Consider the following 72,089-nt stretch of genomic DNA (forward strand, 5'->3'; position numbering starts at 1 on the left):
GGAAGCCATGACGTTCCTGGAACGTCATGTTGAGGGAACTACCTGTTTTACATGACGTTCCAGGAACGTCATTTTGCGGCAAGGGGTTAATCGAGGTTGTTAGCTCAGAAATAGTGGGAAGTGTGTCAGAGATCCAGTGGTTTAGTAAGCCTTTTAAGGCCTATGCTGTACACATTGTTAATATGCTGTATACACTGTCCATGCTGTAAATGGTGAATATGCTGTGTATAATGACTGTGCTGTATACTCTGCACATGCTGTATGTAATGAGAATACTATGTACACTGTCAATGCTGTATATAATGAATATGCTTTGTATACTGTCCAGGCTGTGTACAATGACTGTGTTGTGTATAATGACTGTGTTGTGTATAATGACTGTGCTGTGTATAATGACTGTGCTGTGTATAATGACTGTGCTGTGTATAATGACTGTGTTGTGTATAATGACTGTGCTGTGTATAATGACTGTGTTGTGTATAATGACTGTGCTGTGTACAATGACTGTACTGTGTACAATGACTGTGCTGTGTACAATGACTGTGTTGTGTATAATGACTGTGTTGTGTATAATGACTGCTGTGTACAATGACTGTGCTGTGTATAATGACTGTGTTGTGTATAATGACTGTGTTGTGTATAATGACTGTACTGTGTATAATGACTGTGTTGTGTATAATGACTGTGTTGTGTATAATGACTGTGCTGTGTACAATGACTGTACTGTGTATAATGACTGTGTTGTGTATAATGACTGTGCTGTGTATAATGACTGTGTTGTGTATAATGACTGTGCTGTGTATAATGACTGTACTGTGTATAATGACTGTGTTGTGTATAATGACTGTGTTGTGTATAATGACTGTGTTGTGTATAATGACTGTGTTGTGTATAATGACTGTACTGTGTACAATGACTGTGCTGTGTATAATGACTGTGCTGTGTATAATGACTGTGTTGTGTATAATGACTGTGCTGTGTATAATGACTGTACTGTGTATAATGACTGTGTTGTGTATAATGACTGTGTTGTGTATAATGACTGTGCTGTGTACAATGACTGTACTGTGTATAATGACTGTGTTGTGTATAATGACTGTGCTGTGTATAATGACTGTGTTGTGTATAATGACTGTGTTGTGTATAATGACTGTGCTGTGTATAATGACTGTGCTGTGTATAATGACTGCTGTGTATAATGACTGTGCTGTGTATAATGACTGTGCTGTGTATAATGACTGTGTTGTGTATAATGACTGTGCTGTGTACAATGACTGTACTGTGTATAATGACTGTGTTGTGTATAATGACTGTACTGTGTACAATGACTGTACTGTGTATAATGACTGTGTTGTGTATAATGACTGTGCTGTGTATAATGACTGTGCTGTGTATAATGACTGTGCTGTGTATAATGACTGTGTTGTGTATAATGACTGTGTTGTGTATAATGACTGTGCTGTGTACAATGACTGTGCTGTGTATAATGACTGTGTTGTGTATAATGACTGTGCTGTGTATAATGACTGCTGTGTATAATGACTGTGCTGTGTATAATGACTGTGCTGTGTATAATGACTGTGCTGTGTATAATGACTGTGTTGTGTATAATGACTGTGTTGTGTATAATGACTGTGTTGTGTATAATGACTGTGCTGTGTACAATGACTGTACTGTGTATAATGACTGTGTTGTGTATAATGACTGTGCTGTGTACAATGACTGTGCTGTGTATAATGACTGTGTTGTGTATAATGACTGTGCTGTGTACAATGACTGTGTTGTGTATAATGACTGCTGTGTACAATGACTGTGCTGTGTATAATGACTGTGTTGTGTACAATGACTGTACTGTGTATAATGACTGTGCTGTGTACAATGACTGTACTGTGTATAATGACTGTGCTGTGTATAATGACTGTGTTGTGTATAATGACTGTGTTGTGTATAATGACTGTGCTGTGTACAATGACTGTACTGTGTACAATGACTGTGCTGTGTACAATGACTGTGCTGTGTATAATGACTGTGCTGTATTTAGCATGACAGCCATCCTGGAGCTGCTCTCTATATAATGCATATGCAGCTCACGCAGTAATAGATAACTACAGGATGTGAATATGGTGTTATATATATATATATATATATATATATATATATATATATATATATATATATATACAGTGGTACCTCGGTTTTCGAACATAATTGGTTCTGGAAGGCTGTTCCATAACCGAGCAGTTCGAAAACCGAGCTGTAAGTTCCCATAGGGAACAATGTAAATGTGATTAATTGGTTTTTACACTCCGTGGGTCAGGTGCAGAGCACCCGGCCCACAGAGTGCAAAAACACTCCACATCCCCCGCAACAGTGAGAGGCAGGAGCGGGCGGCTATTTAAACTTGCCGCCGTGCTCCTGCTCCAATCAGCTGCGGGGGACACCCTGTAAAGAAGTGGGGAATCCCATCATAATGATGGGATTCCCCACTTCTTTACACGGTGTCCCCGGCAGCTGAGAGGAGCAGGAGCACGGCGGCAAGTTTAAATAGCCGCCCGCTCCTGCCTCTCACTGCGGGGACAGGCTGTAAAGAAGCCGTCTCCCAGCACTGTCCTCCTGTCTCTCCCTACCAGCCCCTCCGCTCCCCTCCCCCGCCGGCCCGGAGCGCTGTACACCCCTATAGACTGCGGCGCGCCCGCAGCCCCGCTCGCCAGCTTCTTGCTTCGCTGCTCCCCGCCGCCTCTGCGGACTCTCTCTTACCCTGCAGAGGCGGCGGGGAGCAGCGGGAGCAAGAAGCTGGTGAGCGGGGCTGCGGGCGCGCCGCAGTCTATAGGGGTGTACAGCGCTCCGGGGGGGCGGAGGGGCTGGTGGGGAGAGACAGGAGGACAGCGCTGGGAGACGGCTTCTTTACAGCCTGTCCCCGCAGTGAGAGGCAGGAGCGGGCGGCTATTTAAACTTGCCGCCGTGCTCCTGCTCCTCTCAGCTGCCGGGGACACCCTGTAAAGAAGTGGGGAATCCCATCATTATGATGGGATTCCCCACTTCTTTACAGGGTGTCCCCCGCAGCTGATTGGAGCAGGAGCACGGCGGCAAGTTTAAATAGCCGCCCGCTCCTGCCTCTCAGTGTTCCGAACACCTCTAACTGTCAGCTGAACATCAGTTCAGCTGACAGTTATCCCCCTGGTTTTGTTCGGATACCGAGCAATGTTCGGATACCGAGCAAAACTTCAGGGGGAAATTTAGTTCGAAAACCAAGGTTTTACTGTATATCCATGTGTTTACTGGAGGAAATGGTATCTATATGTAAAGATGAGTTGGCCTCTTACATTCCTTTTTGCTATAGTATAGGGGTATAACTAACTTTATAGGGCCCCATAAATAGCAGGGGTCCCTACCACCTGATTCACAGTAAATTGAATTACAATTCTCTGGCACAACCATTGTAGTTACATCCACACTATATTATTATCATATAATGCAGCATTGCCCATCGCTGACCTTAGCATACTCTGTGGTGGGATATTTCCCCAGGGGTAACCTGTAATGTTCCATTCTGATACACACAGAAAGCTGCTCAAGTCTTCCCTTTAGTGTTGCCTTAACATTAGGCTGGCTCATTATTGAGCCCATATACCTTACATACAATGAACAGGTTGGTTTTTGGCAGCCCAGGTTGGGGAATAGGCTGGAGCAGCTCTGGTATGTGGGGTATGCCCAAAACTATTTGTAATTTTTTACTATTTATTAATTTAAAAGAATAATACAGACATTTATTAATTTGTCCTTATCTCTCCTGTAAGGTTGTTGCTCCTTGAAGTTACCTAAAAATACATAAATAAATTGGCTGCTAAGGTTCATCATTGGAGGTGTTGTTTGCTGGTATGGAAGATCTTGGTATGGCCTCTGGTGTTGAGGGGTAACCATCTTAGTATGGCCTCTTGTGTGGAGGGGTAACCATCTTGGTATGGCCTCTGGTGTGGAGAGGTAACCATCTTGGTATGGCCTCTGGTGTTGAGGGGTAACCATCTTAGTATGGCCTCTTGTGTGGAGGGGTAACCATCTTAGAATGGCCTCTTGTGTGGAGGGGTAACCATCTTGGTATGCCCTCTGGTGTTGAGGGGTAATCATCTTGGTATGGCCTCTGGTGTGGAGGGGTAACCATCTTGGTATGGCATCTGGTATGTAGGGGTAACCATCTTAGTATGGCCTCTTGTGTGGAGGGGTAACCATCTTGGTATGGCCTCTTGTGTGGAGGGGTAACCATCTTGGTATACCCTCTGGTGTTGAGGGGTAACCATCTTGGTATGGCCTCTGGTGTGGAGAGGTAACCATCTTGGTATGGCCTCTGGTGTGGAGGGGTAACCATCTTGATATGACCTCTGGTGTGGAGGGGTAACCATCTCGGTATGACCTCTGGTATGGAGGGGTAACCATCTTAGTATGACCTCTGGTGTGGAGGGGTAACCATCTTGGTATGGCCTCTTGTGTGGAGGGGTAACCATCTTGGTATGCCCTCTGGTGTTGAGGGGTAACCATCTCGGTATGGCCTCTTGTATGTAGGGGTAACCATCTTAGTATGGCCTCTGGTGTTGAGGGGTAACCATCTCGGTATGGCCTCTGGTATGTAGGGGTAACCATCTTAGTATGGCCTCTTGTGTGGAGGGGTAACCATCTTGGTATGGCCTCTTGTGTGGAGGGGTAACCATCTTAGTATGGCCTCTGGTGTGTAGGGGTAACCATCTTGGTATGGCCTTTGGTGTGAAGGGGTAACCATCTTGGTATGGCCTCTGGTGTTGAGAGGTAACCATCTTGGTATGGCCTCTGCTATGTAGGGGTAACCATCTTAGTATGGCCTCTGGTGTGTAGGGGTAACCATCTTGGTATGGCCTTAGGTGTGGAGTGGTAACCATCTTAGTATGACCTCTGGTGTGGAGGGGTAACCATCTTGGTATGGCCTCTTGTGTGGAGGGGTAACCATCTTGGTATGCCCTCTGGTGTTGAGGGGTAACCATCTCGGTATGGCCTCTTGTATGTAGGGGTAACCATCTTAGTATGGCCTCTGGTGTTGAGGGGTAACCATCTCGGTATGGCCTCTGGTATGTAGGGGTAACCATCTTAGTATGGCCTCTTGTGTGGAGGGGTAACCATCTTGGTATGGCCTCTGGTATGTAGGGGTAACCATCTTAGTATGGCCTCTGGTGTGTAGGGGTAACCATCTTGGTATGGCCTTTGGTGTGGAGGGGTAACCATCTTAGTATGGCCTCTGGTGTGTAGGGGTAACCATCTTGGTATGGCCTTTGGTGTGAAGGGGTAACCATCTTGGTATGGCCTCTGGTGTTGAGAGGTAACCATCTTGGTATGGCCTCTGGTATGTAGGGGTAACCATCTTAGTATGGCCTCTGGTGTGGAGGGGTAACCATCTTGGTATGGCCTTAGGTGTGGAGGGGTAACCATCTTGGTATGGCCTCTGGTGTGTAGGGGTAACCATCTTGGTATGGCCTCTGGTGTGGAGAGGTAACATATCTTGGTATGGCCTCTGGTGTGGAGGGGTAACCATCTTGATATGACCTCTGGTGTGGAGGGGTAACCATCTTGGTATGGCCTCTGGTATGGAGGGGTAACCATCTTAGTATGGCCTCTGGTGTGTAGGAGTAACCATCTTGGTATGGCCTTTGGTGTGTAGGGGTAACCATCTTGGTATGGCCTCTGGTGTGGAGAGGTAACCATCTTGGTATGGCCTCTGGTGTGGAGAGGTAACCATCTTGGTATGGCCTCTGGTGTGGAGGGGTAACCATCTTGGTATGGCCTCTGGTGTGGAGGGGTAACCATCTTGGTATGGCCTCTTGTGTGGAGGGGTAACCATCTTGGTATGCCCTCTGGTGTTGAGGGGTAACCATCTCGGTATGGCCTCTTGTATGTAGGGGTAACCATCTTAGTATGGCCTCTGGTGTTGAGGGGTAACCATCTCGGTATGGCCTCTGGTATGTAGGGGTAACCATCTTAGTATGGCCTCTTGTGTGGAGGGGTAACCATCTTAGTATGGCCTCTGGTATGTAGGGGTAACCATCTTAGTATGGCCTCTGGTGTGTAGGGGTAACCATCTTGGTATGGCCTTTGGTGTGGAGGGGTAACCATCTTAGTATGGCCTCTGGTGTGTAGGAGTAACCATCTTGGTATGGCCTTTGGTGTGAAGGGGTAACCATCTTGGTATGGCCTCTGGTGTGGAGAGGTAACCATCTTGGTATGGCCTCTGGTGTGGAGGGGTAACCATCTTGGTATGGCCTCTGGTGTGGAGGGGTAACCATCTTGGTATGGCCTTTGGTGTGGAGGGGTAACCATCTTAGTATGGCCTCTGGTGTGTAGGGGTAACCATCTTGGTATGGCCTTTGGTGTGAAGGGGTAACCATCTTGGTATGGCCTCTGGTGTTGAGAGGTAACCATCTTGGTATGGCCTCTGCTATGTAGGGGTAACCATCTTAGTATGGCCTCTGGTGTGTAGGGGTAACCATCTTGGTATGGCCTTAGGTGTGGAGGGGTAACCATCTTAGTATGACCTCTGGTGTGGAGGGGTAACCATCTTGGTATGGCCTCTTGTGTGGAGGGGTAACCATCTTGGTATGCCCTCTGGTGTTGAGGGGTAACCATCTCGGTATGGCCTCTTGTATGTAGGGGTAACCATCTTAGTATGGCCTCTGGTGTTGAGGGGTAACCATCACGGTATGGCCTCTGGTATGTAGGGGTAACCATCTTAGTATGGCCTCTTGTGTGGAGGGGTAACCATCTTGGTATGGCCTCTGGTATGTAGGGGTAACCATCTTAGTATGGCCTCTGGTGTGTAGGGGTAACCATCTTGGTATGGCCTTTGGTGAGGAGGGGTAACCATCTTAGTATGGCCTCTGGTGTGTAGGGGTAACCATCTTGGTATGGCCTTTGGTGTGAAGGGGTAACCATCTTGGTATGGCCTCTGGTGTTGAGAGGTAACCATCTTGGTATGGCCTCTGGTATGTAGGGGTAACCATCTTAGTATGGCCTCTGGTGTGGAGGGGTAACCATCTTGGTATGGCCTTAGGTGTGGAGGGGTAACCATCTTGGTATGGCCTCTGGTGTGTAGGGGTAACCATCTTGGTATGGCCTCTGGTGTGGAGAGGTAACATATCTTGGTATGGCCTCTGGTGTGGAGGGGTAACCATCTTGATATGACCTCTGGTGTGGAGGGGTAACCATCTTGGTATGGCCTCTGGTATGGAGGGGTAACCATCTTAGTATGGCCTCTGGTGTGTAGGAGTAACCATCTTGGTATGGCCTTTGGTGTGAAGGGGTAACCATCTTGGTATGGCCTCTGGTGTGGAGAGGTAACCATCTTGGTATGGCCTCTGGTGTGGAGAGGTAACCATCTTGGTATGGCCTCTGGTGTGGAGGGGTAACCATCTTGGTATGGCCTCTGGTGTGGAGGGGTAACCATCTTGGTATGGCCTCTTGTGTGGAGGGGTAACCATCTTGGTATGCCCTCTGGTGTTGAGGGGTAACCATCTCGGTATGGCCTCTTGTATGTAGGGGTAACCATCTTAGTATGGCCTCTGGTGTTGAGGGGTAACCATCTCAGTATGGCCTCTGGTATGTAGGGGTAACCATCTTAGTATGGCCTCTTGTGTGGAGGGGTAACCATCTTAGTATGGCCTCTGGTATGTAGGGGTAACCATCTTAGTATGGCCTCTGGTGTGTAGGGGTAACCATCTTGGTATGGCCTTTGGTGTGGAGGGGTAACCATCTTAGTATGGCCTCTGGTGTGTAGGAGTAACCATCTTGGTATGGCCTTTGGTGTGAAGGGGTAACCATCTTGGTATGGCCTCTGGTGTGGAGAGGTAACCATCTTGGTATGGCCTCTGGTGTGGAGAGGTAACCATCTTGGTATGGCCTCTGGTGTGGAGGGGTAACCATCTTGGTATGGCCTCTGGTGTGGAGGGGTAACCATCTTGGTATGGCCTCTGGTGTGGAGGGGTAACCATCTTGGTATGCCCTCTGGTGTTGAGGGGTAACCATCTCGGTATGGCCTCTTGTATGTAGGGGTAACCATCTTAGTATGGCCTCTGGTGTTGAGGGGTAACCATCTCGGTATGGCCTCTGGTATGTAGGGGTAACCATCTTAGTATGGCCTCTTGTGTGGAGGGGTAACCATCTTGGTATGGCCTCTGGTATGTAGGGGTAACCATCTTAGTATGGCCTCTGGTGTGTAGGGGTAACCATCTTGGTATGGCCTTTGGTGTGGAGGGGTAACCATCTTAGTATGGCCTCTGGTGTGTAGGGGTAACCATCTTGGTATGGCCTCTGGTGTGGAGAGGTAACCATCTTGGTATGGCCTCTGGTGTGGAGGGGTAACCATCTTGGTATGGCCTCTGGTGTGGAGGGGTAACCATCTTGGTATGGCCTCTTGTGTGGAGGGGTAACCATCTTGGTATGCCCTCTGGTGTTGAGGGGTAACCATCTCGGTATGGCCTCTTGTATGTAGGGGTAACCATCTTAGTATGGCCTCTGGTGTTGAGGGGTAACCATCTCGGTATGGCCTTTGGTGTGGAGGGGTAACCATCTTAGTATGGCCTCTTGTGTGGAGGGGTAACCATCTTGGTATGGCCTCTGGTATGTAGGGGTAACCATCTTAGTATGGCCTCTGGTGTGTAGGGGTAACCATCTTGGTATGGCCTTTGGTGTGGAGGGGTAACCATCTTAGTATGGCCTCTGGTGTGTAGGGGTAACCATCTTGGTATGGCCTTTGGTGTGAAGGGGTAACCATCTTGGTATGGCCTCTGGTGTTGAGAGGTAACCATCTTGGTATTGCCTCTGGTATGTAGGGGTAACCATCTTAGTATGGCCTCTGGTGTGGAGGGGTAACCATCTTGGTATGGCCTTAGGTGTGGAGGGGTAACCATCTTGGTATGGCCTCTGGTGTGTAGGGGTAACCATCTTGGTATGGCCTCTGGTGTGGAGAGGTAACATATCTTGGTATGGCCTCTGGTGTGGAGGGGTAACCATCTTGATATGACCTCTGGTGTGGAGGGGTAACCATCTTGGTATGGCCTCTGGTATGGAGGGGTAACCATCTTAGTATGACCTCTGGTGTGGAGGGGTAACCATCTTGGTATGGCCTCTTGTGTGGAGGGGTAACCATCTTGGTATGCCCTCTGGTGTTGAGGGGTAACCATCTCGGTATGGCCTCTTGTATGTAGGGGTAACCATCTTAGTATGGCCTCTGGTGTTGAGGGGTAACCATCTCGGTATGGCCTCTGGTATGTAGGGGTAACCATCTTAGTATGGCCTCTTGTGTGGAGGGGTAACCATCTTGGTATGGCCTCTGGTATGTAGGGGTAACTATCTTAGTATGGCCTCTGGTGTGTAGGGGTAACCATCTTGGTATGGCCTTTGGTGTGGAGGGGTAACCATCTTAGTATGGCCTCTGGTGTGTAGGAGTAACCATCTTGGTATGGCCTTTGGTGTGAAGGGGTAACCATCTTGGTATGGCCTCTGGTGTGGAGAGGTAACCATCTTGGTATGGCCTCTGGTATGTAGGAGTAACCATCTTAGTATGGCCTCTGGTGTGTAGGTGTAACCATCTTGGTATGGCCTTTGGTGTGGAGGGGTAACCATCTTGGTATGGCCTCTGGTGTGTAGGGGTAACCATCTTGGTATGGCCTCTGGTGTGGAGAGGTAACCATCTTGGTATGGCCTCTGGTGTGGAGGGGTAACCATCTTGGTATGGCCTCTGGTGTGGAGGGGTAACCATCTTGGTATGGCCTCTTGTGTGGAGGGGTAACCATCTTGGTATGCCCTCTGGTGTTGAGGGGTAACCATCTCGGTATGGCCTCTTGTATGTAGGGGTAACCATCTTAGTATGGCCTCTGGTGCTGATGGGTAACCATCTCGTTATGGCCTCTGGTATGTAGGGGTAACCATCTTAGTATGGCCTCTGGTGTGTAGGGGTAACCATCTTGGTATGGCCTCTGGTATGTAGGGGTAACCATCTTAGTATGGCCTCTGGTGTTGAGGGGTAACCATCTCGGTATGGCCTTTGGTGTGGAGGGGTAACCATCTTGGTATGGCCTCTGGTGTTGAGAGGTAACCATCTTGGTATGGCCTCTGGTATGTAGGGGTAACCATCTTAGTATGGCCTCTGGTGTGTAGGGGTAACCATCTTGGTATGGCCTTTGGTGTGGAGGGGTAACCATCTTGGTATGGCCTCTGGTGTGTAGGGGTAACCATCTTGCTATGGCCTCTGGTGTGGAGAGGTAACCATCTTGGTATGGCCTCTTGTGTGGAGGGGTAACCATCTTAGTATAACCTCTAGTGTGGAGGGGTAACCATCTTGGTATGCCCTCTGGTGTTGAGGGGTAACCATCTTGGTATGGCCTCTTGTGTGGAGGGGTAACCATCTTGGTATGCCCTCTGGTGTTGAGGGGTAACCATCTCGGTATGGCCTCTGGTATGTAGGGGTAACCATCTCAGTATGGCCTCTGGTGTTGAGGGGTAACCATCTCGGTATGGCCTCTGGTATGTAGGGGTAACCATCTTAGTATGGCCTCTGGTGTGTAGGGGTAACCATCTTGGTATGGCCTCTGGTGTGTATGGGTAACCATCTTGGTATGGCCTCTGGTGTGGAGAGGTAACCATCTTGGTATGGCCTCTGGTGTGGAGGGGTACCCATCTTCATATGACCTCTGGTGTGGAGGGGTAACCATCTTGGTATGGCCTCTGGTGTGGAGGGGTAACCATCTTAGTATGACCTCTGGTGTGGAGGGGTAACCATCTTAGTATGGCCTCTTGTGTGGAGGGGTAACCATCTTGGTATGGCCTCTGGTGTGGAGAGGTAACCATCTTGGTATGGCCTCTGGTATGTAGGGGTAACCATCTTAGTATGGCCTCTTGTGTGGAGGGGTAACCATCTTGGTATGGCCTCTTGTGTGGAGGGTTACCCATCTTGGTATGCCCTCTGGTGTGTAGGGGTAACCATTTTAGTATTGCCTCTGGTGTGGAGGGGTAACCATCTTGATATGGCCTTTGGTGTGGAGGGGTAACCATCTTGGTATGGCCTCTGGTGTGTAGGGGTAACCATCTTGGTATGGCCTCTAGTGTGGAGAGGTAACCATCTTGGTATGGCCTCTGGTGTGGAGGGGTACCGATCTTGATATGACCTCTGGTGTGGAGGGGTAACCATCTTGGTATGGCCTCTGGTGTGGAGGGGTAACCATCTTAGTATGACCTCTGGTGTGGAGGGGTAACCATCTTAGTATGGCCTCTTGTGTGGAGGGGTAACCATCTTGGTATGGCCTCTGGTGTGGAGAGGTAACCATCTTGGTATGGCCTCTGGTATGTAGGGGTAACCATCTTAGTATGGCCTCTTGTGTGGAGGGGTAACCATCTTGGTATGGCCTCTTGTGTGGAGGGTTAACCATCTTGGTATGCCCTCTGGTGTGTAGGGGTAACCATCTTAGTATGGCCTCTGGTGTGTACGGGTAACCATCTTGGTATGGCCTTTGGTGTGGAGGGGTAACCATCTTGGTATGGCCTCTGGTGTGTAGGGGTAACCATCTTGGTATGGCCTCTGGTGTGGAGAGGTAACCATCTTGGTATGGCCTCTGATGTGGAGGGGTAACCATCTTGATATGACCTCTGGTGTGGAGGGGTAACCATCTTGGTATGGCCTCTGGTGTGGAGGGGTAACCATCTTAGTATGACCTCTGGTGTGGAGGGGTAACCATCTTGGTATGGCCTCTTGTGTGGAGGGGTAACAGTCTTGGTATGGCCTCTGGTGTGGAGAGGTAACCATCTTGGTATGGCCTCTGGTATGTAGGGGTAACCATCTTAGTATGGCCTCTTGTGTGGAGGGGTAACCATCTTGGTATGGCCTCTTGTGTGGAGGGTTAACCATCTTGGTATGGCCTCTGGTGTGTAGGGGTAACCATCTTGGTATGGCCTCTGGTGTGGAGAGGTAACCATCTTGGTATGGCCTCTGATGTGGAGGGGTAACCATCTTGATATGACCTCTGGTGTGGAGGGGTAACCATCTTGGTATGGCCTCTGGTGTGGAGGGGTAACCATCTTAGTATGACCTCTGGTGTGGAGGGGTAACCGTCTTGGTATGGCCTCTTGTGTGGAGGGGTAACCGTCTTGGTATGGCCTCTGGTGTGGAGAGGTAACCATCTTGGTATGGCCTCTGGTATGTAGGGGTAACCATCTTAGTATGGTCTCTTGTGTGGAGGGGTAACCATCTTGGTATGGCCTCTTGTGTGGGGGGTTAACCATCTTGGTATGCCCTCTGGTGTGTAGGGGTAACCATCTTGGTATGGCCTCTGGTGTGGAGGGGTAACCATCTTGGTATGGCCTCTGGTGTGGAGGGGTAACCATCTTAGTATGGCCTCTTGTGTGGAGGGGTAACCATCTTGGTATGGCCTCTGGTGTGGAGAGGTAACCATCTTGGTATGGCCTCTGGTATGTAGGGGTAACCATCTTAGTATGGCCTCTTGTGTGGAGGGGTAACCATCTTGGTATGGCCTCTTGTGTGGAGGGTTAACCATCTTGGTATGCCCTCTGGTGTGTAGGGGTAACAATCTTAGTATGGTCTCTGGTGTGTAGGGGTAACCATCTTGGTATGGCCTTTGGTGTGGAGGGGTAACCATCTTGGTATGGCCTCTGGTGTGTAGGGGTAACCATCTTGGTATGGCCTCTGGTGTGGAGAGGTAACCATCTTGGTATGGCCTCTGGTAGGGAGGGGTAACCATCTTGGTATGGCCTCTGGTGTGGAGGGGTAACCATCTTAGTATGACCTCTGGTGTGGAGGGGTAACCATCTTGGTATGGCCTCTTGTGTGGAGGGGTAACCATCTTGGTATGGCCTCTGGTGTGGAGAGGTAACCATCTTGGTATGGCCTCTGTATGTAGGGGTAACCATCTTAGTATGGCCTCTTGTGTGGAGGGGTAACCATCTTGTTATGGCCTCTTGTGTGGAGGGTTAACCATCTTGGTATGCCCTCTGGTGTGTTGGGGTAACCATCTTAGTATGGCCTCTGGTGTGTAGGGGTAACCATCTTGGTATGGCCTTTAATGTGGAGGGGTAACCATCTTGGTATGGCCTCTGGTGTGTAGGGGTAACCATCTTGGTATGGCCTCTGGTGTGGTGAAGTAACCATCTTGGTATGGCCTCTGGTGTGAAGGGGTAACCATCTTGATATGACCTCTGGTGTGGAGGGGTAACCATCTTAATATGACCTCTGGTTTGGAGGGGTAACCATCTTGGTATGGCCTCTTGTGTGGAGGGGTAACCATCTTGGTATGCCCTCTGGTGTTGAGGGGTAACCATCTCAGTATGGCCTCTGGTATGTAGGGGTAACCATCTTGAAATGACCTCTGGTGTGGAGGGGTAACCATCTTGGTATGACCTCTGGTGTGAAGGGGTAACCATCTTAGTATGACCTCTGGTGTGGAGGGGTAACCATCTTGGTATGGCCTCTGGTATGTAGGGGTAACCATCTTGAAATGGCCTCTGGTGTGGACGGGTAACCATCTTGGTATGGCCTCTGGTGTGGAGGGGTAACCATCTTGGTATGGCCTCTGGTGTGGAGAGGTAACCATCTTGGTATGGCCTCTGGTGTGTAGGGTAACCATCTCGGTATGGCCTCTGGTATATAGGGGTAACCATCTTGGTATGGCCTCTGGTGTGGAGGGGTAACCATCTTGGTATGGCCTCTGGTGTGTAGGGGTAACCATCTTGGTATGGCCTCTGGTGTGTAGGGGTAACCATCTTGGTATGGCCTCTGGTGTGTAGGGGTAACCATCTTGATATGACCTCTGGTGTGGAGGGGTAACCATCTTGGTATGGCCTCTGGTGTGGAGAGGTAACCATCTTGGTATGGCCTCTGGTGTGGAGGGGTACCCATCTTAGTATGGCCCCCTGGTGTGGAAACGTAATCATGCCAGTATGACTACCACTCTAATTGAAGCAAAGCATCTACTTTTATCGGACCCTATTATTGTACACCCCTTGGGATCAGGGAGATAATCCTGCACAAAACAAAATATTGGGGGAGATTTATCAAAGAGTGGAAAATTTAGACTGGTGGAAACTGCCCACAGCAACCAATCACAGCTCAGCTTCCAGCTCTGGTGAAAGGAAAGAGGAGCTGTGATTGGTTGCTGTGGGCAGTTTTCACCACTCTAAATTTTACACCCTTTGATAAATCTACCCCATTGAGTCCTCTGAACGTGGTGACTGCGGCTGGAGAATAAAGAAAAGGGCAGGAGTGTCTTGTGATGAAGACATTTGTTTTATTAACTGGCCTACATTTTCTCAGGGTTGCTTCAGGATAATACTAACCACCTGACACGTGGTGCCCAGGACTGTGCATTGCAATTACTTCACCATCTCAATGTTCGAGTAATAGGAACCTTAATTACAGTGGAGAAGCGGGTAGTATTGAGGTAGTGCTGGCCCATGTCTACCAATAAGAAGGATTTTCATATTGAGGCTATGTTCACACTACATAAAAGTATGGCCGTTGTTGCCGATGGCAACAACGGCCGTACCTTTACCGCGGTGGAACAATGCCTGTTGTTCTATGGGATCCCGGCCGGAGCGTACACACATCGTACACGCTTCGGCCGGGATCCCATACGCCGCTGCAAACAACTGACATGTCAGTTTTCTGCGGACGAAATTCAGTGTGGCTCCGGCCGCTCGCTTCACTGTGTGCTATGGGAAGCTCTGATGCGGGCGCGATCAGAGCTCTGCGGCCGAAAGGATCATCCGGCCGGTACTTAAGTACCGGCCGAGATGATCCGGCCAGACACAGTCTGTGACCCGGCCGGGGTCACGGAACGGCCGGTCTCTTACGTAGTGTGAACATAGCCTAAAGGCGGAGAAACAGCATGTGACACGGGTCCATTAGAAGGACAACCCTGGAAATTACCCAGCTAGTATGGTTGAGTTCCTGTGATTGGCCGGGTGGCCTGTCAGCTGACAGGCCACTCTGAAGCCGGAGCGAGCGGGACCCGGGGAGAAGACCGCAGAAGCAGCCCTGGAACGTGGATAGGTAATGTATGATCGTTGTCATCGGCTGATCGTTGTATTTATTACATGGAGCGATAATCGTTCCCTGTAATAGTACCCTAAGGGTAAAAAGCTGTGATCTTTTTCTTCCTTGTCTGTACGCCTGTATGTCCTTTTGTCCTCATTACTATGGTCTGTTTACAGCTACAGCTTCCTCATGTTGGTTACTGTATCATCAGCCATATCATATATAATTGTATTGTCTAGAAGCTAGACTTTGGAGTCAGTTGCTTTAGTGGCGGTCGAGTCGATTTAAGGTGTTAAAGGTGTGGTGGTTCAGGAGTCAGGTGGAAGTTGCAGGCAAGATATGGTGGACTCATTTTAACTCATGGAGGATGTTAAACCTCATGGTGGTGAACAGGCTGAGTCTTGGAAGTGATGAGCCTTAAAGGGGTTATCCAGAGTTAGGGCCTTATTCCACAGTAACGATAATCGGCCGGATCGGCCCCGTTTGGCCCGATTCGGCCGATTATCGTTCGGTGGAATAGAGAGAACGATCATCCGATGATCGTGTCATCGGCTGATCGTTCATTTAGGGCCAGACCTAAAATCATCGTTCCCCCACCGCACATCGCTACGGTTGAATAGCGGTGCGCGGTGGGCAACCGATGATTTGACAAGCAGCAGCATCATACATTACCTGTCCAGGCTTCTTCTCTGCGCTGTCTTCATCCCAGCTGCGGAGCGCTCAGCCAATCACAGGCCGGGACCGCCACGGCCTGTGATTGGCTGAGTGTGGCCTGTCAGCTGACCGGCCATTCTGAAGATAGAGCGCGTGGGACCCGGGGATGAAGACAGCGCGGAGAAGAAGCCTGGACAGGTAATGGAGCCCTCGCTCAACGATCATCGGGCCGTGAAATAGGCCCAGGAAACGAGCGGCGATCTAGCAGATCGAAGCTCGTTTACATCGTTGATCGGGCCCTCCTCGGCCTGTGGAATAGGACCCTTAGAAAAACATGGTCACTTTCTTCCAGAGACAGTATCACTCTTTTCTCCAGTTCGGGGGGAGGTTTTGCAACTTTATTGATGTAAATGGATCTTAACTGCAAACTACACCTGAACTGGAGACAAGAGCGGTGCCGTCTTTGGAAGAAAGGAAACAAGTTCTTCTAATGCTGAATACCCCCCTTTAAGGATGTCCTAATAGTAAAATCATCGATGGGCAGACACGGTGGTTAAGCACAGGAGTGAGGATCTTCAATAGGGTCATTAGTGCCCTTAGAGTAGACTGGCTCTGCTAGAATGGCAGCCAGAAAGGGCCGTCCCTTTTATTGCTGCCTGGTCGGGTGTATGGCAGATGGCTGGGCATCTCACAGTATCCATGAATCCCAGTGACCGAGCATTTCACCTGACTTCTGGGATTGTTTTAGTCTTGTGATTTAAAAAAAGGTGTGGCCATCTCAACACCAAAAAGTGTGTTTTGTGTCTTGATTTCATAGTCTGTGTTTATTGTTGTTGGAGTGGTTTCAAGGAGAAGTGAGGGTCCATCCCATATCCAAAAGGTATGTCATCCTGCTGATTTTCTATGGATCCTGACCCAAGTCTGTTCTCCGGATTGCGTTTCCTGCATGTACCATGTAACTCTCCTGTTGCCTACTCCAATTTTGTGACCTGCCTCTGAAGTTGCCTGCCCTGACTTTTTACCTGTCTGACGAAGATACTGGTCTCATCCCTGGTACTGCAGTGACTCTTCTGTTGATGACCCAGCTTGCTGACCACATATTCTCAGCCTGTTCCTCAGTGTCTTGCACCGATTCTGGTTCTTGGGGACAAGCTGCTGCTCACACTGGGATCACACTTGTGGAGCGACCGTGACTTGACTTGGATACAGTAACTATAGTTGTTCTATAACTGCCTTCAGGAGACTGGACCTGGATACAGTAAGTATAGCTGATATATAGCAGCCTTCAGGAGACTGGACCTGGATACAGTAACTATAGTTGTTCGATAGCTGCCTTCAGGAGACTGGGCCTGGATACAGTAAGTATAGCTGTTATATTGCAGCCTTCAGGAGACTGGACCTGGATACAGTGAGTATAGCTGTTACATAGCTGCCTTCAGGAGACTGGACCTGGATACAGTAAGTATAGCTGTTATATAGCAGCCTTCAGCAGACTGGACCTGGATACAGTAAGTATAGCTGTTATATAGCAGCCTTCAGGAGACTGGACCTGGATACAGTGAGTATAGCTGTTACATAGCTGCCTTCAGGAGACATGACATGGATACAGTAAGTATAGCTGTTATATAGCTGCCTTCAGGAGACTGGACCTGGATACAGTAAGTATAGCTGTTATATAGCTGCCTTCAGGAGACTGGACCTGGATACAGTAAGTATAGCTGTTATATAGCTGCCTTCAGGAGACTGGACCTGGATACAGTAAGTATAGCTGTTATATAGCTGCCTTCAGGAGACTGGACCTGGATACAGTAAGTATAGCTGTTATATAGCAGCCTTCAAGAGACTGGACCTGGATACAGTAAGTATAGCTGTTATATAGCAGGCTTCAGGGGACTGGACCTGGATACAGTAAGTATAGCTGCTATATAGCAGCCTTCAGGAGACCGGACCTGGATACAGTAAGTATAGCTGTTGTATATCAGCCTTGAGAAGACTGGACCTGGATACAGTAAGTATAGCTGTTATATAGCAGCCTTCAGGAGACTGGGCCTGGATACAGTAAGTATAGCTGGTATATAGCAGCCTTCAGGAGACTGGATCTGGATACAGTAAGTATAGCTGTTATATAGCTGCCTTCAGGAGACTGGACCTGGATACAGTAAGTTTTGCTGTGTTATAAAGCATGAGAACTAAAAAAAAAAAATATCATGATTTTGAAAATTATAACAGAGACAGTGACTTTAATAATTTTTAATCCAAATTAATCATTATGATTTGGAAACAGTTTATCTTGGGACATGTGATCTACTTATCATAATCTTCCTGCTTAACTATCAGGTTGTAATGTGAGACCCCTTTCCACATTCCACGAATTTCAACCTCAGACCCAAACAGGGTGCGGGCGATCGCCTTGTACGGGACGTCTATTTCAGCTTTCATCACGGAGGACACAACCCGAATGGCGTTACCAGGCTCCAGCTCTATGATTGTGTTAGATTCAAAAGAAGTCTGTAGAAGATAAAGACAAAAAGAACCTTAGGGTTCGCATAATCGTTAACGATTAACGATCTCAAACGACCGCTATTGCGAAAGACCTGAAAATGTTCACTCATTTCCATGGAACGATAATCTTTACTTTACTTTTACTTTTTCTTCGCTATTTCTTTGCTATTGCGTTCGTATCTACTGCGAACGACCGAACGTTGTCTTATTCAATGCGAACGATTTGCGAACGAGCAACAATAAAAATAGGTCCAGGTCTTATAAAGCGATCAACGATTTCTCGTTCGGTCGTTAATCGTTAACTGCATTTCAACCGAACGATTATCGTTTATATTCGAACGATTTAACGATAATCGTCCGGTGGAATAGGGCCCTTAGTGACCATGTGTTATTAGTATATCAGTAGAGCGAACAAAAGTCAGAACAGTCCAATATCTGGTATTTTTTATTGTTCTTTGTAAGAAATTCAAGGATTCAATGTGGTGAAAATGATTCTGATGACAATTGTGAATGATAAGAAGAACAGTTCTATAGCCAAATCAGATTGAAACCTTAGCTAAAAATAAATATTATGAGAATACCAATATTGGAAATACAAAGAACATAAAGATGGAAACCAATACCACCTTCCATAAAGAATGGTTCTGGAACCATTATCTGGGATCTGGAACCTTATCACTTCTTCTTATGGTCCGTTTACACGGAGCGATAATTCGCCCAATCGATCGTTTAACGATTTTGAAGCAACAATTTGGTTTTTTTAACGATCAGCGTTTAGAGGAAGAGATAAATCGTTAGAAAAAAATTGTTATTGTGATCGTTTTAAGATCGCTTAAGCCCATCGCACACATAGGGGGAATCTGTAAAAGACTCTTTAGATTCGATCTGCGAATTTTCAGCGAACGACCAACAACAATTTGAGAACATGTTGAAAGATCACGATGAACGATTTTTCGCTCATTGCTTGATTGCTTGCTGTGTTTACACCGATTATCGCTCAAATGCGTGCCTCAGTAGTTATCGAGTAAATTCGAACAATAATCGTTCCATGTAAACCCACCATTACTCTTTTGATTTATGACACGTGAAGTAACCCGAGGTCTTTGCTGCATAATTTTGGCTACAATTTTAGTTATATCTAGAGATGACAGAATTTACAGAGCGAATCTCCTAATCCAAATCTCAAGCAGCTATTTTTGTTTTGTATAGCAGCAGCAAGCGGGTGAGTTCAGGGAGGGCCGGGGGAAGCTGCGGGGGGCTGCCCGTGTGATCGCTAGATCGTCTGGGCAGCCCATAGGATATACCCGCGGTCTGCAGCGGCAGCAGATCACTGCCATATAGGGCCTTAAGGAGATCACTACAAATATCTCTTTACTGTCCGTTTATATATTTGTACATTGTGATCAGATCGCCCCTAAGACGTCTTTTTTCTAGCGTAAATTGCCCCAAGCTTGATAATCTGTCTTGGTCTTGTAGCCCACCCATTCCCTTAAACCAGGCATGTCCAAAGTCCGGCCGGAGGGCCATTTGCGGCCCGCGTTCCGAACTTTTACGGCCCCCCAGGTATCCAGCTTGCTATTATCTGCCTGTGTTATAAAGCATATAGCATGTAGCATGTAAAATGGTCGGCCCTCGCACATGTTCACTTCATGAAATTTGGCACTCTTCGAAAAAGGTTTGGACATGCCTGCCTTAAACCCTTCAGGACCAGTCCAGATAGCACTGTAGCCTTGCAGTTCTGGGGTCCTAGTTTCAAATTCCACAAAGGGCAACATCTGCATAGACTTTCTATGTTCTCTCAGTGTTTGTGTGAGGGAACTCCGGCTTCCTCCCACACCCAAAACTTACACATTAGTGCCCTAATGGGGACAGGAACACTATGTAAAGTGCTGTAGAATCAGTGAGTGCTATACAAATAAAAGCATTATAATACTGTCGGTTTGTTCTCTTAGTTATATGATCTTACAATACCAACTCCAGCTGGATGAGACGCCATTTACATTCATGTTTACCCCATTATAAATTACCCAAAGACCAGCCATGTATTTTATAGTGTAACCTCAATGACTTACCTCGGTTTCATTCATCTCTGTAAAGTTCCAGTTGTGGGTGGTGCTCATGCTCATTGTGACAGTCACTTGTCCTTCAGCAACAACAGGAATTCCCGTCTTAACGGTAGTCTCAATTCCGACGTCAAACGTAAATCCATGATCACGGGAAAAACTGCTGGATTCCCTTACAGTTTTATTGATCCTGATACAACAAAAACAGCGTTATAAGGTCCCAATCCCTAATCCGTTGTTTTTGTCTGTGGCTGACTATAGGAGCTCTCAGTTATGGCCATAAGCCCTGGTTACAATACATCTGCACGTATAAGACTGTGGAGATATTCTACCCATATTGGATGATTAACCCCTTAACGACATCGGGCGTAAACTTACGCCCTCGCGCCCTGGTACTTGGCGCATCAGGGCGTAAATTTACGCCCGATGTTTCCCCGATCGCTGCGTGTTCACACACAGCGGTCGGGGAAGATGGCCTGCTATAAATCATAGCAGGCCATCATAGCTTCTCGGCACGGGGGGTGGTTAACACCCCCCGTGCTTACGATCGCCGCTATAGGCTGATCAATTCAGATCAGCCAATAGCGGCGATCGGAACCTTTCCGGGTCATCGGTGACCCGATGACCCGGAAAAAAAATGGCGGTCGGTGCTGTCCGAGGACGGCACCGACTGCCATTACTGTAAAAAGTAATGGTGATCGCCGTGCCACCGGCCCGATCGCCGTGAACGGCCGGCCGGCCGTTCACGGCGATCGGGCCGGTGGCACGGCGATCAGAGTCCAGCAAAATAATAAATACCTGCCCTGGACCCCTCAGCTAGGTAGCGGAGGGGTCCAGAGCCGGTATTTGTACATTACTCACCTGTCCCGGGCTCCTGATCGGCGTCTTCCGGGTTCGCGGCGTCCTCCGTCATTCCGTTCGGTCTTCGGGTCTTTCCGGCGGTCCCCGTTGTCTTCTTTCGGCTATTTTCGGCTCCAGCCTCGTCATTTTCCAGATTTTGCGCTCTGCTGCCCCCTAGCGGCTGATATGTGTAATACACTTATCAGCAGCTACAGGGATATTCAGAATATAGAAAAAGGTTTGTTTTTTTTTCCCAAATTTTTTTTTCTTCTATTTTCCGCACCCTATCGCCGCTGAGTGTTGATCAGCATCGCACGAAAGTGCGCTGCTAATCAGCAACTCCTCCTTTTTGGCGTAGGGTGTTTTTTTTCTATATTCTACTGCCACAGTCTGCTTATAAGTGCCGGACATAAGTGCGGCATTTATCAGCAACTCCTTTGTTGGCGTAGGTTTTTTTTTTATACTTACTGTAAAAAAACACGTAAAAAACACTACATTACACCACACTACATTGAATAAAGTTTGACACTACACCACTACATACCCTATATACTAGTCCCCGTATAAAGATGGCCCCCAGGGTGTTTTCAGCGTCAGAGGGATACGTTATTGCCTCTGACACCGAAACAGCCAGTGAGGATGAATGGGGGGATCCTTCTTTCCTCCATTCATCCTCATCATCCTCATCATCCTGTGACGTGTCTGGGGGTAGCGTAGCGTACGCTGCCCCCCAGACACGTCTTTTCCGCCCGCCAGTACCGTCCCAATAAGAGATGACGGTATGGTGTGAAATTCTACAAACTCTGTGAGAATACCTCTGGGTACACTTACAGATTTGGGGTACGTGCACACTGCGGAATGGCGAAGGATAACCCTTTGTGCATTCCGCAGCTGGCACCCGCCGGCAGATTGATGGAGGCGCGCGTCTCCATCCGTGTCATAGACTCCATTCTATGCACGGGCGGAATCCGTCGTCCATCCAAAGAATGAACACATTGGACGGAGAGCGGAATCCGCCCGTGCATAGAATGGAGTCTATGACACGTGTGGAGATGTGCGCCTGCATCAGTCCGCCGGTGGGTGCCAGCTGTGGAATGCACGAAGGGTTATCTGTCGCGATTCCGCAGTGTGCATGTACCCTTAGAGTGTATGTAGGAAGGGACACCCGAATGCAGCCCCCAGATGCCCCCTCCCCCCCCATCCTCGGAGTTAGTGGGAAGATCGTCCGGGAACTGATCTTCCCACTGCTGGATAAAGGTCACCACCTGTACGGGGATAACTCTTATACCAGCACCCCCTCTTCTGGTCCCTCGCTGCCCGAGCTACTGTAGCTTGCGGCACGATCCGAACATATCAGAAGTAGTAATAGCGCCCTAATATTTAGTAGCCATATAGCGGACCCAGCGCTTCTGGATATGAAGGACCCCGTATCGCACCAGGACAACATTTTCCAGGTGACGTCCCCCACACTGGAGAACAGGAGACCCCAGAAGAAGTGCAGAGTGTGGCGTAACAGGGGGATCAGGAAGGACACCATTTCCAGTGTGACACCTGTCCTGATCCCCCCGGCCTCTGCATACTGGATCGATCCAAGGCGCACCACACGTCATTGGGGTTCTACATTATCTAAATTCTGTCCCTTATTCCTATTTCAGGGGTCACGTTGATCCAGGGATTATTCTGATCGCCATTATGGAGTCGGGAAGGAATTTTTCCCCTGTGATGAGGCTACTGTCGTCTGCCTTATGAGGGTTTTTTTTTGCCTTCCTCTGGATCAACACAGGTTGAATTTGATGGACACCTGTCATTTCCAACCTTATAAACTAATAATTGGCCTAATACCCCCAAATAAATTAGAATTGTCCCTTTTCCCCAGCTAAGTAGGTATGGTCGCCATTCCCATTAGAGGATGCCATGATGCAATTACAAAGCCTCTGTGCGGCCAGGACAGTAGAAACCCCCCACAAGTGACCCCATTCTGGAAACTACACCCCATAAGGAATCTAACAAGTGGGGCAGCGGGGATATGGCCCCCTGGTGACGGCCACATTTGGGACGTGAAAATGAAAAAAATTGTATTTTTTATTTTCTTGGCACATGTTCTACGTAAGTGCCCGTCACCAGTGGGGTCCATATGCTCACTGCACCCCTTGTTAGATTCCTTATGGGGTGTAGTTTCCAGAATGGGGTCACTTGTCGGGGGTTTCTACTGTCCTGGCAGCACAGGAGCTTTGTAATTGCGACATGGCCTCCATCCTCCATTCCAGCCTCTAAATGGCGCTCTGTCCCTTTGGTGACTTGCCCTGTGCCCATATGGCACATTATGCCCACATGTGGGGTATTTTCGTACTCAGGGGAAACTACCCTACACGTTTTGTGTTCATTTTCTTTTTTAACCCCTTGTGGAAATGGAAAAAATCAAGGCTAGACCAACATTTAGTGTAATTTTTGTAAAATTTTTACTCTAAATCATTAATCTTGTCATGTTTTTTCATTTTCACAAGGGGCTAAAAGATAAAAAAAACATTTAATGTGTAGAGCAATTTCCCCTGAGTACGGAAATACCCCACATGTGGACATAAAGCGCCATGCGGGTGCAGGGTAAGCCTCCAAAGGGAAGGTGCGCCATTTGGTTTTTGAAGGCTGGATTTGGATGGAATGGATTTCGAGGGGCCATGTTGCATTCAAAAGGCCCCTGTGTTGCCAAGACAGTTGAAACCCCCCACAAGTGACCCCATTATGGAAACTGCACCCCTCAAGGAATGTAATAAGGGGTGTAGTGAGCATATGGACCCCACTGGTGACGGACACAAATGTGGAACAATGTGGCGTGAAAATGAAATATTACATTTTTTACACTATAATGTTGGTTTAGCCTTGAATATATCATTTTCACAAGGGGTTAAAAGAGGGGAAAAAAACAAAATGTGTAGCGCAATTTCCCCCGAGTCCGTAAATACCCCACATGTGGACATAAAGCACCATGCGGGTGCAGGGCAAGCCTCCGAAGGGAAGGAGCGCCATTTCGTTTTTGAAGGCTGGATTTGGATGGAATGGATTTTGAGGGGCCATGTTGCATTCAAAAGGCCTCTGTGTTGCCAAGACAGTTGAAACCCCCCACAAGTGACCCCATTATGGAAACTACACCCCTCAAGGAATGTAACAAGGGGTGTAGTGAGCATATGGACCCCACTGGTGACGGGCACAAATGTGGAACAATGTGGCGTGAAAATGAAATATTACATTTTTTACACTATAATGTTGGTTTAGCCTTGAATTTATCATTTTCACAAGGGGTTAAAAGAGAAAAAAACACACAATATGTGTAGAGCAATTTTCCCCGAGTCCGTAAATACCCCACATGTGGACATAAAGCGCCATGTGGGCGCAGGGCAAGCCTCCGAAGGGAAGGAGCGCCATTTGGATTTTGGAGGTTGGATTTGGCTAGAATGGATGATGAACGCCATGTCGCATTTACAGAGCCCTCGTGCTGCCAAAACACTGGAAACCCCCCACAAGTGACCCCATTCTGGAAACTGCAGCCCTCAGGGAATCTAACAAGGGGTGCAGTGAGGATATGAACCCCTTGATGACGGGCACATTTGTGCCGTAAAAGTGAAAAAATGAAATTTTTCCCTTTCACGTCACATTATTCCACATTTGTGCCCGTCACCAGTGGGGTCCATATGCTCACTGCACCCCTTGTTAGATTCCTTGAGGGGTGTAGTTTCCAGAATGGAATCACTTGTGGGGGGTTTCCAGTGTTTTGGCAGCACGAGGGCTCTGTAAATGCGACATGGCCCTTGAAATCCTTTTCAGTGAAATCCAGCTTCCAAAAGCCAATTGGCGCTCCTTCCCTTTGGAGGCTCGTCCTGCGCCCCCTTGGCACTCTATCGCCACATGTGGGGTATTTCTGTACTCGGGAGAAACTGCGCTACACATTTTTTGTATTTTTTTGCCTCTTATCCCTTTAAGAAAATGAAAAATTGAAGGCTAGAACAACGTTTTAGTGTAAAAAATAAATTTTTCTTTTTTCACGCCATATTGTTCGGAAAATCTGTGAAGCACCTGTGGGGTCCAGATGCTCACCGCACCCCTTGTTACATTCCTTGAGGGGTGTAGTTTTCTAAATGGTGTCCCTTTAGGGGTGTTTTTTAGGTTTTGACACCCCAGAGCCTCTGCCAACCTGAAGTGGTACAGTCAAAAATGACCAAATATAACGGAGGCGTTGAAATTCACTAGGCGCTCCCTTATATCTGAGGCTTGTGGTTGCGTCAAGTAGCGCAATAGGGCCACATATGGGGTATTTCTATAAACTGCAGAAACGGGGCAATAATTATTGGGGTGCATTTCTCTGGTAATAGGTTTATAATTATGAAAAATATTGGATTACAATAAAATCTCTGCAGAGAAAATTAAAATTTTCAAATTCCTTACACACTTAGCTTTTATTTCTGTGACTCCCCTAAAGGGTTAAAACACTTTCTGGATGTGCTTTTGCAGAGTTTGGGGGGTGCAGTTTCTGAAATTGGGTGCTTTGTGGGGCTTTCTAACATACAGGCCCCTCAAATACACTTTAAACCTGAACAGGTCCCTAAAAATATCTGATTTTGAAATTTTACTGAAAATTTGGAAATTTGCTGCTAATGTTTTAAGCTTCCTATCGTCTAAAAAAAATGAAAGATAGTTTAATAAATGCCGCCAACATAAAGTAGACATGTTGCTAATGCTATTTAATATATAATTTATGTGGTATAACCACTTTCTGTATACGCAAAAAAGTTTCAAAGTTGGAAAAATGCATTTTTTCACATTTTTTCACATTATTTGGGTTTTTTTCATAAAGATTTGTTATGAGTATCGACTCCAATTTACCAGAAATGTAAAGTACAATATGTCACGAGAAAACAATCTCAGAATCAGCCGGATAGGTAAAAGCATCCCGAAGTTATTAATGACTAAAGTGACACTGGTCATATTCATAAAATTTGTCTCTGTCATTAAGGCCATTTCAGGCTCTGTCCTTAAGGGGTTAATATGTTATGATACTAATGTGTAAATTATATACTAAAATAGACGCAAAAATTCACATTATTAAGATTTATATTTGTATGTCTTATAATTCTTGTTCTCTACCTATCTAGTATCTAGTAGAAGCAGAAATGTCGCCCTCCATATCTGGGCAATGGGGATGAATCCAGAAGCTTTCTTTGTTAATCATGTTATTCTTCGCACCTGTTTATAAGCGGTACGGCAGATCTGAGATTCTGTTTTTATAACAATCTCTTATGATGATGTTTTAATCAGGGCTGAATTACAGGGAGTGCAAACTGGGCACGGAGAGCATCGCCGCCTCCCGTCCCGACCCACTATGCATATTCTTATATGAATAGTGGGCTCTATACAAGGCGGCTGCATCTCCGACGGTACTGCTTCCCGGGCATGCGTGAATCCCCTGAGCCGCCACCGATCCTCATGGAGGTTTCTCAAGAGGTAAGTAAGTCTATCTTATACGTACGTCCTGAGGGACCTCTGGGAGGATCTGTGACGGGACTGCTTCCCTATGCAGCCGCCATGTATAGAACCCACTATGCATACATGAATATGATGCATAGTGGGCGGGACGGGAGGGGGTGGGCTGGGCGGGACATGGCGATGCTCTCCGCCCCCGAACAACGCCCTAAATGCTCTTATGCAAGTAATTTGCATAAGAGCATTTAGCGATTTTAGAAACAATGCAGGGGAGGAGAGGGGTGAAAGTAGTGGCAATATACTACTGGGGGACACAGCTACGGCGGTATATCAGTAGGTTCTCTGATGATAGTTCTGCTTTAAAACCAACATGTCTTCACCTCTTTCCAATCAAAGGGTGGGTTCATACTGAGGAATTCTCGCGGATAATGTCCTCGGAATTCCGCAGTATGTCCGCGCACCTTTCCGACTGCTCCATTGACACCATTCTATGGGCCGGCGTATTCCGCTATCCGCCGAAAGAAGTGACATCACCATGTTATCCAGGCAGTGACATCACCATGTTATCCAGGAAGTGACATCACCATGTTATCCAGGAAGTGACATCACCATGTTATCCAGGAAGTGAAGCCTTGATGCAGTAGTAAGTGCAGGGAAAATAGCACTTTATGTGCATTTCCCGTAATAAGTGTATTTTGTCATTTGTATAACTTTTGGGGGGCAATACAATACTTTAATAAAAATTTTGCCGGACCTCTTTTTTAAGAATCACATCATCTTTTAGTAAAGTACTTACTTGTATTCGTGTTTCATAGTAGTATTGCTTTTTCTGTTGTCGTAGAGCTTCTCCTCTAAGACCTGAGGGCTTTCGGACACTTTTTTCCCCTCATCAATCAGGAATTCAAAGCTGATAATCTTATGAATTGTTTTGTCCTTTGTAAAAGACAAAAATCTGTAATTATTATAGCCCCATCCTAAGATATCGGCAAACATCCAATACCATGGTTGTAGTCTCGGCGAGTCTCCTCTGTAGAGGGTTCCTTTGGGTACATCTACAGACCAAAATTGCTTATCATTAGTAAAGGCCATAAAGTGAGTCATACTTTTCCAATAGTCCCCTCCAATCATGAGTTTTTTCCATGCAACATTTTCATCAGTGGGTGGAGGTCCTGTGTAAAAACTCTCATTGTCCACACCAAAGAGATTGCCATCTGGATCAAAGCTAAAGGCTATAAACACATTCCAGTTCCCCCTTCCGATCTTTGTTGCCTGACAATAGAGCCAAGGTACATGCTCATTATCTGGTGGGGGGCCCTTATAAAAATCTCCTTTATGGGTGGTGCAGTATAAATCTCCATTGGGGTGGAAGAAAATAAGTTTAATTTTGCTCCAGTCAAATCTCCCAACTCTTTGAGCCACCGTGAACCAATCAACATCTTGCTTGGAGGGCATTGGACCTCTGTACAGGTCACCAGAGCGGATGCAGAAGAGCTCCCCAGCCGGGCTGCAGGCTACATGGCTGACATTGTCAACCTTTCCTAAGAAGGCTGCTCTACTACTAAAATTATCTTGATGATGCTGGGGTGGTAAGCCGATCTGAACAGAGTAATCCTGAGTCACGGCCAGAAGGATTGTGTCTAGAATAAAAAGAAGACTCAAATGAGATAACGAAGTATATACAGAATAAGACCACTACTACCACGTATCTATTATTGATTAGAAGCTCCTATGGTGCAGACTCTTACTTCTCCCACACCTCTTATAGATTGTTATATATCATATTTTCTATCTTTTGCTTTTGCTTTTTCAAGGGGAGTGGCTACGATTTAAAAAAGATCATGAATTAATAATGAATTGATTGCTCTTGAGCTTGGAACACTATATTTATCCTGAAATTGAACACTTTGTTGTATCACGGTTTGTAAAAGGCCGAAAGGTTGCTCTGGGGTGTAACAGACTCTGAATTTACTTGCTGTCTCTTCGTGCTGGGGGTCGGGTTTGGTGAGACGTACATTCACTTTTTTTTACTTCTCTATATCCTGTGATGCTGGAATTTGCTGTATATTAAAAAGATCATTGACATAAGCTTTAACCCCTTAAGGACCTCTGACATACAGGTACTACAAGGGAGCCTGTCACTTAAGGACCCATGACCTACCTGTATGCCAGTGGGTCTGGCGGCGCTATGAAGTGAGCTAAGGCTGCTATCAGCGCGGCCACCCACCATTAACCCCTGCGGTTCAACGATCGCCGCACTTACTTCAGTGACAGGAGCTGCAGCTCCTGTCACTGTCCGATTGGGACCCCGTATCATGACTGCGTGGGTCCCGATCGTTCTATCTGACTGACGGAGTTCTCTTACCTTCCTCCTGGCTCTATGCAATGATCACAGATAACACTGATCAATGCTATGCTGTGGCCACAGGCAGACTCTATGCAGAGATCACAGATAACACTGATCAATGCTATGCTGTGGCCACAGGCAGACTCTATGCAGAGATCACAGATAACACGGATCAATGCTATGCTATGGCCACAGGCAGACTCTATGTAATGATCACAGATAACTCTGATCAGTGCTATTCTATGGCCACAGGCAGACTCTATGTAATGATCACAGATAACACTGATCAGTGCCATGGCCACAGGCAGACTATGTAATGATTGCAGATAACACTGATCAGTGCTATGCTATGGCCACAGGCAGACTCTATGTAATGATCACAGATAACACTGATCTATGCTATGCTGTGGCCACAGGCAGACTATGTAATGATTGCAGATTACACTGATCAGTGCTATGCTATGGCATAGCAGTGATCAGTGTTAGAAATGTAATGTAAAAATGTTAAAGTCCCCTAAGACGACATAAAAAGTGTAAAATAAAAAAAATTAAAAGTTTTTAAAAACACACCATAGCCCCTCCCCAAATAAAAGTTTAAACCACCCCCTTTCCCATTTTATAAATAAAACATATATATATATATATATATATATATATATATATATATACTGTATATAAGTATATATATATAAAATATATATATATATATATATATATATATATATATATATATATATATATTGTGGACATGTCACAGGAAAAGTGCTCGAGGGGAGGTACATCTCACCCAGACTACTGCTTATGGGGAGATGGTAAATCTGGAAGAGACCTGTCACTCAGCAGTGATATGCTGCTGAGTTGTTCTTTAAATTTTCCGGGCCGGATTTACTGGAATGGTGGGTAGGTTGGTAGTGGGACCTGCCATTCCCTCCCCCTCGATCCAGTGTGGGTTTTGGGATCAGGTGAGCTCTGATCCCAATCAGCCTGAGAAGGCAAAAGCTCTAGTCAGTCTGAAAGGGATTGCTCTCAGTCAGGAGTGAACAGCCTGCAGGCTGGGTTTGCTGCGAGCAAAGGATACTGTCGCTGCTGGGGGGCTTACTCAGCGACTCTGCTTACCAAGTGCCAGATAGGTGACCGGTTGTTAGTAAGTGCCCGGACGGGCAGGACCTTTTGTTTTGTTTGTTCTGAAAAGCACGGTATCGCTATTTTCTGTTGTGGACTGTTTATGATACAAATAAACACCAAGCTGTTTTTTTATAAGTCCAAGTTTTGCTGACTGAACTGTGTCCAAACACACCATCCCCCGGGAAGATCCCTACAATTGGTGCTGCGGAGCGGGCAAAACGGTTGCTAGGGGCAACGGTGTGCATCAACTTGGCTACAGCTGCGTATGTCCTGGGTGAAGGCTGCGGCTTCACTCCAAAAGCAGCCAAGCAACATGGAGGAGATGATGAAGCAGTTAATGCAAGTGAGTTTGCAACAACAACAGGCATTGGCCGCACAACAACAGGCATTGGCCGCACAACAACAGGCTCAGGCAGCCGCTAAACAGGATCAGGCAGCCGCTAACCTGCGCCATGAACAGACAATGGCTGCACATCAGCAAGCGATGGCTCAACAACAGAAACTTATTGAGCACCTAATCGCAAAGCAGGAGGCGTCTGCAGGTGCTAATCCCCAGCTGGTGGCCGCAGCCGCACCAGAGACCTTGTCTGTGAAAAGAGCCGTGCAGCGAGCGCTGCAAAAGATGACTGCTGATGATGATATTGAGGCCTACTTAACTGTCTTTGAGCGGGTGGCTGAGCGAGAGAAGTTACCCTCCACTGAGTGGGCAGAAGTGATTGCGCCCTATTTAACAGGCGAACCTCAAAAGGCCTATTATGACCTCAGTGAGCAAGAGGTCAAAGACTATCCTCGGCTAAGAGCGGAGATACTTGCCCGACTAGGAGTTACTGCTGCTGTCCGTGCCCGGAGGGTCCGCAACTGGAGCTACCGTCTCGACAAATCAGCGAGGTCCCAGATGTACGACCTGATCCATTTGGCAAGAAAGTGGTTGGAGCCAGACACCTCTACTCCTGCCCAGATCCTAGAGAGGGTCGTGATGGATCGCTACCTCCGTGCCCTTCCTGCTGATCTACAACGCTGGGTGGGACAAGGCGACCCTAGGAGTGCCGACGAACTCGTCAGCCTTGTGGAGAGGTTCCAGGCGACCGAGGACTACCTCCGTGATGTTCCTGCAGCACCGTCACCTCCCCGGAGTGCCAGATCTGTGCCATCATCTGGTAAGAGACTTCCATCTATTGGGGGAGTGTGGAGGGGTGCTGATAGAGGGAAAAGCGCTCAGGAGGTGTCTCAGGGGCAAAAGACTGGTGATGGTCCCCGGTGGCTAAGTGGCCCTAAAAAGGACTCCCTGCCAAGGAGACCAGGCCCTATCCAGTGCTGGAGATGCCATGAGACGGGACATGTGTCTGCCCATTGCCCTCTTACCACTGAGCCCATGGAGTGTGACGCTAGCCGGCGTCAGTCGCTATTTGCGGAGCCGTCATGTGTTGCAGTTCCTGGACTAGAGACTGAACCACAAGTCTGCAACATTACTGTCAATGACTTCCCTGTTAAGGCGTTGCTGGACTCAGGAAGCCTTGTCACCTTGGTGCATGCCAGCCTGGTGGCTGGGGACTTGGTGCCAAAAAGACATATGAGCGTTGTGTGCATACATGGTGATACAAAGGTTTACCCTATAGTACTGGCTAATGTCGGGACTGAACTAGGCGCTGTACAATATGAAGTGGGTGTGGTTAAAAACCTTATGCATAATGTGATATTGGGGCGTGATTTTCCATTGTTCTGGGCTCTATGGGGAAAACAACAATCCTCTGAAAGGAGTGAGGAGACCCCTAAGTCTATTGCATTACCCACGGTAAATGATAAAAATGTACAGGAGGAATATGATGCTTTTCCTTTGCAGGTCCTGGCTGGTGAGGAAGAGTCTCCTCCCACTGAGCAGAATGTTCCAGACTTAGAGGTGTCTAGGGATAATTTTGGTACTGCACAATTACAGGACCCCACTCTCAAAAATGCTAGAGAGCAGGTCACTGTTATGAATGGGGTACCTCAGGAACCAGAAGCTGAGAAAAAATTTCCACATTTTTCTGTGACTAATGATCTCTTCTATAGAGTCACTAAGATTAATGATGAGGTTGTGGAACAGCTTCTGGTGCCTAAGTCGTACCGGCGTCAGGTACTCGACATGGCCCATAATCATGTCCTTGGGGGCCACTTGGGGACAGATAAAACACAGGAGAGAGTCCTCCAGAGGTTTTTTTGGCCTGCGATTTATGCTGACATAAAAAATTACTGCGAGTCGTGCCCCACATGTCAGCTTAGCGCCCCAGTGTCGCATTTCCGCAGTCCTTTGGTTTCGCTCCCCATCATAGAGGTACCTTTTGACCGCATTGCAATGGACTTGGTGGGTCCCATTGTAAAGTCGGCAAGGGGACACCAGTACATTTTGGTGGTCTTAGACTACGCAACCCGCTATCCTGAGGCTGTACCCCTAAGAAACACTGCATCTAAAACAATTGCCCGTGAGTTGTTTTATATGTTTTCCAGGGTGGGGATCCCCAAAGAAATCTTGACCGACCAAGGTACTCCGTTTATGTCAAAGGTGATGCAGGATGTATGCAAACTGTTTAAAATCTCACACCTTCGTACCTCTGTATATCATCCCCAGACAGATGGATTAGTGGAGAGGTTTAATAAAACCCTAAAACATATGTTAAAGAAAGTAGTGGAAAAAGATGGTCGGGATTGGGATCACTTACTACCTTACCTGATGTTTGCTATTAGGGAAGTGCCCCAAGCATCCACAGGGTTCTCTCCCTTCGAGTTGGTCTATGGTCGTCACCCTAGGGGTTTGTTGGATATAGCGAAAGAGACATGGGAAAGTGAGTCCACCCCATACAAGAGTGTTATAGAGCATGTAGCACAAATGCAGGACCGTATAGCCACTGTAATGCCCCTAGTAAGGGAACACCTCCAGAAGGCGCAAGAGAGCCAAAGCAGAATTTACAATCGTTCTGCCAGAATCAGGACATTTAGCCCAGGTGACCGGGTACTCATTCTTGTTCCCACTGTAGAAAGTAAATTCTTAGCAAAGTGGCAGGGTCCCTATGAAATTGTAGAGAAGATCAGTGAGGTCAACTACAAGGTACACCAACCAGGTAGAAGGAAGCCTTTTCAAGTTTATCACATAAACTTGATCAAACCCTGGAAAGACAGGGAATCCTTGGTGGCGACAAACTTTGTTAATCATTTGTCACAACCAATCCCTCCGGTCAAGATTGGTGATACTCTATCAGTGTCACAGAAGCAGGAGACTAAAGAGTTTTTGCAGAAAAATAAAGACAAGTTTTCTGACCTCCCAGGGCGTACGCATCTCATTCACCATCACATTGAAACTGAGCCTAGAAGCAGAGTAAACCTTAAGCCCTATAGGATACCAGAAGCACGGAGGGAGGCGGTGTCAGCCGAGGTAAAACGTATGCTTGACCTAGGAGTCATTGAGGTGTCCCAGAGCGAGTGGTCCAGCCCGATTGTGTTAATCCCAAAGCCCAATGGAACTTGGAGGTTCTGTAATGACTTTAGAAAGTTAAATGAGATCTCCAAGTTCGATGCGTACCCCATGCCCAGGGTGGATGAGTTGATTGAGAGAATGGGTAGTGCCAGGTACATAACCACCCTCGATCTCACCAAGGGCTACTGGCAGATCCCCCTCACTCCTGAGGCTAGAGAGAAGACTGCATTCTCCACCCCTGATGGGCTCTTCCAATACGTAGTGATGCCATTCGGGTTACATGGAGCCCCTGCCACTTTTCAGAGGTTGATGGACTTGATCCTGCGACCACATCGGGATTACTCTGCTGCCTACCTCGATGATGTGGTCATTTTTAGCCCTGATTGGGAAAGTCACCTCTGTAAGGTCCAGGCGGTGTTAGAGGCCATAAGTGGTGCGGGGTTAACCATCAATGCAGAGAAGTGTGCACTAGCCTTAGAGGAGGCCAAATACCTGGGATACATTATTGGGAGGGGGTTAGTGAAACCACAACTAAATAAAATTGAGGCAATACAGAATTGGCCCAAACCCCTCACAAAGAAACAGGTCAGAGCTTTCCTGGGTATTACGGGCTATTACCGTAGGTTTGTGCCAAACTTTGCCACAGTTGCAGCCCCGCTAACTGACCTGACAAAGGGTGCGAAGTCCGCAATGGTGACATGGACTCCTGAGGCCGAGAAGGCTTTTCAAAGCCTTAAATCTGCCTTGTGTCAACAACCTGTGCTAGTTACCCCTGACTTTAGGCAAGAATTTCTGGTCCAGACAGATGCCTCTAATACAGGGTTAGGTGCCGTCCTCTCGCAGGTCGTGAATGGCGAGGAGCACCCGGTGATGTACTTGAGTAGAAAGCTATCCCCGGCCGAAAAAAACTACGCCATTGTTGAGCGAGAATGTCTGGCAGTGAAATGGGCCCTAGAGTCCCTAAGGTACTACTTGCTGGGTAGAAAATTCAAGTTAGTTACAGACCATGCCCCCCTAACATGGATGAAGCTGAACAAGGAGAAAAATGCGAGGGTGACTAGATGGTTTCTATCCCTCCAAAACTTTAATTTTACAGTGGAACACAGGCCAGGAAAGTTACAGGCAAATGCTGACGCCCTATCAAGGGTACACTGTCTGTGGGGACAGAATGCTCAGCCCTCCGGTCTGAAAAAGAGGGGGGGGATATGTGGACATGTCACAGGAAAAGTGCTCGAGGGGAGGTACATCTCACCCAGACTACTGCTTATGGGGAGATGGTAAATCTGGAAGAGACCTGTCACTCAGCAGTGATATGCTGCTGAGTTGTTCTTTAAATTTTCCGGGCCGGATTTACTGGAATGGTGGGTAGGTTGGTAGTGGGACCTGCCATTCCCTCCCCCTCGATCCAGTGTGGGTTTTGGGATCAGGTGAGCTCTGATCCCAATCAGCCTGAGAAGGCAAAAGCTCTAGTCAGTCTGAAAGGGATTGCTCTCAGTCAGGAGTGAACAGCCTGCAGGCTGGGTTTGCTGCGAGCAAAGGATACTGTCGCTGCTGGGGGGCTTACTCAGCGACTCTGCTTACCAAGTGCCAGATAGGTGACCGGTTGTTAGTAAGTGCCCGGACGGGCAGGACCTTTTGTTTTGTTTGTTCTGAAAAGCACGGTATCGCTATTTTCTGTTGTGGACTGTTTATGATACAAATAAACACCAAGCTGTTTTTTATAAGTCCAAGTTTTGCTGACTGAACTGTGTCCAAACACACCATCCCCCGGGAAGATCCCTACAATATATATATATAAACTGACAAAATTTTATTAACTCACCCCTTCATCCTTCTGTAAAATATGATCGCAGATTACACTGATCAGTGCTATACTATGGCCACAGGCAGACTCTATGTAATGATCACAGATAACACTGATCAATGCTATGCTATGCTATGGCCACAGGCAGACTCTGTAATGATCACAGATAACACTGATCAATGCTATGCTATGGCCACAGGCAGGCTCTATGTAATGATCACAGATTACACTGATCAATGCTATGCTATGGCCACAGGCAGACTATGTAATGATCATAGATAACACTGATCTATGCTATGCTATGGCCACAGGCAGACTCTATGTAATGATCACAGATAACTCTGATCAATGCTATGGCCACAGGCAGACTCTATGTAATGATCATAGATAACACTGATCTATGCTATGCTATGGCCACAGGCAGACTATGTAATGATTGCAGATTACACTGATCAGTGCTATGCTATGGCCACAGGCAGACTCTATGTAATGATCGCAGATTACACTGATCAATACTATGCTATGGCCACAGGCAGACTCTATGTAATGATCACAGATAACACTGATCTATGCTATGCTATGGCCACAGGCAGACTATATAATGATTGCAAATAACACTGATCTATGCCATGGCCACAGGCAGACTCTATGTAATGATCGCAGATAACACTGATCAATGCTATGGCCACAGGCAGACTCTATGTAATGATCGCAGATAACACTGATCAATTCTATGGCCACAGGCAGACTATGCAATGATCACAGATAACACTGATCTATGCTATGCTATGGCCACAGGCAGACTCTATGTAATGATCACAGATAACACTGATCTATGCTATGCTATGGCCACAGGCAGACTATGCAATGATTGCAGATTACACTGATCAGTGCTATGCTATGGCATAGCAGTGATCAGTGTTAGAAATGTGATGTAAAAATGTTAAAGTCCCCTAAGACAACATAAAAAGTGTAAAATAAAAAAATTTAAAGGTTTCAAAAACACACCATAGCCCCTCCCCAAATAAAAGTTTAAGTCACCCCTTTCCCATTTTATAAATAAAACATAAAACTTTGTCACAGATTCTTGAACATTATTCTCAAGAATCTCCTAATACTAAATGGAATCCATGCGACCCTCAACTTTAACAAGATTCCCGGTGCCGGCATTGGCCACACAGCCCCAAAGCATGATGGAACCTCCACCAAATTTTAGAGTGGGTAGCAAGTGTTTTTCTTGGATTGCTGTTTTTTGGCCGCCATGCATAACTCCTTTTTGTATGACCAAACAACTCAATCTTTGTTTCATCAGTCCACAGGACCTTCTTCCAAAATGACACTGGCTTGTCCACATGTGGTTTTGCATCCCTCAGGCGGCTCTGTGTGTGGCGTGCTTGCAGAAACTGCTTCTTTCGCATCACTCTCCCATACAGCTTCTCCTTGTGCGTGGTGCGCTGTATTGTTGACCGATGCACAGTGACACCATCTGCAGCAAGATGATCCTGCAGGTCTTTGGAGGTGGTCTGTGGATTCAAGCTTCATTGAAGAGTCTCAAAACACAGGAATAGCCAGATATCCCTTCGTGTGTGTGTGTATATGTGTACTGTAGCTATATGTCTGTCAGTATATATGTATGTATCTGTGTGTGTGTGTGTGTGTGTGTGTATGTACTGTAGCTATATGTCTGTCAATATATGTATGTATATGCAAAAGAGGAGCCTGTGGAGCATCATTGACGAGTCTCAAAACACAGGACTATCCAGATATCCCTCCGGGAAGGACCCAGCCAAGGGGCGGCTCCTGTTAGGAAACCACCAAATCCACCATGTTAAGTGGCCCTATTAGTCAGTGTAATGACAAGGGATAAACCAAGGCTAGGTAACCATCCACAGACAGCTGTTTCGGGGTGTTGCCCCTCATCAGTGTCGAGCAGAATTCTGTCCAGGTGGGAGCAATGCCTAGTAGAGCCATAAGGGAAACAGATCACTGATCTCAGGGAGACCAGCCAAACGACAACACTGCTGGCTGCTAGTGAAAGCGCTCAATGCAGTGAAGTCCTAGGTGCATTGCCCCCTGGGAAACATGAATATGCAAAAGAGGAGTCCGTGGAGCCTCATTGAAGAGTCTCAAAACACAGGAATAGCCAGATATCCCTTTGTGTGTATATATGTACTGTAGCTATATGTCTGTCAGTGTATGTATGTATCTCAAGAAAAGCAACAGGATGTCTTCAGCTCATGTAAAATATTAAATTTTGTTGTAGAAACTTCATTAAAAGTAGCAGCCGACGCGTTTCAAGCCAACCTGGCTCTTAGTCATGGCATCTATACAACATATATACAAAGACAGACTAAGTGTTAATCACAATACATGGACACGGTTAAAAAAACATATATACTGACGTCACTATGGTCTATGACCATAGAGGTCACTTGTATTTAGCCTGCTTATATTATTACATCCTGCACCGAGCTATACATGTGTTACAGAGGCTAAGTCACATATATTCCATTGTTTTTCTGTCTGGCCATCACAGGATGCATTTTTCCCTGATATATTTGAAGTCCAGGTAATAACAACAATTAGCAATATAATGATTGTGGTGAGCAACATCTCACTAGGACGTTTTCTATGAACTTTCCATGTCTAGAATATAATCATGTCTCTCTTAACCCTGTTAGTAAGGGACATACATATAGATTTACAGTTTACTGTATCACTGTATATAATATAGCATACAGTATCCAACATAGTGTAAAAATATATAACTCAGTGTGAAGCTTGTATGTTCCCAGTGACGTCAGTATATATGTTTTTTTAACCGTGTCCATGTATTGTGATTAACACTTAGTCTGTCTTTGTATATATGTTGTATAGATGCCATAACTAAGAGCCAGGTTGGCTCGAAACGCGTCGGCTGCTACTTTTAATGACGTTTCTACAATAAAATTTAATATTTTACATGAGCTGAAGACATCCTGTTGCTTTTCTTGATATGGACACCCCAGTATCCAGGAGCTATTACCTTCGTGCTCAACAATCCACGATTTGAGAGTGCATGAGTGCATATGACTGGGTGCTGACCACTTCGCTTCTTTTATGTATGTATCTGTGTGTGTATATGTGTACTGTAGCTATATGTCTGTCAGTATATGTATGTATCTGTGTGTATGTGTGTACTGTAGCTATATGTCTGTCAGTATATGTATGTATCTGTGTGTGTATGTACTATAGCTATATGTCTCAGTATATATATGTATGTATCTGTGTGTGTGTATGTACTGTAGCTATATGTCTGTCAGTATATATATGTATGTATCTGTGTGTATGTATGTACTGTAGCTATATGTCTGTCAGTATATATATGTATGTATCTGTGTGTGTGTGTATGTACTGTAGCTATATGTCTGTCAGTATATATATGTATGTATCTGTGTGTATGTATGTACTGTAGCTATATGTCTGTCAGTATATATATGTATGTATCTGTGTGTATGTATGTACTGTAGCTATATATCTGTCAGTATATATATGTATGTATGTATCTGTGTGTGTGTATGTACTGTAGCTATATGTCTGTCAGTATATATAAGTATGTATCTGTGTGTATGTATGTACTGTAGCTATATGTCTGTCAGTATATACAGTATAAGTATGTATCTGTGTGTATGTATGTACTGTAGCTATATATCTGTCAGTATATGTATGTATGTATCTGTGTGTGTATGTACTGTAGCTATATGTCTGTCAGTATATATATGTATGTATCTGTGTGTGTATGTACCGTAGCTATATGTCAGTTTATATATGTATGTATCTGTGTGTATGTATGTACTGTAGCTATATGTCTGTCAGTATATATAAGTATGTATCTGTGTGTATGTATGTACTGTAGCTATATATCTGTCAGTATATGTATGTATGTATCTGTGTGTGTGTATGTACTGTAGCTATATGTCTGTCAGTATATATAAGTATGTATCTGTGTGTATGTATGTACTGTAGCTATATATCTCAGTATATGTATGTATGTATCTGTGTGTGTGTATGTACTGTAGCTATATGTCTGTCAGTATATATATATATATATATATATATATATGTATCTGTGTGTATGTATGTACTGTAGCTATATGTCTGTCAGTATATATATGTATGTATCTGTGTGTATGTATGTACTGTAGCTATATGTCTGTCAGTATATATAAGTTTGTATCTGTGTGTGTATGTACTGTAGCTATATGTCTGTCAGTATATGTATGTATCTGTGTGTATCTGTGTGTGTGTGTGTATGTACTGTAGCTATATGTCTGTCAGTATATGTATGTATCTGTGTGTATGTACTGTAGCTATATGTCTTTCGGTGTGTATATATATGTATGTATCTGTGTGTGTGTGTATGTATGTACTGTAGCTATACAGTATGTCTGTCAGTATATGTATGTATCTGTGTGTGTGTATGTACTGTAGTTATATGTCTGTCAGTATATGTATGTATCTGTGTGTGTGTGTGTGTGTGTGTGTGTATGTACTGTAGCTATATGTCTATCAGTATATGTATGTATCTGTGTGTGTGTATGTACTGTAGCTATATGTCTGTCGGTATATGTATGTATGTATCTGTGTGTGTGTGTGTGTGTGTGTGTATGTGTGTGTGTAATGTAGCTATGTCTGTATCAGTTTGTGTGTAAGTATGTATCTTTGTGTATAGGTATATTTCTGTTAGTGTTGTGTGTTTGTGTATGTCAGTATCTCAGGTGAGTGAAAGGTTTGCTTCCAAAGATGTTCTGCAGCAGCTGTTACTTATGCTGTGCTCTTAGTTAAACATGGAAGATGTTTCCCCTATACATTGCCTCCTCCCCGTTTTGCCCTTTAGTAGTATTTATCATCTAATTTCAGCAACTAGGTGATTGACAGGTTTGCTTCCAAAGAGTTTCTGCAGCAGCTGCTATTAATGCTGGATTTATTTTCAATCACAAGGCTCCCCATTACTTCCTGTTACACATGTATATTTCATGTATTATTTCAGCAATCAGGCAGTTTTGTTTCTAAAGATGTTCTGCAGCAGCTGCTATAATGCTAAGCTTTAATCTTCAATTGTAAGATCCAGGGCCCTTTGTCACTTTCGGGCTTAGGTAGCAGAAAGGATAGATGCCCCCTGGTGTGATGGTATATGGATAGAGTATTTCCCCCCTGTATACTGCTAATATTTGGTAAGTATATAGAGGTACAGGGGTGTCGATGCTTTAACCAGACAACCAGGGTTAAAAGGTTGTAACATTGACAAATTCCCCCTCGTATGAGTACGTCGGAGTTAAATTAGTCCCGCCTCCAATCGCCTAACCTGTGTCTGCCCTACGGCAGGCGCAGAAATCTACTCCTGCATTAAGGCGTAGATCATGGTAAATCAGCTGCGGGGGGAAGCTATGGCTTTTTGCTGCCTTGCCGCATCCCACTGCCCACCTATCAGGCGAGAGGGGGATATGGCAGGCATACGTGAGGGAGAAGGGGCAAATCTGCGTCTTCTTCCTGGCATACGTCAAGGACACAGGCTTCGTGAATGTCCCCTATAGTATCTATTTTACTAGTGTGGTTATATACAGTGTCGGACTGCCCCACCAGGGGAGCGGAGAATCCTCCGGTGGGCCCCCAGCTTTAGAACCTGCAGGAACACTGGCTGACATGTCATTTCTGACTGTTTTTTATTGGTGGGCCCCCAGGATCATTTCCTCTGGTGGGCGTCAGATCCGACACTGCTTATATATTCAGATTTTATGCTTTAAAAATTTTCCTACGGAGGGCGGGGGGGGGGCTGAAGCCATTTCAGGGCTAGAGTCATCCTCGGCGCTGTTTCGGTGTAGTTAGTCTTTATTTTTGGACAAAGTCAACAAAAGACCTCCTTCTCTCTGATAACACATCATATTACGACTTTCACATACATTTCCAAACAATAATTTCATGCTACACAGAAATATTTAGCTATACTAAGCTCTTAATGAACTATTACCATTTCCTTCATATCTCCGTGTCGGAAGTCTCCCGACCCCTCCAACCACTTATTTTAATACATAAATAAATCGCATGATTTATGCTTGGGGACAGGAACAACTCTCGTCACAATACATAAGACATAATAAACCACAAAAAAAAAAAAAAAAAAAGCCACACACACAAAAAATATATATACACACATACAAAAATAAATTCCCAAATCCCTATATTCCCCCCCCCCCCTTTCTGTACCTGAAAAGTTCTGAGTATCCACACAACCCACTATGAGGGCATACTCCTGAGGAAGGCAAAATCGGGCCACCATAGCCTAAAATCTGAGCAGTGACTTGTGCGTATGCTGAAGAAGAGACAATGCTGGGGTGAACTCTACCCTCTCACCCAGGACCACACATATCACTCTTTTAATTTCTGTCCAAAAGGCCAAAAGTGCTGCGCACTCTCAAAAAACATGTAATAAAGTTCCAGCTGGAGAGCCATTTAGTCATTTACTCCTCAGTTGGGTAAGACCGTTAGGAGCACCCCCTGCTCCCAGAGTGCTGATCCATCCCTGGCCCGTCCGCTCCATTAGATGGCCAGGGGCAGATCAGCGCTTTGGGGGCAGACCGGCCGGGGGTGGGCCAAATCAGCACTATGGGCAAGGGGTAAGTGCTCCTAATAATCTTACCAGACCAAGGAGTAAATGTCTAACTGCATGGGAATGGCACCAAGGATGAAGGCAAGAGCCATACCTTCATCCTCTGTGCCTCCTGTGCAATTGGGGGCTATCATATTTTTCTAACCTGCTGATAGATGGCCTTTTAGCCTCTCCACAATTCTAGAACCTGACCCTAATAAACTCTGTAATTGTAATAACTGCAACCAAAACAATGAGAAAGGTGATGATGATGAAAGAGAAGATAAAGAAGTAGTGACAAAGATAGTGAGAAGATAAGGAGGATGAAGAGGGGAAAAAAACGGTAAGCTGGATAAGAAGAAACGTGTGAATACAGAAGAAGGTGATGGAGGAAGAGGATGAAAACGAAAAGAAAGTGGTAAGACAGTAAAGAGGAAGCTGATGGTGATGAGAGAGAAGAAGAAGAGAGAAGACAACGATATAAGAGAAGTACAAAGATAAAATAGTGGATGATTATGATGAAGAGGAGAGCGGTTACCTATTTTGGCCATTGTTGGGTCTTGTTGGGTGTCCCGGTGGATCTGGCTGCTCTCTGTAAGGAGACTGCGGGTCACTGAGGAGAATTCTGCTCCGGACTCTTATATAATCCAGAGGAACGGTGGAAACTGTGGGAACCTGTGTCCTTCTCCTCCTCCCTGCAGCGCTCCATCATGACTCCTCATCTCTGTTTACCCCCATGTGTTTACTCTGTATCTCCTGTTCTATGACTTGGTGATGGTGAAATGCTCCTATTACTATGCTTATCGCAGATCACACCTTGTATAGAGAACATCAGTTTATTTGCGCCTGTCATGGGGCGATCATTATTATACACCCTGGTGACAACTTCTCTCAAAAATGTTTGATTTTCACACAAATGTTTATAATGAGAGAGAAGCATGTGGGCAATGTGCTTAGGTGGGTGCAAGGGAAGGTGAAGGCCTCTTGTATCTTATGTGTAGCCTAGGACCCTACACGGGGATGGGCAGCAGCACCAGGGTTCTCTCACCTCAATGTCTATAATGGAATCCCAGCTTCATAGGTCACAAAATAATATCAGCAACTCCTCCCGGTCCACTGTGGGATCAGATGATGGGACAAGGCACATAGGTTGGGAGAGCTTTGGGCAGATGGTGGATTGAGCTTTATAATATTACTGAGTTTATTGGACAGGTGTAACTTCAGGCAGAGACGGCCGCATGACTCTGCTTGAAATTTCTGTTGCTGTGACAGTGTCAAAAGTTGTAAAACATCAATCATTCAATTTCCGCCATGGACAGCAGTGGACATTGGTGGATCGGCGGCGTAAACACATTTTTGTCCCAGGACAGCAATGGACAAATTAGTGGCGTCAAATGACTCTTTCTCATTGGGGACCAGTGGACATTGGTGGATCAGGGGCATCACATCATATGTTTAAACAGATTACTTTACTTCACTTGGTGCCTGAAGCTACAGATAGAGATTTGTTCATAGATAGAGCACATTGGCTGCCTAAGGGTCCAATTACACAAATCGATTTTTAACGGCTAACGATAAACGATAGTCGTTCACCATATTACACAGAACAATAGTCGTTACTACGATCGTTTGCTCCATCTGATCCCAGCAAAACAATGAACAATGTGCAATTACACTGAACGATTAGTGAACAAACGCGAAACTTGAGCGAACGAATGTGGAATTACAGCGAAGGCTTAACAATGATTTTAGGTTCAGATCTAAATCAACAATCAACGACACATGACGATTTTTTTATTGTTGCCTGCCCCATAGCAAACTTTTGATTGGTGCCCCCCGCCGCCGGGAGACTGACCACTAAGCCGTCAAGTGTAGACATAACTGCAAGTGCTCGTCAGGAGTGCTTTTAGTTTAAGGGACATTTGCAGATCCTGTGAGGCCCGTTTGGCCACCGGGTGCTGCACATGATTACAGCTCAGGGGGCCCAGTGTATTGCAGGAGCAGGCCATGGGGCCCCCTGATGTGGTGGGACCCATTGCAGCCCCTATGGCTGCTATAGTGGTAGTTACGTCCCTGATGCCACGATATTACATCAGTCAAAAAGCATGCGGATCGCAGCTAAATCTAAACAATGGGTAGTAATGGAAAGGATATTGGCAAAAACACAGAGTTTTAACCCTTTGAAGACCGAACCCAAAATGACCCAGTGGACCGCACAAATTTTCATTTTTGCATTTTAATTTTTTCCTCCTTCCCTCTATTTTTTTACCTATAAGGCATCATTTTTTGCGCCATGATCTCTAGTTTTTAATAATCCCATATTTGTGTAGATGAGATGTATTGATCAATTTATATTAATTTTTTTTAATAAAAAGTAATAAAATAAATACTACCGTTTTTTGGGTTTTTTTTAACCGCTTTCTGTTTACACTGTTCACCGCGCGGGAACAATATTGATTTATTTTATTAGATCGGACGATTAGGCACGCTACAGTATATCATATGCTTATTTTTATGTGTTTTATTTATAAAATGGGAAAGGGGGCTGATTTAAACTTTTATTGGGGGAGGGGCTATGGTGTGTTTTTTAAAACTTGATTTTTATTTAATTTTTTTACACTTTTTATGTCCCCTTAGGGGACTTTAACATTTTTACATTGGATTTCTTACACTGAAGTAGTGTTATTACATCTTAAAGGGGTGCTCCAGCGTGGGGGCACTTTTTTGGGGGGACCGGGAGGAGATGGCTGGATAAATAAAAGACGTCCACTTACCTCCCCGATTCCAGCGGCGGGTCCCACATCGCGCCGCTCCGGTCCCCGGTTCCCGGCCGCTTCCGGGTGTCTGACGCCGCCCGAGATGCTACGTTTCAGGGCCGCTCAGCCACTCAGTGAAGGAGGCGGGATCCGAGCGGACTTCAAACGGATCCTGCCTCCTTCACTGAGTGGCTGAGCGGACCTGAGACGTCACGTCAGACACCCGGAAGCGGCCGGGAATCGGGGACCGGAGCGCCGTGACGCGGGACCCGCCGCTGGAACCGGGGAGGTAAGTGGACGTCTTTTATTTCAGCCACCTCCTTCCCGGTCCCCCCAAAAAAGTGCCCCCACGCTGGAGCACCCCTTTAACCTATCAGATATGCGATCACATGACCTCTCCATCACTATAAATATACTAACAGTAGCCAAAACCAAACTCGCACAAAAAATGGAAGAGTTCCGACCTCCCAGTAATGGTAGAGATTATACATGTAGTCCAACTCAATTGTACCATGGAATTAGCAATTAGGGATAAACTAGGTCCGAGACCCGCATCTAGAGAAATGGAAAAAATTCTATAGCTCCTATAATTCCCATTCCCCTTCTTAAGGAAGATGAATGATGTGCATAGTTCTTAATACAGGAGTAGCAGAGATAATGAAAGGGCGTCTTCGTAGGGTTTTACTTTCCATAATAATTTCCACCAATGAGACGACTTGCCATCACTGTTTGTGTTTGTGCTTTACCTTATTTTTTCTTACTGCTTGCTATGACTGTTGTTTCATTTTAACTTGTCCTTAAAGCGGGCTCTTCCCAGAGAACCTGCTGATATGCCGCCATGAGCGTTTAGGGCATTTAGGGCGTTGCTTGGGGCCGGAGAGCATCGGTGAGCCCCGCCCAGCCGCCCTCTATTGTCCCGCCCCCTTCCGGTCCCGCCACTATGCATATTCATACATGCATAGTGGGCTGTATACACAGAGGCTGTGCAGGGAAGCACGGTCGGGCACCGGACTGGCAGCCCTCCCCCACAGATCAAGCAATACACTACCCCTTCACCTGCTCCGGGCACCACCACCTCCTCCTTCACTGCTGTTATCAGCCGCTGCTTGTGGGACTTTGGGGCGTCAGTCATGTGCCCGCCGTGCCCTCCTGGCTTGTCCAGGTTCTGTGCACTGAGGACCCGCCCCCACTGGGTCTTCTGACAGTCGCTCATCCGGGAGTTGTCAGCCTGGACACTACGGCTGGCAGTGCCCGGCGCGCCAACAGTTACACAGAGCGGTTGTAGTTGCCATGGGCTCTGCCAGGGCTTTCATTTTGGAGAATACCCAACAGTGAGGAGAGAAAAGTACTGTGCTATTGGGCTCCAATTTCCCAATCAAAATCCTTTGTGCCATTACAAGAGGGAATCTAGACGGAACAAACCTTTAGCACATAACCCCCGGCATAAACCAAATGTAACACTTAGTTTATAAAAATTCAACCAACTGTTAATAATGGAGACCAATTTCTACCCCATAATAATAAAATTAAATCAATATGGGATATGAGGAGGGGTGGGGGCGACACCATGAGGGATCAAAGTTAACTTAACTTGTCCCCTATTCATGGTATCGCACCCACCATCCAAACAAACCCACCACTACCATTACTAAATAAAAGTGAGAGACAGGCACCAAGTTTTGGAAATAAAATTGGCCATATATTTTTATTTAGAGTTGAGTTCTCCACTAATCACTGGCAGAAGTTGAGACCAAACTAAACCCAGAAACTTCATCTTTTTTTTAGGGTCAAAAGCTAAAATTGTAGAATAGTTCTATGTAGCTGCTCTGTTTTCCACCCAAAAAAGTAAATGAGTGGTCAAATATCCACACACTTAACTCTTTAAGGACGAGGCCAATTTTCGTTTCTGCGTTTTCGTTTTTTTCCTCCTTGTGTTTAAAAGGCCATAGCACTTGCATTTTTTCACCTAGAAACTAATTGTACTTTGCAATGACAGGCTGAATTTTTGCATAAAATACACTGCAAAACCAGAAAAAAATTCTAAGTGGGGTAAAACTGACTTGTTATATATCTTCCTCAAGTTGTTATGATTACAACGATATGTAACATGTATAACTTATATTGTATCTGATGGCCTGTAAAAAATGCAAACCATTGTTAACAAATATATGTTCCTTAAAACCGCTCCATTCCCAGGCTTATAGCGCTTTTATCCTTTGGTCTATGGGGCTGTGTCAGGTGTCATTTTTTGCGCCATGATGTGATATTTCTATCGGTACCTTGATTGCGCATATACAACTTTTTGATCGCTTTTTATTAAATTTTTTCTGGATTTGATGCGACCAAAAATGCACAATTTTGCACTTTGGGATTTTTTTGTGCTTACGCCATTTACCGTGCGAGATCAGGAATGTGATAAATTAATAGTTCGGGCGATTACGCACGCGGCGATAGCAAACATGTTTATTTATTTATTTACTTTTATTTAAAACATGGGAAAAGGGGGTGATTCTGACTTTTATTAGGGGAGGGGGCTTTTTACTTATAATAACACTTTTATTTTAACTTTTACACTTATACTAGAAGCCTTCCTGGGGGTCTTCTAGTATAAGTGCACTGATCTCTCATTGAGATCTGTGCAGCACAGATTCATGAGATAGGCACATCGATTGCTTCCGTCTGCTGCAGCCGGAAGCAATCGAATGCCGAGCCGGGATCAGTGCCATTACGACGCTGACCCCGGAAGGGGTAAGATGTGTGGATCGCTCCTCCGGGACAACGTGGTCAGAGGCAATGTGCGGTGGTCAGGGGTAACGTGCGGTGGTCAGGGGTAACGTGCGGAGGTTAGGGGCAACGTGCGGTGGTTAGAAGAAACATGCGGTGGTCAGAGGCAACGTGCGGTGGTCAGAGGTAACGTGCGGTGGTCAGAGATAACGTGCGGTGGTCAGAGGTAATGTGCGTGGGTCAGAGGCAACGTGCAGTGGTTAGAGTAAACGTGCGTGGGTCAGAGGTAACATGCAGTGGTCAGAGGTAACGTGCGTGGGTCAGAGGCAACGAGCGGTGGTTAGAGGAAACGTGCGTGGGTCAGAGGCAACGTGCGGGGATCAGAGGCAACGTGCGGTGGTCAGAGGCTACGTGCGGTGGTCAGAGGCAAAGTGCGGTGGTCAGCGGTAATGTGCGTGGCTCAGAGGCAACGTGCGGTGGTCAGAGATAATGTGCGGTGGTCAGAGGAAACGTGCGTGGGTCAGGGGCAACGTGCGGGGGTCAGAGGCAACGTGCGGTGGTCAGAGGTAACGTGCGGTGGTCAGAGGCAAAGTGCGATGGTCAGAGGTAACGTGCGGTGGTCAGAGGCAACGTGCGGTGGTTACGTGCAATCTGAGGGGTTACATGTAATCTGGCATGATTTTGGGCAACCTGGGCTGGTTACGGTCAACGTGCGATGATTATGGGCAACGTGCAGTGGTTACATGTAATCTGGCGTGATTACGGGCAACCTGGGGCAGTTATGGGCAACCTGCGGTGGTTACGGGAAATCTGGGGAGGTTAGGGGTAATCTGGGAGTAAACTGCAATTTTTACTATAATAAAAGTGTGCGTTTTATTTTTTGGTATGTTTTTCACTTTTTGTACTTTTACACTTTCATTTTCACTATATTACTATGATTACTGTGATATTTTCTATCACAATAATCATAGTTCAGTGACAGAGACTAAATTTTCAGAGTTGACTGCTTCTAAAGCGCATGCGCCCTTCAGAAGCAGTCCGGACGTCGAGGAGGAAGGACCTCCCTGGATTAGGGGAGTATAAGGGGTTGGGGGGGGTGACGACTTGGGGGGACGGGACACTGGCACTTTTTTTTCCCTGTCACCAATCATTTATGGTGACAGGGGATAAAAAGTGCATCCCTGCACTGGGAACAGACGATCAGCGGTATATAGTATATACCGCTGATCTCCTGTTCTGGGACCACACAGGGGGGGTGGGGGTGGCGGAGAGCATGGGGCTTTGATCATTTATTTAATTTACATCACTGTGAATAGACATAGTCTGTTCACAGCGATGGGGGCGGCCATCTTGGATCACTCGGGGGGCTGATCTGGGGTCTGGGGGATACATTTTCATCTCCCCCCTTCCGTGGATTCACGGTGGGGGGGAGATGAAAATCAGCAGCGGCGCCAGTAATGCCCGTTACCGAAATTACCCTACACGTTTTGTGTTTTTTTCTCTTTTAACCCCTTGTGGAAATGAAAAAAATAAAGGCTAGACCAACATTTAGTGTAAAAAATTTTAAATTTTTACACTAAATCATTGATCTAGTTTTGATTTCTTCTTTTTCACAAGGGGTTAAAAGATTTAAAAAAAAACAAAACACAAAATGTGTGTATGAAAATACCCCACATGTGGACATAAAGCGCCATGTGGGTGCAGGGTAAGCCTCCAAAGGGAAGGAGCGCCATTTGGCCAGAATAGATGGTGAATGCCATGTTGCATTTACAAGCCCCTGGGTTGCCAAGACAGTGGAACATTCCCCCCTAAGTGACCACATTTTGGAAACTACACCCCTCAAGGAATCTAACAAGGGGTGCAATGAGGATATGGACCCCTTGATGACGGGCACATTTGTGCCGTGAAAATGAAAAAATTAAAATTTTCACTTTCACGTCACATTGTTCCACATTTGTGCCCGTTACCAGTGGGGTCTATTTGCTCACTACACCCCTTGTTAGATTCCTTGAGGGGTGTAGTTTCCAGAATGGGGTCACTTGTGGGGGGTTTTCCACTGTCCTGGCAGCACAGGGACTTTGTAAATGCAACATGGCCAAATTTAGCCTCCAAAAGCCAAATGGCGCTCCTTCCCTTCGGAGGCCCATCTTGCAGCCGCATTGTGCTTTATGTCCACATGTGGGATATTTCCATACTATGGGCAAACTGCTCTACATGTTTTCTGTTCTTTTTTCTCTCTTTTAAACCCTTGTGAAAATGAAAAATTCACGGCTAGGCATTTTTACACAATATCATTGATCTAGTTTTGATATCTTTCATTTACGCAAGGGGTTAAAAAAGAAAAAAGAAAACAAAACGTGTAGAGCAACTTCCTCTGAGTATGGAAATAACCCCACATGTGGACTTAAGGCACCATGCAGCCACAAGACGAGCCTCCAAAGGGAAAAAGCGCTATTTGGCGGATGGATTTGGCTGCAATGGATTTTGAGGGCCTTGTTGCATTTAAAAGGCCCCTGTGTTGCCAAGACAGTTGAAACCCCCCACAAGTGACCCCATTATGAAAACTACACCCCACACGGAATGTAACAAGGGGTGTAGTGAGCATATGGACCCCACTGGTGACTGGCACAAATGTGGAAAAATGTGGCGTAAAAATGAAATATTACATTTTTTACACTATCAGGCTATGTTCACACTATGTATGTGTGCGGCTGTATTTTTTATGCGGCTGGAAATGTGCGGCTGAAACTCCGGCCGTGGGAAAAAATAGACATGCGGCTGAAAACATACGGTCATTTACTTGGAAATCTGGTTCAACTAAAAATAACAAATAAAATCTTTAGAAAGTGATGCAAACACCTCTGGATGCATCTGGGAAAGCAGGGAAACAGTTTACATGAATTGCTATTACCGGGGTTTGCGATCCTCTGCAGTATGCCGATGCCTCTCATGGTTAATATATTGAATTAATAAAACACATTTTTGTTGTAATAAAGTCCCTTTCGTTGTTCAATAATTAAATTTAAACGAATCCATCATTTTGCAATTAAATATACTGTTAAAATAAATATATATATAAATAAATGTATATTTATATATATATTTATTTTTTGACAGTATATTTAATTGCACAATAATGGATTCGTTTAAATTAAATTATTGAACAACGAAACTGATTTTATTACAACGAAAATGTGTTTTATTAATTAAATATTAATTAGTACAGGAAGCTCCAGTAAGCCGTTAATTCATATTGCCGGTAATAGAGCTTTCTGTACTAATCATCACTTTACTTTAATTAAAACATCAAATGTTTCTTCTAATTATGTTATCACAATAGCATTATTAGAAGAAACATTTAGAATTATATGTGCGCTCAGCTGATTGGCTGATCGGCTGAGCGCACGTATAATTAGCGGGTCCGCAGCACAGCGACTTCATTGTGCTGCGGACCAGCGAAGAGACAACATCGGGGTGAGTATAGAGCTCTCCCCACCCCCTCCCCTGCACTGCACCCATCCCAGCAAGGAAGGGGGGTCACTTAACCCCTTCCTTGCTGGGATGGGTGCAGTCTGACATCAGTCTGGCCCCCAAGGGGTTAAGGGGGATGCAATACATCCTCCCTTAACCCCTTGGGGGTCAGACTGTAAGCAGCGATCTGTAAAGATGCTGCATACTGTAAGGAGCACAACACCGCTCACAATGATGGGTGTTGTGCTCCTGTTTGTGTGTTTTTTGTGTGTTTCTCCCTTTTTGTTTTTCAGATATCGGTATCCTGTGGATTACGTCGGATTCGGTGGACTACTTCGATGACCAGCAGTTGTTTGGTGTTTTTTTTTTATAAAATGGTCAATGAGGGGTGTGGGGGTGTTTTTATTGAATTAAAAAAAAATTTCACTTGTGTCTTGTCTTTATTTCTTTACTTTATAGACTTAGTAGTGGAAGCCGTCTAATAGACAGAATCCATTACTAAGTTGGGGCCTAGTGTTAGCCGGTATAAAATGGCTAACACTAACCCCCTATTATTACCCCAGTACCCAATGCCACCAGGGGTACTGGGAAGAGCCGGGTGCCAGTGGTCCCGGAGCGTCAAAATTGGCGCTCCTGGACCGGGCGGCAGCAGGCTGGTAAGATTTAGGCTGGGGAGGGCCTAAACCAATGGCTCTTCCCACCCTGGTGTTACCAGGCTGCTGTCGTTTGGTTTTTAACCCGGCTGGTTATAAAAATAGGGGGGACCCTATGCTTTTTTTTTTTTTTTTAAATAAATAATTAAAAAAAATAATTCAAATAAAAACACCCCCACACCCCTCATTGACCATTTTATAAAAAAAAAACAACCAAACAACCGCTGGTCATCGACGTAGTCCACGGAATCCGACGTAATCCACAGGATAACGATATCTGAAAAACAAAAAGGGAGAAACACACAAAAAACACACAAACAGGAGCACAACACCCATCATTGTGAGCGGTGTTGTGCTCCTTACAGTATGCAGCATCTTTACAGATCTCTGCTTACAGTCTGGCCCCCAAGGGGTTAAGGGAGGATGTATTGTATCCCCCTTAACCCCTTGGGGGCCAGACTGATGTCAGACTGCACCCATCCCAGCAAGGAAGGGGTTAAGTGACCCCCCTTCCTTGCTGGGAGGGGTGCAGTGCTGGGGAGGGGGTGGGGAGAGCTCTATACTCACCCCGATGTGTCCTCTTCGCTGGTCCGCAGCACAATGAAGTCACTGTACTGCGGACCGGCTCATTATATGTGCGCTGAGCCGATCAGCCAATCAGCTGAGTGCACATATAATTCTAAATGTTTCTTCTGATAATGCTATTGTGATAACATAATTAGAAGAAACATTTGATGTTTTCATTAAAGTAAAGTGATGATTAGTACAGAAAGCTCTATTGCCGGCAATATGAATTAACGGCTTACTGGAGCTTCCTGTACTAATTAATATTTAATTAATAAAACACATTTTCGTCGTAATAAAATCAGTTTCGTTGTTCAATAATTTAATTTAAACGATTCCATCATTGTGCAATTAAATATACTGTCAAAAAATAAATATATATATAAATATACATTTATTTATATATATATTTATTTTAACAGTATATTTAATTGCACAATGATGGATTCGTTAGAATTAAATTATTGAACAACGAAAGGGACTTTATTACAAAGAAAATCTGTTTTATTAATTTAATATATTAACTATTAGAGGCATCGGCATTCGGCATCATTGCCGGCTATTTTTGAAGTACTCCGTACGGACCGCCTGTCAATCTGTTTACAATCAGGCCATAGATTCATACATAGTGTGCACTGTGCAGCCGTATATCCTATACTTTCCAGTGTACGCATGAACCGGAAAAATCCGGCCGATGATTTACCGCCCGCAATACAGCCGCACAGATACAGAGTGTGAACCTAGCCTCATGTTGGTCTAGCCTTGAATTTTTCATTTTCACAAAATCACATAATATGTGTAATTTCCCCTGAGTCCGTAAATACCCCACATGTACACATAAAGCGCCATGTGGGTGCAGGGCAAGCCTCCAAAGGGAAGGAGCGCCATTTGGCTTTTGGAGGCTGGATTTGGCTGCAATGGATTTTGAGGGCCTTGTTGCATTTATAAGGCCTCTGTGTTGCCAAGACAGTTGAAACCCCCCACAAGTGATACAAGTGTAACAAGGGGTGTAGTGAGCATATGGACCCCACTGGTGACGGGCACATATGTGGAACAATGTGGCGTGAAAATGAAATATTACATTTTTTACACTATAATGTTGGTCTAGCCTTGAATTTTTCATTTTCACAAGGGGATAAAAGAGAAAAAAACACATAATATGTGTAATTTCCCCTGAGTCTGTAAATACCCGACATGTGGACATAAAGCGCCATGTGGGCGCAGGGCAAGCCTCCAAAGGGAAGGAGCGCCATTTGGATTTTGGAGGCTGGATTTGGTTAGAATAGATGATGAACGCCATGTCGCATTTACAGAGCCCTTGTGCTGCCAAAACACTGTAAACCCCCACAAGTGACCCCATTCTGGAAACTACACCCCTCAAGGAATCTAACAAGGGGTGCAGTGAGGATATGGACCCCTAAATGATTTGTGCCGTGAAAGTAAAAAAAATGAAATTTTTCACTTTCACGTCACATTGTTCCCCATTTGTGCCCGTCACCAGTGGGGGCCAAACAGGTTATTGACACACATAACATAGTTATATAACTTTGTAATGTGTGTTAATTAAGGGTATATTCACACGAACGGACTCGCAGCGAGATTCTCACTACGAGTCCGGCAGGTCCTGGCAGTTCCCACACACTCTATACTCGCTGCGGTCTGAACGACCGCAGCGAGTATGTAATTCTACCGCCCTTAACCCCTTCTGCTCCCGCCCGGCTCCCCTGCTGTAAGCATACTTTACCTCTCCTCGCTGCACGGGTTAAGCGTCCTGCTCTCCCGTCTGGCCAATCAGTGGCTGCGGCTGGGCAACACACTGATTGGCCGGACGGGAGAGCAGGACGCCAGACCCGTGCAGCGAGGACAGGTAATTTATGCTTACAGCGGGGGAGCCGGGTGGGAGCAGAAGGGGTTAAGAGCGGTAGAATTACATACTCGCTGCGGTCGTTTAGAGTATATAGTGTGTGGGAACTGCCAGGACCTGCCGGACTCACAGCGAGACAAACAAGAGTGGAACATCGGCTAGTATATAACATCAAAGGTCCACCCCTACTGCCTCCCCCAATTAATTACATCATAAACATTATCATACATAAACAAAATCAGAATCAGTGCATCAGTGTACATAATACATAATTCATACGCATCTAGCAGCAATAGTGTATAGGGGCTGTGGTAATAGTCCATGATCGGCATACAGTAACCTTACATAGTCCATATATAACTAGTAATCAAAGAGTCCATGATCCATAGGGTTAATGAAGGGGGCCGTCACTCACCAAACAAACTTATCAAGCAGCTGTTCCATCCCGCGCTCCGTGTATCTGCTTCTGTTTGTAAACACCGCTACTGAGCATGCGTGATGGAACGCATATCCTCTGGGACAGCCGAGAAACAAGTCATCACATTGGGTCATCAGCGGAAATTCGCGCATGCCACCGTGCTGGTGCTGGGATAAATGTTGGGCGTGCTGTAGCACTCTGGCTGTGATGTTTTGCCCTTATGTGAATGTGCTGCGGTCGTTTCTGTGGCTGGAAGGTGGTTGCGAATGCGCGAATTTCCGCTGATGACCCAATGTGATGACTTGTTTCTCGGCTGTCCCAGAGGATATGCGTTCCATCACGCATGCTCAGTAGCGGTGTTCACAAACAGAAGCAGATACACGGAGCGCGGGATGGAACAGCTGTTTGATAAGTTTGCTTGGTGAGTGACGACCCCCTTCATTAACCCTATGGATCATGGACTCTTTGATTACTAGTTATATATGGACTATGTAAGGTTACTGTATGCCGATCATGGATTATTACCACAGCCCCTATACACTATTGCTGCTAGATGCGTATGAATTATGTATTATGTACACTGATGCACTGATTCTGATTTTGTTTATGTATGATAATGTTTATGATGTAATTAATTGGGGGAGGCACTAGGGGTGGACCTTTGATGTTATATACTAGCCGATGTTCCACTCTTGTTTGTCGCTTGAAAAAGATCTCATTGGGAGATCGAAACGTTGCACATCGATGGGTGAATAAATCATCTTTCTTTTTTCACTGAATACTGGAGTGCTGCCTCTTCTCAACTTTATTGTACCCTTAATGAGGAAGATGACATAGCTGGAAGTATCATGTAATGTTGGTCCGTGTGGGGGTAAGGAAATGTGTCCCCCATGATGAGATTATTGCAGTCAGCAGCGCAGTTTAAACCGGGTGAAATCATAGGGTTTTGAGGAACGGAAGAAAGTCTGGGTAGGGTGGGTTATTTGTGGGTTATTTCAGTCTTGACCAGTATGTCCCTGAAGCTACGTCCCATTTATTAAGCCGTGGGTGGGGGGGATCGTGAAATTCATGTATTTCTGGACATCCCTCTTTAAGTAACCTCCAGGGCCGTATTAACAGCTTCTGCCCTGGGCACTAAACCTGAAGACGCCCCATCTTGGGGAGCGCGGGGGAGAGTGATTTCGGCCACATGCATTTCTCTACATTGTCTGAATCATGTTTTTCATGGTTTTTAACAAACAAACAAACAAATTTCCACATTGAACCAATGATTAGAGCCGTCTGCATATTGTTTGAGGGAATTCTCACCACAGGATTGGTAGATTGGTAGGTAACAGCTCCAGGCGTCACAGCCACACCAGATCTAAACAACATGGCCACACCAGACCTGACCAATACCCCCATACCTCCCTCCCTACACCCCTCAAAAAGACACCAGATGTACTGGCAAGTCTGAATGGGAGGCAGGAGACGGCTGCCCTAGGTACCGGACAACTGGTGCCCAGGCACCTCCAGTGCTTCCTAAGTATGGCTGCAATACGTGTGCGCTGGAGATTGTAGATGGACACATACGGAATCCTATGGTTGTTACTTGGGTCTTTCCTCAAAAAAGTCATCTGTCTGTCTGTCTGTGTGGTTGATGGTGTCACAATGTTTTTCAGCTAGGTGCTTTGGAGTAACCCCTTTGGGTGAACTTGTTGCACATCGCGTTCACCCTGATGTCAGCTTGCCCAGGATCACTGACTAATCTTCTAACCCTTAGTAGTTGTGTCAGGATTCTGCCTTTTCGCTCGTCAGTTCAGGCTATGCAGCAGAGAAGCCGCTGATTCCTGAACCTGGTCTGAACAGGGATCTATCTTGTTTGTTCAGCCCCACCTGTTTTGTCTGTCAGAGTTCTGGCAGTGAAGGAGTTACTCTGCTGCTAGTTTCTTTGCTACTCAGGATTCCTTCAGCTGCCCAGTATTGTGTACTCTTGACTGACAGATCCCTCTGCCAGCCAGGGTTTACTTGCACAGGTGGATTCAGTTGGCGGTCCAATGAGGTTATGGACTGGGCTCCTGGTCTATTATAAAAGCCTGACACTCCAGCAGTTTGATGCTGGCTATTGAGTTACACTCTACCACAGCTTTTATCTCTGCTATTTTCTGTGTATTTCTGACCTTTGGCTTTGTTTCCTGACTTCTCTGTTTTGCAGCCTACTCTGACCTTACCGCCTTACCCTGACTACTCTTTTGGGTCTTGAATTTGCACTTTTGCCAGCCAACCTTACTGACCCGGAATGTCTACTCTGGTCCATTGTGTTTGTTTTGTCTGTCACTGTTTTGTGTTACACTTTATTGGTGTAGGGACTGCCATCGTGCTTGTCCGCAGCCGCCTAGGGCTGTCTGTAGCAAGTAGGCAGGGACAGTGGGTGGGTTCAGCCAGGGCTCACTGTCTGTGTTCTGTCTGACTGCCTTTTGCCATACCTGACACTAACAAGTTGACTTTTTGGTAGGAAATAGGAATTCAATCATGTTCCAAGGATGGAAACTGTTAATAGGAGATTGTTGCGGTCTGTGGGTTTAACCCCTTAAGGATCCATGCCGTACCTGTACGTCATGGAGTCCGGCAGTGCTATGAAGTGAGCTCAGGAGCTGAGTTGACTTCAAAGCACGTAGGGGACCGGCTGCTATATGCAGCCAGGTCCTCACTGTTAATGACGGGCCGCTGCGCTCCTGTCACTGGCTGATCGGACCACCTCAGTGTGACTGCTGAGGTTCCCATCATTCTATCTGACTGCTTGATGTCTCTTACCTTCCTCCCGGCAGTCACATTGGCGATCACTGTATAGAGTCTGCACAGGCAGGCTCTATGCAATGATCGTAGATTACACTGATCAATGCTATGCTATGGCATATGGCATAGCAATGATCAGTGTATGTAATGTAATGTAAAAATGTTAAATTCTCCTAAGGGGATATAAAAAGTGTAAAAAAAATTTTTTAAAAGTTCTAAAAAAAAAACAAAAAAAAAACACACCATAGCCCCTCCCTTAATAAAAGTGTAAATCACCCCCCTTTCCTATTTTATAAATAAAACACATAAAATAAATAAACATATTATATTGATGCCATTTTTCTACAACCCTCCAGTGGTTTGAGGGGGTACAAAAATTCATCCCTGAGGATCAGCATGTTGATGTTAGCATATGTTGGGACCACATTGGACCCCATAGCAGTCCTCTGGCACTGCCTGTAGTCCTCCCCCATAACTCATAAATAAATAAATTAGTTGTGTTCCAGGATGTACTGCAGGAGGCTGAGAATGAACCCAATGCAACCCAGAGATATGTTAGACTCCTTCATTAACCCTGACATAATTTTCAGTAAAAAAAATAAAACTCAGTGGTATCCTGTATTTTATAGTTCTGGATCCACCCTTACCTTATCCTTACTCCTACAGATCAGGACGTTGGTGGACGTGTCACATTAAACGAGATGAGTCTCAGGGTGATGATGAACCTCTGATCTTCTTTTCCATCCACCTCTATGGCGAGGGACCTGTCACTTATATTTCTTCATGTCCATAGCCATGTTTAATGTGTGAGACACTATTCCCTTTACTAAACACTTTGTGCAACATTCAAGTGGGTGTATTGATGTATGATTGGGAGGGGGGTGATGGGATCTACCAGTACCCCCAACCCCCCTACACCTCTACTCGCTGTATGTCTGGTCACAGGGGGTCTATGGCACCAATCATGTGGTGATCAAAATGGAGTCAGTTGCCTGTCCCCCCATAGGTAACTGTCCTCTCATGTGGGGAGATTGTCCTATAGTGGTTGGTGGCTCCCCCATCTGGGTATGTATGGGCACCCTCCTGGATTATTATCCCCTGGTGTTATATTGATTGCCTTATTACCCCAATGTGTCTTCTTTTAGCTTACACCATTGCTGCACATAGCCGGCCCACTGAATGCTGCTCTTATCTGTACTACAGAGAGGCTTCATGGACTTTAACTGTACATCATCCACTAACGTAGCTATGTTCCAGTGGTGGAGCTGTACGGGTCCCCAGCAACCTGTTACTACTCCTACTTCTCACTGTTTCTATCTGTTCGGGAAACAGATCACTGATCTCAGGGAGACCAGCCAAAGATAACACTGCCGGCTAAAGCGCTCAATACAGTGAAATCCTAGGTGCATTGCTCCCTGGAATATATAAACATGCAAAAAAGAGCCTGCGTAGCCTCATTTAAGAGTCTTAAAACACAGAACTAGCCAGATATTCCTCCGGGAAGGGCCCAGCCGGGGGGTGGCTCCTGTAGGAAGCAATGCTCCTAGGATCTCACTGTATTGAGCGCTTTAGCCAGCAGCCGACTGTGTTATCTTTGGTTGGTCTCCCTGAGATCAGTGATCTGTTTCTCTTTTAACTCCACTAGGCATTGTTACCACCTAGCCAGAATCCTGCTCCACACTGATGAGGGGAAACACTCAGAAACAGCTGTATGTGAATGGATACCTGGCCTTATAGGGCCACCTCATATGGTGGTTTCCCTACAGGAGCGGCCCCCTGGCCGGGCCCTTCCCGGAGGGATATCTGGCTTGTCCTGCGTTTTGAGACTCTTAAATGAGGCTCTGCGGGCTCTATCTATTTGGGACATCCTGCTGCCTGACGGTGTCCTATCTCTGACATCCACAGCACTCACTGACAGCTCTCTTGCTTTTCGGGAAGACGCTCATTCCGGTCTCCATGGCAACTCTACCGGCCTGCCCTGCTGCTCTCGGAGCACAACGTCACTTCCGGTAGTCTCGCCACTTGCGGGGTCTCCGGCTTGACATCAGGACCGATCAGTTACTTACCATAGAAAGCCTGTAGAGAGTAAGACTGATGATATCATGGCTTCATATGTATTCCTTACAGCAATATAAGGACGGATCGCATGGCTTCCTATATACAGTCTTGATACATATTATGTGTGTATATACAGGGTATGTATTCTTTCTTCTATTGGGCTACAGTGTCAGTGATATATTTAGTATGCTCCTCACTAGGGGCTGAAGATGCCCTGACGCACTGTGTAATGTGTGTTATTTGTTATGTTGTTATATGTTTCCATGTTTTATGTGTTACAGTAACCCTGTGTCTATTGCCTTTGGCCGCACCTACTGTTTTGTGATTGGTGGTGGGATTTTTGATCATCTATGTTAATGTTTATTTGACAATAGGTCCTAGTGAGCCGAGTATGCTTGACATCGTATATTAGCTTGACCGCTCAATAAAAGCTTGAAGATTTTATTGCTTGGATGCCATTGGACTCTCCATTTACCTGTATCAATATCCACCTCCTGGGATTGTAGGATTGCAGTCAGAACTCGGCTACGAAAGGGACCTATTGGTGTTGTTAGACTTTACCTTTATTTCTAGCTAAATATCCATAGGTGAGTCCAAAACAAATGGTTCTTAAGGCAGGAAAAGTATCATAAAAAATACAGCTCAAGACCGTACCCGACATGTTTCCCCTTTGATTTTAAACATGGTTCATCAGGGGGATTAGTGGTCACATATTGTATCAAGATTTATCACTTAATATTGTGTTAATGATTATCAGATTGTGGTGTCCTTGGGTGGAAACAGTTACCTCTGTGATTGTCCACTCAGATGGTATAAGCAACGCTTGGTTCGTTACCAGAATACAGTAGCTCTAGTGCACAGTGGCTCAGCTACCATGAAGGCAGACCATGCAACTGTTATGGGGCCCCTGAAATAATGAGGGCCGGGAAAGCGTGATCTGCCTCCATGGTATGCCAGTGGCAGCAGCCCATTGGTTTATCTGTGTATATGTTAATGGTATATCTTTGTGTGTCAGTGGTGTATCTATATAAATGGTGTATGGTACCTCTGTGTGGGGGGCCCCTTACAGTTTCTTGCTATGGAGCCCCCTTGAATCCTAGCTACACCCCTGCTAGCAGATGCGCTGTAGCTCAATGTCCCACAGCAAAGTATATCTTTCTTTCTTTAAAAATCTCAGTTTGTGGGCGAAGAAAAGGTAGGGGGCGGTGAACAGGGAATTTTGGGGGCCTATCTATAAGCAGCGCGACCACCCCAAGAGGGACGACCCTGGGCTGAAACTAGGGTGTCCTCTAAGTGGGGGGAATAATAATAAATTACCAAATTAAGAAGGGGGGTTGAATAAGTATCAGCAAAAAGCAGCTTGACGTAGGCCTGCACCAATTTGTGTGACTTTATAAAAAGTCTCAAATAATACATTTGGCGCATATCCTGGATTATGCAAAATTTTGGGTGAATACTCAAAACAGACAGATTAAAAAAAGTTGCATCTAAAAAACATTCATGTCAGGATGGTATCTTTGTGGAGCGTCATGCGTCCCTCTGCTCATGCTGTGCGGCCGAGAAAGTGCTGATATTCTTGCATTCTGTTTCTGTGTTTTGTTTTGTAGTGTGTGAACACTGGTTATTTGCTCATCTTGAGAGACACACCCGACTTTACCTGCTGAGTTCTGTCTGGCCATGTCAGGGTTAATCTGTGTTTTGGTTCTGCTGTGACTGACAGGTCTTCCTGCCAGTGGATCTGTTTTGTTCTCAGCTGTCTGTGCTTGGAGATCAGGGGGATGGTCCAATTATGTTCTGGATCAGAACCCTGGTCTCCTATATAACCTCCTCAGTCTGGGATATCTTTGCCGGATATTGAGCTTGTCTCTGCCTGGTTCTGTGTTTGCTATTCTTGCTCTGTTTATTCTGACTCTGCTTTGTATTTCTGACCATTCCTGCTTGCCGCCTGCCCTGACCATATTGCCTGTTTTTTGACCTTGCCTTTGGATTGTGATTTTGTACTTTTGCTGCCCGATTGTTGTGACCCGGACTGTCTACCATTCTTTATTGTGTTTTGTCTGTCTGTCTTGTCCTTGTGTCCCACCTAGCCAGTGCAGGGACTGCCGCCCAGTTGCTCGCCGCCATCTTAGGGCGGATTGTGGCAAATAGGTAGAGGACAGTGGGCGGGGCTGAGCTTAGGGCTCACTGTCTTGTCTTGTCCTGCTGTCCGGTTCCTGACAGAATATCCGGCCACATATATATACCGCCCCCCTCTGGTGCCATGGCTACTGTGGAAGATCTTGCTACCCTTGTTTCTGAGCTGGCCAAACAGGTCCGGCTATTGGCCCAGCAGCTACCAGCTACCACTCCTGCCACCCCAGTGGTCACGCTCAAGGAGCCTGACAAGTGTGCAGGGGACCTGAACACATATCTGACATTTAAAGAAGCTTGGGTTAGTCACCCCACCCCTAGCTCCTTTGAAGAGGCCATTTCCCTGGCGATTTTTATTAATCGCACGCTAAGGGATCATAATGAAAATAGACCATGCCATGACCACCCCTGTGTCATTGATGTTCCTTCCTCTGTCCCCTCTAAACCTTTGCCTTCTATAACTTGTCCTCTGGTCACCCTGGAGGAACCTCCGGAACTGAGCAAAATTAATAGATCCCTGGCCCGCAAAGAACACAGAAGAAGGAATGGACTCTGTTTTTATTGTGGCGAAAGTGGACACTACATCAGCTTTTGTGCCAAGCGTCCCTCGAGGCCAGATCATCAGCGTCCAGGTGACTACCAGGAGGGTCATCTGGGCGCCCAGGTGGGTGTAGTTAGTGTGTGTCCCGCCGAGGATACCAAGTCTGCTGATTTGTGTAAGGTGGAAATTGGCTCTGTATATCCTGGTGATTGTGCCATATCTGTGTCTTCATGTAATGCTGAAATTGGCTCTGTGTCTGGTACCGATTTGAGCGGTTATGGGAGATCTGTCAGGAGACCAGTTGTCCATCACTTGGAGTCTGATTCTGATGAATGGGAGACGGACGATGAGATCTCTAGCTATGTTGAGACATGTATTGTAAGAGGTCCGTTTCCTCCCAGGTCTGGTTCGTCTGGTGAGGGTCCTGAGGCCCCTCATAAAAGGGGGGGTACTGTCAGGATGGTATCTTTGTGGAGCGTCATGCGTCCCTCTGCTCATGCTGTGCGGCCGAGAAGGTGCTGATTTTCTTGCATTCTGTTTCTGTGTTTTGTTTTGTAGTGTGTGAACACTGGTTATTTGCTCACCTTGAGAGACACACCCGACTTTACCTGCTGAGTTCTCTGGCCATGTCAGGGTTAATCTGTGTTTTGGTTCTGCTGTGACTGACAGGTCTTCCTGCCAGTGGATCTGTTTTGTTCTCAGCTGTCTGTGCTTGGAGATCAGGGGGATGGTCCAATTATGTTCTGGATCAGAACCCTGGTCTCCTATATAACCTCCTCAGTCTGGGATATCTTGGCCGGATATTGAGCTTGTCTCTGCCTGGTTCTGTGTTTGCTATTCTTGCTCTGTTTATTCTGACTCTGCTTTGTATTTCTGACCATTCCTGCTAGCTGCCTGCCCCTGACCATACTGCCTGTATATTGACCTCGCCTTTGGATTGTGATTTTGTACTTTTGCTGCCCGATTGTTGTGACCCGGACTGTCTACCATTCTTTATTGTGTTTTGTCTGTCTGTCTTGTCCTTGTGTCCCACCTAGCCAGTGCAGGGACTGCCGCCCAGTTGCTCGCCGCCATCTTAGGGCGGATTGTGGCAAATAGGTAGAGGACAGTGGGCGGGGCTGAGCTTAGGGCTCACTGTGTTGTCTTGTCCAGCTGTCCGGTTCCTGACAATTCACCTGTCAAATACTGGTTCATAAATAGAACTTAGACCAAAAATGGGTGAAAAAAACAATTATTCACCTAAAAATAGACACAAAGCCCTTGCAAAATTTCCTCCAAGTGTGTATGTGTATTGGATTTGGAATTGTGCTGACTTATAATTTCGCTAAGTGCACACTGAGGAAAAGGTGAGGAATTGAAGAGGAATTTCAGCTTGAAATTCCTCCCGTAAAATATGTACAGAGCAAAGTCCCATTGTGTTCAATGGGTTTTCTGCTCTGTTGTTCACACTGCAGAATTTCCAAGCAAAATTTTCTGCTGTAGATCTGCTAGAGGAATCCTATAGAAGTCAATGGGGGGCTTAAATTCTGCTTGAATTCTGCCTGAAAACTTTCTGCTTCAATTCCTCAAGAATTGCTCAGTGTGCATAAACCTTTAGTTAGTTTCCACACAGCGACATCTCATAATTGTGGTGGATTTATACAGGGCCGGCTCCAGCTTTTTGTGGGCCCTTGGGCGACAGAGCCTCGGCGGGCCCCTTTGAGGAGCAAATCATGGCGATACAGGCGAGGAAAGATTTGCAGCAGAAGAAACATGCGGCTGCTGCATATCTTTCTCCTCCTGTATCTCCTGATCTCTGCAGTAGTCAGGACTCTGGAGGAGTCAGACACAGTGAAAGGATATATATATATCATATATATATAAAATATATATATATATATATATATATATATATATATATATATATATATATATAATATATATATATATATATATATACACACAGAGCAGGAGCTGTATACAGAACTAGCAGCTCCAGCATGTTATATATATATATATATATATATAAAACATGGTGGAGCTGCTAGTTCTGTATACAGCTCCTGCTCTGTATATATATATATATATATATATATATATATATATATATATATATAATATGGGATGGGTCCGTACGAACCCGAACTCTCGCCATCGATGTCTTCCACCTTCGTGGAGAGGGTGGATACAGTGGGAGGACCGCCTGGAAAACTGGGATACAACCATAGCCATAGGCTGTATCCCAGTTTTCCAGGCGGTACTCCCGCTGTATCCACCCGCTGCACAGAGTGGGCACACAGCGGGAATCATTTATTTATTTATATACAGAGCAGTAGCTGTATACAGAACTAGCAGCAGCATGTAAGATAGATATATATATATCTTACATTCTGGTGCTGCTAGTTCTGTATACAGCTACTGCTCTCTGTATGTATATATGTGTATATATATATATATATCATGCTGCATGATAGATATAGATATATATATATATATATATATATATATATATATATATATATATATATATATATATATATTATATATACAGAGAGCAGGAGCTGTATACAGAACCAGCAGCACCACTCCTGTATACAGCTCCTGCTCTGTGGATAGATAGATAGTAGATAGATAGATAGATAGAAAGTAGATAGGAGGTCCTGCTGTATATATATATATTACAGCAGGACCTGTATACACAAAACAAAACAACTAGAAACGCCAGCACATACAGTTGACTATTAGTTTACAGAGCCTACCTTCTGCCCTCTATCAGGTCAGGTGTCCGATCACATGACCCATGACATCACCACAGGTCCTTCATACTCAAAGGTCCTTTTCTACCTACTCGGCTGTAGGGAAGACTTGCAGGAAGACGTGTGCCCGGGGACCCCAGTATGTATCGGCGGGCCCCTAACTGTCACATGCGGCCTCTAGGGGCCCAGTCCCCTCTGTTACTACACTTTTTTTTTTTTTACTAACAAAAAAAAAAATGTAGTAACAGACGGGAGTGGGCTCCTAGAGGAGCTGTGGGCCCCGGCATTTGCCCTAGTCAGCCGGGTGCTGACGCCGGCCATGGATTTATACATTGATGACTGATAAATCTTGATGCAATAAGTGACCACTAATCCCCCTGATGAACCGTTTTTAAAATTCACAGAGAAACGCATCGGGTATGGTCTTGAGTTGTAGAGTTGTATTTTATATGATTCTTTTTCTGCACTAGTGGCAAAGTAATTTGTCGGTATCTGATCCGGTTGGTCCTGAAGGGACATCAGACGTCAGCCCATACCTGTGTTTATGTCAATCCTACATGTTTGTGGCGTTTTTAAACTTTTAGTCTAATAAAAATGTGGTATTATGTTGTGACATAATTGTGATTAGTTTTCTAGATTTGTAGATCTCATCTTCTTCCACCGCCCTCATACCTGCTTGGGTCTAAGGACCTTATTACATGGGACAATTATAGTGCGAAAAAATTGTTATATTGTTTAAATTTCAATGATAATCTTTCTGTGTGTATGCAGGCAATGATGGAAAAATCTCTCATGTATTGTTGAACGCATCTTTAAAGCTGACCATAAAATTATTGGTAATCGTTCGGCAAAAAAATGAGTAATCGCTTTGTGTAATAGGACCCTTAGGTGCAGGTGTTGATGACTTCAGTTCAGATATTAGTCACAATGTCTGTTAATTGATCTTGTTTATGGTTAACGCTGCAGAAATTTTAGGTAGAATTCTTGACCAGAAAGCCTAGACTCAGTTGCCTGTGAGAATCAAATTAGAGTTACCATGACTTCCCCCTTAGTGATGGAGCCAGCTGGGGAGAGAGGAACACAGACACTCGGGTTGGTGTATTATGGAGTCTCTCTCAGAATAGTTCTACAAAAGGTTCATTTATAAGAAAATTTTCTAGGGCCGGATGGACAAATCAGGGGGAACTTTGGCTGCCCATGGACCATAGATTGCACATGCTGCCTCGTTGTCGTAAGCCTATTGACCTGAAATTGTTCCCGGCCCATATGCTGGGCACAGTCTTCTCTCGGCTTGTTTTTTACCGTCTGTACCTATTGTTAACTGGGATAACCAGCGATCATCCATCATACACCATACATATAGAAGATTTAACCAAAAGCCGCCACATACAGTATCACATATAACACAAGGACGTAATGTGCAATGAAATCTGAAGTTTATTGTAAATTGATTAGTAGAGCAAAGCAGCAAATGCATCTCAGCTGTTCTGGGCAGGAATCACATCCGGGGAGATACATGGATGAGGTTACAGGAGAAGACTTATCATTTTATTGTGAAATTTACTGATGTCTTAAGAGATCTTTGCATTTCCTACAATCTCCAGTCCTCCAGTGTCTACCGATAACCGTCCACCTGGTTCTATAGGACATTGGGCTTTATATAGAAATCCTAGATTAGCTTTTATCTCTCCTCAAAGGTCTATGACTTGGGGATCAGTTTTCATTATTTTTCTGTTTTAGCCCTTTGGATTCATGGGATCGGATCACTGTCCACCTTGCACCAAATCTCTCTTTGTCTCCTTCCTGTGATTCTGTTATCATAGAGAATTGCAAATGAAATAGAAAAAGTATTGGAGTCTCAGAGTGTCAGTGCTGCCCACAGAGTCTACAAACTTATTTAAAAGCAGCACGTAACACGTTTCGGGAATAAATCCCCTCCATCAGATGGGTGTGCACTTAACTTTGAGATTGCATAGTCCCTATGGGCAGTACTGTGGGACTCCAATACTCTTTCTACTTCATTTGCATTGCTCTCACGGGCCCCTTCTAGGGAGCATCCCATCTGCCTTGTCCCTGTCAGCCTTTCTGTAGACCTTGAATATCTACAGCATACCTTCCAGAACTGGGTTCTACAGAATGTCTACTGGGACCTCTTGGTTGAGGTGATACGCATAAAACCCAAGGGGCTTAAAAGTGAGCACTAAACATCTGGAAGAAGGTAGCTATGTTTTTTCAACACTGGATAACCCCTTTAACCCCTTCAAGACCAAGCCTATTTGGGCCTTAATGACCAGGCTCATTTTTCAAAATCTGACCTGTCTCACTTTATGCGCTTATAGCTCAGTGATGCTTTAACGTATACTAGCAATTCTGAGATTGTTTTTTCGTCACATATGGCACTTTAAATAAGTGGCAAAATTTGGTCACTACTTTGTGTGTTTTTTGTGAAAAAACATCAAAATATCATAAAAAATTAAAAAACATTTGCATTTTATGAACTTTGAAATTCTCTGCTTCTAAAAAAAGAAAGTCGCATCACATAAATTAGTTACCAAGTCACATTACCGATATGTCCTCTTTATTCTGGCTTCATTTCATAAACATATTTTACTTTTTTAGGGTGTTACGGGGCTTAGAAATTTATCAGAAAATTACCACATTTTTGTGAAAGTTTCTTTTTTTAAGTTGATTTAGGAGGTTTGTATACTATAAACCCCCATAAGTGACCCCATTTTGGAAACTACACACCTTAAAGAATTAATCTAGGGGTATAATGAGCATTTTAACCCTACAGGGGCTGGAGGAAAGTATTTAAAAAATTTTAAAATTTAAATTTTCCAATAATATATACGTTTAGATTAAAGTTTCTCATTTTCAAAAGGAACATGAGAGAAAGAGCACCCCAAAATTTGTAACGCAGGTTCTCTTGAGTACTACGGTACCCCATATGTGGGCGTTAACCACTGTAGGGCTCAGAAGGAAGGGAGCGCCAAGTAGCTTTTTCAATGCAGATTTTGCTGAAGAAGTTTATGAGCGCCAGGTGCGTTTGCAGTGCCCCTGTAGTGCCAGCGGAGTAAAATCTCGCCATAAGTCACCCCATTTTGGAAAGTGCACCCCTCAAGGAATTCATTTTGGGGTGTGGAGAGCATTTTGACCCCACATGCATTAGAGGAAAGTATTCAAAATTAAACAGTAAAAATAAAAAACTCGAATTTTTCCAATAATATGTTCCTTTAGTTTGAAATTTCTCAATTTCACGAGGAACAGGGGAGAAAACTCACCCCAATATTTTTAACGCAGGTTCTCCTGAGTAGAACGGTACCTCATATGTGGGCATAAACCACTGTATGGGCACACAGCAGGGCTCAGAAGGGAAGGAGCGCCAATTAGCATTTTCCGTGCAGATTTTTCTGAAGATGTTTCTGAGCGCCGGGTGCATTTGCAGAGCCCCTGTAGTGTCTACAGAATAGAACCCCCCCACCAAAAGTCACCCCATTTTGGAAAGTGCACCCCTCAAAGAATTCATCTTGGATAGGATGAGCATTTTGACCCCACAGGTATTAGAGGAAAGTATTCAAAATTGGCCAGTAATAATGAAAAACTCGATTTTTTACAATAGTATGTTGGTTTAGTTTGAAATTTCAAAATTTCACAAGGAACAGGAGAAAGAAATGTACCGCAAAATCTGTAACGCAGGTTCTCCTGAGTACAACGGTACCACATATGTGGGTATAAACCACTGTATGGGCGCACAGCAGGGCTCAGAAGGGAAGGAGTGGCAATTTGCTGGAGCAAAACCGCAGCTAGTAATAGTTATTAGAATAGCGCAGTTACTAAAATAAAATTAAAAAAATAAGATTACAGGTAATGTGAGGCGGTTATGGACAGTCTGGGGTGGTTACGGGTAATCTGGAGGTGGTTACGGCCAACATGGGGTAGTCATGGGCAACCTGCTGTGGTTACGGCAACCTGGGGTAGTTACAGGCAACCTGGGGTGGTTAGAGGCAACCTGGGGTGGTTAGAGGCAACCTGGGGTGGTTACAAGAAACTTGGGTTAGTTGCAGGCAACCTGGGGTGGTTACGGGCAACGTGGGGTGGATACGGACAACCTGCTGTGGTTACAGACAATCTAGGGTGGTTACAGGCAACCTGCTGTGGTTACGGGAACCATGGGGTGGTTACGGGCAACGTGGGGTGGTTACGGACAATCTGGAGTGGTTACAGACAATCTGGAGTGGTTACAGACAATCTGGAGTGGTAACAGACAATCTGGGGTGGTTACAGACAATCTGGCGTGGTTACGGGCAATCTGGAGGGGGTCATTGGCAATTTGGGATGGTTAGAGGCAAGGTGCGGTTGTAAGTGACAAGGTGCGGTGGTCAGAGGCGAGGTGCGGTGGTTAGAGGCAAGGTGCGGTGGTCAGAGGCTAGGTGCGGTGGTCAGAGGCAAGGTGCGGTGGTCAGAGAGGCAACCTGCGGTGGTTGCGTGCAATCTGGGGGGTTACATGTAATCTGGCATGATTACTGGCAACCTGGGGTGGTTATGCGCAACCTGCAGTGGTTATGGGCAACCTGGGGGGGGTTACAGACAATCTAGGATTGTTATTGATAAACTGAAGTGCTTATAGGTAATCTGGGGTGGGTACATGTAATTTGGTTACAGGCAATCTGGAGGGGGTCACTGGCAACGTGCGGTGGTTAGAGGCAACGTGCGGTGGTTACGGGCAACATGCGGTGGTTACGGGCAACGCGCGGTGGTTACGGGCAACGCGCGGTGGTTACGGGCAACGTGCGGTGGTTACGTGTAATCTGGGGGATACGTGCAATCTGTTGTGATTACCGACAACCTGGGGTGGTTACGGGCAACCTGCTGTGGTTACGGGTAATCTGGGGGGTTAGGGGTAATTTGGGAGTAAACTGCAATTATTACTACTATAATAAAAAGTGTGTGTTTTATTTTTTTGTATGTTTGTCACTTTTTGTACTTTACACATTCATTTTCACTGTATTACTATGACTACTGTGATATTTTCTATCACAGTAATCATAGTTCAGTGACAGAGACCAGATTGGTCTCTGTCACTTGAAATTTTCAGAGTTGGCTGGTTGTGGAGCGCATGCGCACTTCATAACCAGCCAGGACGCCGAGGAGGAAGGAGCTCCAGGATCAGGTGAGTATATGGGGACGGGGGGTGTCCCAGTATATGGTGACTGGGGGACGGGGGGGTGACTGGGGGGGGGGGGCGCCTTGGGGGACAGGACACTTCACTTTTTATCCCCTGTCACCAATCATTTATGGTGACGGGATAAAAAGTGCCGGCGGCACATGGCACAAGCGATCAGCAGTATATAGTATATACCGATGATCGCTTGTACCGGGACAGGGGGGTCCCCGATCACTGCCCCATGCTCTCCGCTACCTCCGGTGGTGGAGAGCATGGGGCTTTCATTAATTTTTTGTTAGTTCATTGGGAACAGACATTAGTCTGTTCACAGTAATGGCGGCGGCCATCTTGGATCTAATGGCCGCCGCGGGGAGGGGGGGTTAGTCACTGGGGCACTAGGGGGGCTGATCTGGGGTCTGATTTTACTTATTTCATTTCACCCCACCGTGGATTCACGGTGGGGGGAGATGAAAAACAGCAGCGGCACCGGCCCATTAGTGACCGCCGTATCGGCGGTCACTAAAGGGTTAATGTACATTAATATACATTCCTACTGCACGGGGTATGTGCAATAGGAACATATATATACATGTTACTGACGTGAAGGGGTTAAAGGACAAGTGCCATGAAAAACTTTTTCCCAGTAATTGAAGCATTTTACAAAGTTATATAACTCTGTAATATGCTTCAATCACCTATCTGCCTCCCTTCCCTGTCTTTTCCCCCCTCCACCCCCCACCAGGAAGTGTAAGAAACTCACACAGACCTGATTACTGTCGTCACCGTCACCAAGCTCTTCTCTCAGCTCCTTCTCCTGTTACACTAGCCTCCCCCCTTCCCTGCCTTGTCAGGTGACAGGCTTGTTTAGCTCCCATTGGCTGAACAACTGCAAGCCATCACTTGTCACATCTCACTTGCTTATCTTCCCTCAGACTGACTCCGGCACATAGGCAGCTCCCCCCTCCCCTCATACCCTCTCTCCCCCCTCCCCTCATACCCTCTCTCCCCCTCCCCTCATACCCTCTCTCCTGCTGCCGTGGACTCAGTGACGGAGTCATGTCACTAGAGAAGATAAGCTGAGCAAGCAGAGTCACCTGACAAGGAGGGGGAGGGGGAGGCTGGTGTAACAGGAGCTAGAGCAGCCCTCCTGCTGATGACTCATCCTCACAAGAAGGAGCTGCCTGGTGACGGTGACAACAGTAATCAGGTCTGTGTGAGTCAGGACACTTCCTGGTGGGGGGTGGAGGGGGGAAAAGACAGGGAAGGGAGGCAGATAGGTGATTGAAGCATATTACAGAGTTATATATCTTTGTAATGTGCTTCAATTACTGGGAAAAAGTTTTTCATGTCACTTGTCCTTTAATATTGGAGATGAATACGAGAATTGTAATTGTTTTTCAGGCAATCTGCAGGAGGCGTAATCATGAGAATCATCCTTAATTAATCATTTTGATTAGGAAATGTATAAATCCCGGGACATGTGATCGTCTACTTATTGAAATCGACCTGCTTAACCGTCAGGTTGTAATGTGAGACCCCTGTCCACTTTCCATAAACTTCAACCTCAGCACCAAACATGGTGCAGGCGATCGCCTTGTAGGGGACATTAATTTCGGATTTCATCACTGAGGACACCACCTTAATGGCTTTACCAGGCTCCAGCTCTACGTTTGTGTTTGATTCAAAGGAAGTCTGTAGAAGACAAAGAAAGATGACAAGAACCTTAGTGACCATGTGTTTTTGTGTCATTAGAGAGAACAAGAAACAGAATTGTTATTGTAAATGTCATCAGAAACCGTAAGAAACTCAAGGATTTTGTTTTGGTGAAAATGGAGAACAGTTCTATGACCTTTAAAGATTGCAAAAAACAAGAATAAGGATAGACGTGGAGTAAGGCTGCTCGGCTTTGATCTCTTGCTCTAGACTTCCACGCCTTCAGATGGGCAAGAAAATACAGGGGACCAATGTGCTACCTCCTTCTCCTGCGTTTACAAGGTCTATTGCTTGGTTGTTGCCCGGCCAGCATCAGAGAAGATCTATGCCGCCGGCGGCATCAGCAGTAATGATTGCGCCAGTTCTCTCTCCTGGATTGCATTGCACGACTCTTATGGCTTCGCCAACCACTGTGATGGCCCAACGGTGTGTGGGAGGTGGCCTTCTCTCCCCATGTGCAGTCACAGGACCTTATTCTGCCAGAGCTGGAAGTGGGATGATGTCAGCAGCTCTTATGGCAGCATGTGCGGTTGCTCACGTCTTACGGCAGCATGTGCGGTGGCTCACGTCTCCCGGCAGCTCTTACTGCAG

General features: G+C 45.7%; 2 protein-coding genes across 2 annotated transcripts in view; both read right to left on the reverse strand.

Annotated features, from left to right (window-relative positions):
• Nucleotides 1-17,944: 17,944 nt before the first annotated feature.
• LOC138797238 (tachylectin-2-like) lies at nucleotides 17,945-42,580 on the reverse strand. Its single transcript, XM_069977096.1, has 4 exons — nucleotides 42,471-42,580; nucleotides 27,383-28,223; nucleotides 20,284-20,464; nucleotides 17,945-18,217 (listed from the first exon to the last, which is right to left on the reverse strand). Exons 1-4 carry the CDS (start codon nucleotides 42,481-42,483, stop codon nucleotides 18,014-18,016), a joined length of 1,239 nt encoding a protein of 412 aa, XP_069833197.1. The 5' UTR covers nucleotides 42,484-42,580; the 3' UTR covers nucleotides 17,945-18,013.
• A 28,542-nt stretch (nucleotides 42,581-71,122) lies between these two features.
• Nucleotides 71,123-72,089, reverse strand: part of LOC138796628 (tachylectin-2-like) — a 25,901-nt gene continuing 24,934 nt past the window's right edge. Inside the window, exon 4 of the mRNA XM_069976242.1 lies at nucleotides 71,123-71,477. Coding sequence (XP_069832343.1) covers nucleotides 71,274-71,477 — 204 coding nt within the window. The 3' untranslated portion in view covers nucleotides 71,123-71,273. The remainder of the gene's footprint in view (nucleotides 71,478-72,089) is intronic.

Source organism: Dendropsophus ebraccatus, chromosome 7 (assembly GCF_027789765.1).
Source record: "Dendropsophus ebraccatus isolate aDenEbr1 chromosome 7, aDenEbr1.pat, whole genome shotgun sequence".
In the NCBI taxonomy this organism is placed as follows: Eukaryota; Metazoa; Chordata; class Amphibia; order Anura; family Hylidae; genus Dendropsophus; species Dendropsophus ebraccatus.

Excerpts from the sequence above, each read along its gene's own strand:
- LOC138797238 (XM_069977096.1), bottom strand. Across the intron at positions 20,465-27,382 it reads ACTATGAAACACGAATACAA|GATCAATAAAACTGTAAGGG; the intron begins GTAAGTACTTTA and ends TTGTTGTATCAG. Across the intron at positions 18,218-20,283 it reads CAGAGATGAATGAAACCGAG|ACTTCTTTTGAATCTAACAC; the intron begins GTAAGTCATTGA and ends TATCTTCTACAG.